The following is a 72089-nucleotide window of genomic DNA, read 5'->3' on the forward strand; positions in this document are numbered from 1 at the left end:
TTTGGAGATGCATTATGGTAAAAATATGCTTTGAAAGGGTAGGACCAGCATCATCAGCAGGATGGAGGGTGGGGGTGGTATGGGAACTAAGAGATTCAGAGTGATAAAAGCAGTATTTCTTTTACAAATTATTTGTAATTTCAATGTAAGCCCTGCTCTCTTTCTATATATTTTCCAACATTGCACATGTTCCCCAAAGGGACAAAATGTATTCTATAATATTATTTTCTTCAATCTGATGCAAACAGGAAAATCTGATGCCACTAAGCAGAGCTTCCAAATTTGGGCTGCATAAGTCTTGAGACTATGGGAATGATACACAGAAAACCCTAACTCTGCTGCCATCCTATGGTCATCTAGATGTTTAGGGCCCAGTTAAGGTATTATTGTTATATATACAATAATGTGAAATCACAACTGCCAGTTCTTTAGCTAGCATTGCTCTTCATATTCACTGAGTTCTTCCCAAGAACCTGGCATATCATGATAGTGTGTGGATCTAAGCAATGTAGCCTTTTGTAATTGACACTTGGAAATTTTGTCAATGCGCAGATGTTCTAAGTACCATAAAATTTGTACATTATTTCAATTTATACAGCCAACAACAATAGCAGTTAACCCAATGTTACTAGAGGCTACATTCTCCAGTAACAAAAGAGCTTTCTGGGCTTCCAAGACAATGAAAATTAAGTATAATAAATTTTCTCTTAGTTATATTAAATTATTACTTGATAACTGTGGGCCACATATAAAACTTTAGGAGGGAAATGAGATATGGCTGCAAGATCTGGGTGCCAACATTCCAAAACACTGCAAGATGGTAACCTAGAGTTAGAGTTCCCTGTGCTTATTACTGTCATCTAGTGGTCTGTTGGATTTTTGCAGTTCAGATCCCTCAGAGGTGTGCCCTAGGACTCAATTTAAAAGCTGGTGAGACTTATTTATTGCTGGGATAAGTAAGACACACCAACTTCTTATCCCACACTGAACTCTAAGATAGTTTTTTTCATTTCTTCCAAATGTTTAAAAATGAAAGAATAAATTCTTATTCTTAGTTTATAATTAAATAGGTTTTCATAGGAATCTTCTGCAAGCATAAAGGAATGCAATATTTTTATGGCATTCTGAAATAGAATTGCATCTTGCTTTATTTTTCAATGAACAATTTTCATTGTAAATCATTCTTTACCTGGCAGTAAGAATGTTTACAGATTTTTTAAAAAATAATATAGTTCTCATTGTCTCTCTCTGTGATATATTTATATGTTTAGTTAAAGTGATGCAAAAACTTATTTTTACTTGGGGGCTATCATGATTGGATTGTACACCCACCCACCCACAAAAAACAACTCTTTGTTGACATCTACTGGTCAGTTGTATGTTTCTGGTAGTTTTAATTTTGAAGGTCATAAACACACAGCACATTTTATTATTTTTATTTTAGTTGTACTATTTATTTAATTTATATCCCACCTGTATTATTTTTATAAACAACTCAGGATAGTGAATGTATCTAATGCTTCTTTTTCCTTCTATTTTGCCCACAACAACCATCCTTTGAGGTGAGCTGAGCTGAAAGAAAGTAACTGTCCAAGGTCACCCAAGTGGTTTTCATGGCTAATGCCAGACTTGAACTAAAATTTACTTTAATTACTAGACCAAATTGGCTCTGTTTATACAATATCTAATATACAATATCTAATTTATATAACCAGAGACTTTTAGCTATAAAAACATTGACTTTGAGGGGACAGGATGCTTCAAAAGTTATACTCCTGGTCCTTTAAAAGTATTATTCAGACTCATTAAAATGATGAAACAGGTATTCAACATGCACTCCACCCAGAGGTGGGTTGCAGCAGGTTCTGACCAGTTCTGGAGAACCGGTAGCGGAAATTTTGATTAGTTCGGAGAACCGGTAGTAAAAATTCTGACTGGCCCCGCCCCCATCTATTCTCTGCCTCCTAAATCCCAGCTGATTGAGAGGAATGGGGATTTTGCAGTAATCTTCCCCTGGAGGGTGGTGGGAATGGAGTTTTTACAGTATCCTTCCCCTGCCATGCCCACCAGGCCATGCCCACCAAGCCACATCCACAGAACCGGTAGTAAAAAATTTTGAAACCCACCACTGACTCTGCCCCTTACCTACATATGATATCACGAGGGGCAAAAGAGGCAGAGTTTACATCTCAGTGTCATGACAAAGTTTCATTATTTGTTTTACCAAATCTCATTACAATTTATAAATTTTGTTGTTGTTGTTGTTGTTGTTGCTTCAAGTCATTGTCGACTCTTAGTTAGTGTCTGGATTGGTCCCTGCAGTTTCATTATAATTTACACATATTTTCCATATCCTGTATTCAGTATAGTGTTTAGTTTAGTTATAGCTACTTGAATTCTAATATATTAATCAATCAATCAGAATAGAGCTGGAAGGGACCTTGGAGGTCTTCTGGTCCAACCCCCTGCTCATGCAGGAGACCCTATATCTTTTCAGGTAGGTAGTTGTCCAGTCTCTTCTTAAAAACTTCCAGCGATGAAGCACCTACAACTTCTGAAGTCACTGGTTAATTATTAGGAAGTTTCTCCTTAATTACAAGTTGCTTCTCTCTTTGATCATCCATTGTTTCTTGTCTTGCCTTCTGGTGCTTTGGAAAGTAAGTTGACCCCTCTTCTTTGTGGAAGCCCCTAAAATACTGGAATACTGCTATCATGTCACCCCTAGTCTTTCTTTCCTCTAGACTGGCCATACCCAATTCCTGCAACCATTCTTCATATGTTTTTGTTTCCAGGCCATTAATCATCTTAGTTGCTCTTCTTTGCACTTTTTCCAAAGTCTCAACATCTTTTTTGTAATGTGGTGACCAAAACTGGATACAGTATTCCAGGTGTGGCCTTACTAAGGCTTTATAAAGTGGTACTAATACTTCACGTGATTTTGATTCTATGCCTCTGGTTATACAACCAAGGATTGTATTAGCTTTTTTGACTGCTACTGGTTCATGTTTAAGTTATCATCCACTAAGACTCCAAGGTCTCTCTCACAGTTACTGTTTTTGAGCTATGTTTCACCTGATCTATACTTTTACCTTTGGTTTTTCCTGCCTAGGTGTAAAACATTGCTTTTCTTCACATTAAATTTCATGTTGTTGGATAGGGCCCATTGTTCAAGTCTGTCAAGATCTTTTTGGCTCCTGAGCTTGTCTTCTGAGGTGTTGGCTATTCTTATCAGCTTAGTGTCATCTGCAAATTTGATGGGTTCCCCTTCTAGGCCCTCATTTAAGTCATTTAGGAAGATATTGAAAAGTACTGGGCCTAAGAGGGAACCTTGTGGTACCCCACTGCTTACTTTCTTCCATGTAGATGTAGTACCATTAAGGACTACTCATTGAGTACGGTTTGTCAGCCAATTACAAATCCATCTGGTGATAATGCTATCTATCTCACATTTTTCTAGTTTATCAAGAAGTACTTTATGGTCTACTTTGTCAAATGCCTTGCTGAAGTCTAAATATACTATGTCCACAGCATTTCGCTGGTCTACTAATTTAGTCACTTTGTCAAATAATGAAATAAGATTGGTTTGGCATGATCAGTTTTTAACAACCCATGCTGGCTTTTAGTTATGACTTTATTTGTTTCTAGATGTTAACAGATGTTTTATTTATTATTATTTTTCCAGTATCTTCCCAGGTATTGATGTTAGGCTGATTGATCTGTAGTTTCCTGGGTCTGTCCCACTCCCCCCCCCTTTTTTTTTTTTGAAGATGGGAACCATATCAGCTCTTTTACAATTTTCTGTTATTTCCCAGGGGCTCTAGAATTTTTGAAATATATGGTACAATGGTTCTGAGATAATGTCTGCCAGTTCTTTCAGAACTCTGGGATTTAATCCATCAGGTCCTGGTGATTTATATTCATCAAGGTCAGATAGGTATTCTCTTACCATTTTCTTGCTTATTTTAATTTTTATTTCTAGTCTGTCTTTTACAGTTACATTTTTGGTAGGTTGGGCTATAGTTTCTTTTTGCATGAAGACTGATGCAAAGATTGAGTTAAGCAACTCTGCTTTCTCTTTACTGCCTGTTACTTCCTTACCTTGCTCTCTTTAGTGGCCCAACTGTTTCCTTGACTTTTGCTGCAAGTCTTTGTTCATTCTGAGCCTTTGCTTTCCTGACTTCATCTTTGCAGTCAGGCAATCTGCTGATATTCTGCCTTAGTTATGTCTCCCTCTTAATTTTTGTACTTATCCTTTTAGTCTTTCAGTTTATCAGATATTTTTGTGCAACCATGCTGGTTTCTTCTTGGATTTCTTGCTTCTCTTTTTCAATGGTATTGTGTTGATGTCAGGTCCATCATAATCATAATCATAAGTTTATTTGTCAAGCATATATAAGATAAAAGGTAAAAGTATAAACATAATTTGAATACATGAAAAGAGTAAGTATGAAGGAATATTCGGACAGGGATGGTAGGCACGCTGGTGCACTTATGCATGCCCCTTACAGACCTCTTAGGAATGGGGGTAAGGTCAACGGTAGACAGTTTAAAGTTTTGGGAGTTTGGAAAAGAAACTACAGTCAAGTAGTGCATTCCAGGCATTGACCACTCTGTTACTGAAGTCATATTTTCTGCAATCGAGTTTGGAACGGTTTACCTTGAGTTTGTATCTATTATCTGTTCATGTATTGTTGTGGTTGAAGCTGAAGTAGTCATTGACAGGAAGGATATTGTGGCAGATAATTTTATGTACTATGCTTAGGTCAGACTGAAGTTGGCATAGTTCTAAGTTGTCTAAAACCAAAATTTGGAGTCTGGTGGCATAAGGTATTTTATTGCGGTTAGAGGAATGGAGGACTCTTCTCGTAAAATATCTCTGGACTCTCTCAATTGTATTTATGTCTGATATGCAGTACGAGTTCCAGACAGATGAGCTGTATTCAAGAATTGGTCTCGCAAATGTTTTGTATGCTCTAGTTAGTAGTACAACATTACCAGAGAAGAAGCTATGCAAGATTAGGTTAACAACTCTTAATGCCTTTTTGGCAATGTTGTTACAGTGGGCTCAGGCACTTAGATCTTTAGAAATGAGTATTCCAAGGTCCTTGACAGAGTGAGGGTCATTTACAAGGTCATGTCCATCTAATTAGTATTTAATGTTTTGATTTTTTTTGCCAATGTGTAAGACAGAGCATTTGTTGGTTGAGATTTGAAGTTGGCACTTGTTAGACCAATCCGACACATAGTCAAGGTCTTTTTGAAGGGTAGTTGCTTTGTCGGTGGTGTTGAATAATTTAACATCATCAGCGAAGAGAACACAGTTGCTTTTAATATAATCACAAAGGTCATTTATGTAAAGTATGAAGAGTGTTGGACCTAAGACACTGCCTTGGGGAACACCGCTATTAACATGTACAGGATTTGATAGACCGCTTCCTATTTTGACCACTTGTTGTCTGTTTGACAGGAAGGCAGCTATCCATTTATGTAGGAGTCCAGAAATGGCATAGGATTTTAGTTTTAGACATAATTTGTTGTGTACCACTGAATCAAAAGCTTTACAGAAGTCTATGTAAACTGTGTCTATTGCTTTGCCCTGATTGAGATGTGTAGTCCATATGTTTTTGCAATGTAGTAGTTGTAGGTTACGGGATAATTTTTTTTCTGAAACCGAATTAGAAAGTAGGTTGTTTGTCTCTAGGTGTAGGGTAATAGATTGGTTAATGATTGATTCCATGACTTTGCAGGTGATGCAACATAAAGAGATTGGTCTGTAATTTTCAACTAGACTAGACCCTGGCTTGTGACCATTGGTAGGGCAAGGTGCTGGTACTGAAAGTTTTTTCAAAAATTATGCTTAGAGGTTCTGCAATTGCAGTGGACAGCTTTTTTAAGAAATATGCACATAGTCCATCAGGTCCAATAGACAGAGATGGTTTTAGATGGCGTAGTGCCTTTCAACATTGTCTTCTGTAAAATCAATATGTATAAGATCACCGTAATTGTTGTAATTGTAGTATGACTGGGAAATATTGGGTATGTGTTGTTGCTGTTTACAAAGACTGAGCCAAAGAACATGTTAAAGACATTGGTTTTAACGGTTTTGTCAATACAGTCTTCATTGTTTGGTCCTTTTAGGGGTGGGATGGATATTGAGTCTTTAAGGTTGTTGTTTACAAAATTATAGAAGGCACAGGTGGATTTTGTGCATAGAATTATCACATCAAGCATTCAATCTTTATTGGCAAAAGTTTTTGTAGCGGTTTTTGAAGTTAGCTACGTAGTTTGTTTTGTTTTTTCACCAAAGAGATTTTTTTCTGGATTGTAATTTGCTTATTGTTATTGGTAGTTTATTTTTTTCTGGTCATCATGTCCTGCCATTCCTGCCATTCTGTTGGGGGTGGGGGAAGGCTGCTGGCATTTTTCACATACTTTTGCTTTTGTTGTAACTGCTTGGGAATTAGGGGAGGGGATTGTCTTTGGAGATCAAGTGGACTCCCTCCCAGCTGGTTTCCAGCCTGGTTTCAGGCCGTCATGATCTGAGGGTGAACTGTTATCTGCCTGGTACCTTGGAGTTCCCATAACAATCTTATGGCATCACATTGGCTGCTGGTGAACTGGTCAGGGGCTTGGGGAAACAAAATAATTGCTGTGTGCTTTGTGCAGGATTTTTCAGATTCCACCTTGCTTTCCTGCAATCACTTTTCTCTCAGTAAATGTTCTTTTGATTCAACTTAATGCATTCAAGAGTCTTGCTTTCCGGAGGGACCAGCTGGGGCAGGTCCTTACAGTTGGACTGGGCTTTTATGATCATATTTTTCAGTGTTTCCCATGCTTCTTGAATTGTTTTCTCCTTTGGGATTTTTATCTATGGAATTTTTCTTAGGCTTTCCCTGTATTTGTTAAGATCAGGTTTTTTAAAGTTTAAAACACTGGTTGGATTCTATTTTATTTTTTGTGTTTGCATTATATTGAATTCAGTGGTGAAATGAATTTTTTTTTGCTACCGGTTTTGTGGGTGCGAATTGGTGGTGGTGGGGGGGTGTCATGTGACTGGGTGGGCATGGCCAACTTTTATTTTTTACTTTTTAAAGCAATTTTTACTACCTATTCGCCCAAACTGGTAGTAAAAAGTGCTTTAAAAAAGTTTAAAAAAAGGTTCCCACAATCGCGCGGCACAGCTGATTGACAGTGATCAGTGATCGTCAGAACCTTTTTTTTCTTACTTTTTAAAGCATTTTTTTACTACCGGTTCTGGCGAACTGGTAATTTTTATCACTACCGGTTAGCCCCAAACTGGAGCGAACCGGTAGCATTTCAACCCTGATTGAACTCCAATATGACGTGGTCACTCTTGCTGAAGGTACTGACTTTAACTTCTTATTTGTATTTTTGTATTTGTTTCCATTTCTATACCGCCCTTCTCCAAATAGGACTCAGGGCAGTGAACAGCCAAAGTAAAAAACAGAACATACAAAATTTAAAAAACAGTTTAAAATAATTAAATATTTTGGCTGTAAATTAAAACAATCCAATTTAAAATCAATTTAAAATTTAACTCAAGCCAGCCCAGCTAGTTGAAATAAATAGGTTTTCAGGGCCCGACGAAAAATCTGGAGGTCTGTTATTGTACGTATCTCTGGGGGGAGGTTGTTCCAGAGGGTGGGCGCCGCCACAGAGAAGGCTCTCCCCCTGGGGGTCGCCAGCCGACATTGTCTGGCAGACGGCATCCGGAGGAGGCCCACTCTATGCGAGCGTACTGGCCGGTGGGAGGCTATTGGTGGCAGAAGGCGGTCTCGTAGATACCCCGGCCCTAAGCCATGGAGCTTAACTTCTTCTATCACTTCTTCTCTATTAGTAAGAATTAGGGTTAAATTAGTATAGCTTTTCCTCTAGTTCCCTGCTCTACCTTTTGGATGACAAAGTTGTCAGCTAAGTTGGTTAGGAATTTGTTTGATCTGCCAGTTGATCTGCCAGTTGCTGCAGAGGGTTTGTCTCCCAGTTGATGTCAGGGTAATTAAAGTTTCCCATTATTATGTGGTATGTTTCCCACATACATGTGTTAATTGATTAGCAAAGAGTTCATCTATTTCTTCTGCTTGTTTGGGTGGCCTGTGATATATGCCTATGGCAATGTCATTTTTTTCTTTTTATATTGACCCGTATGGATTCTAGAAGGTTTTCATCTTTAGTTTTGTGTATTTCTATAGAGATATAGTGATTTTTATATATAATACAACTCCACCTCCTCTTTTATTAGGTCTGCTTCTTTTGAATAGTTTGTATTCTTCTATCAATACATTCCAGTCATGAGTTTCTTCCCACCATGATTCAATAATGGCAACTAAATCATATCTGCCTTCATGTACTAATGCTTCAAATTCATCTTGTTTGTTCCCTAAACTCCCTACCTCCTACCCTACCTCCTTATGAGGTTGGTTATCTAGTGGTATTTGTTTGGAATTAGGTTCTAAAGGTCATGAAGATGCCCCCCCTCAATTTTAGTTTAAAGCCCTTTTGATATTAACTATAACATTAATAATAATAATGAAAGTGCAGTTTCAATTAGTCTCATTCACAGTTGCATGGTAAGGAACACCACCAACCCTACCATGAGTAAGAGTGAGGTAATTGCTAAAGCAGATTTTAGATATGATAAAAGGCAGACAATTGTTTATTTACTTTTACTGCCAGGCATGGAAGAAAAAAAATATTTAATGTTATATGTCGTATGCTGAAGTAATTTTGGTTGCTACAGATCTTGATTTATTGGCTGAGCAAAATTTGCTTTACCTCAGGTAGTGAAGTAGCTTGAATCAGTCAAACTTAATAAATCTCTAAGCCATTTTTAAATCATGTATTAAACAGCCTTCTGAAAAACAACAAATATGTCAAAAAAGCAAATCATTTCAGCAAGAATTGTATAATGTATTGCCCCCATCCCACCTCAAGTATGAAACAAATAAATGCAAACACATACATTGCATAATATAAATCATAACTCAGATATTCATAATACTTAGAACATAGATATTCATATTCTGACAAATGAAGAAATGAATAAAGTGGAGAATATTCCTGAAAAGATTGAAAGAAAGGGATTCAGAAAGCTTGTTAAAGATAATGTGGCCAAAAGAAATCAGACCATCTAATATCTACAAACGTGTAAACAACAAAAATGATCAGAAAACAAAGTTTCCTAACAACATATCAGCATTTGAAAGTAAAAACATCATAAAATAAATATTTCCTCAGTGAAAATGTTAATTATGTTAATTTTTTTCAATGGATGTGCAATTAAAGAATTCAGAAAGAAATAGTGACATCAGAAAACCTTTGAAAAAATAAAGCTCTGCAAAAAAACACTTTTGGGGTAGTTAGAAAGTTTTTGTCATAACAATATTTCAGTTATTAAAAAAAATAAAGCAGAGAAAATTGTTGAGGAGTAGATAGCCTAATTATCCCAAACAAATGTTAGGAGCAGGAGAACTTTGCAAAGAAAAGTTGGGAGCAAATTTCAAATAAGGGTTGGGAAGGAAAAGAAGAGAAGCTAGATATGGGTGGATTTTATCTGGATTAATTAATGTACAAGTTTCTTCTCTATGTAGGTTAGCATTTGTTACCTAGGCTTTTGATCATAGCCAAGGCTTTGGCAGGCGTAAGGGATGTAATCCTGAGTTATAGAGGATGGTTAGAATTTCAGATGCAGATTAGGGGAGGCCTGGTTTAAATCATACTCAAGTTCCATAACTCATGAGCAATTCTGGCAAATTACTTCTCATATGATTACTTTATTAGTTAGAGCATTAAACAAGTGATGAGTGGGATAAAACTGTTAAAATGTTTTGAGTAGTAGAATGCAATATGAATGAAAATTCAGTAAAGGATTGGATTTAAATTGCAACATAATTTGTACAAATACAATTAAGTAACATCATGCAGGATACAGCTTGCTTTATCCTTTTTGCAACACTCAATTTGTATTAAGGAAGATAGAAATATCTTGTCAGACTGGCTGGAGAGGAGGTCACAGATTAATAAAGCAAAGAGGAATTTTGACAGGGCAGGATGGGTTGGGGAGAGAAGATGTCCCAAAAAAAATCAAGATGGCAGCTGAGACTTGTTAGGAAATGGTCATTGCCTAACTAGTTGGCCAGGAAATATATAAGCCAACATTATATGTTTGTATTGTGTAAATGTATTATGTATCTTTAAGAACATTGCTGTGTCATTCTGCATGCTGATTGGATGAGCTCTGTAGCCAATGTATTTAAGAAGAGCTTAATTATGGTTAGTGTAATCATTACACCATATTTTTACCTGCTGCTATGCTGTAACTATTTTTGATCTCTCTAAATGGTCAATGTTTGATCATGGTTTATTTATTACTGTTTCCTGATATTTATTGAACTGTTTTTATATTGTTCCTGAATGTTCCTTGTATTTTTGTACAAACTGGTAAGAAGATTTTATATCCCTGGATTGATCTTATATTGCACTTTATATGGCTAAGACTTGGATTGTTAAATGACTGATTTTGCTTTACCCTCTAAGCAAGTTATATTAAAGTAATATAAAACCAGTTTGTCTGCATGTTATTCACAATTACTCTCAATACCGTTTCCGTGCGTAAAAACTTCTGATGGTACTCTGTTTTATGAACCATGACTCTGGTGGTGACACAATATCCTTAACAAGACTGCATAATTGAAACATTATCCATTTTTTAAATAAGAGTCACATGTATTACTTTGACATTTTTGACCAAGATGCAACTAAGAAATGAGTTAGTTAACTACTGAGCCTAAGATCTATTTATTTGAAATGAATGAAAGATGAGAAACTGTTGATTTCTACAAACCTGACCTGTGCTAAATTCTGACCTAGGTCTTTTAGCCCTATGAAAATATCCACCAATGACCAGAAATATACAAGCCCGATTGGGAGAGATACATTGGTTGATAGTTCATTTCAAGGTGCTGGTCACTTCTTAGAAAGCCCTGAAAGGCTCAAGGTTTGTGTAGCTACACTAATTGACTACCTTTCCCAGATGGATTCTTTCAGGCCAATTGGGACAGCTGCAGAACATTTGCTGAAGGTTCTTTCCTTTCACAATATCAGGAGTTTCTGATATTCTTTGGAACAGCTTCTCCCCATGTCCCAAAGGTGACGATGGCACCTGCTCGTAGCATTCTAGAAGCTCATGGCTTTGTAAAAGCTTCCAAATACAGTACCTGGCTGTGCTGGAAGGTGTTCAATGCATGCACCCATCAGCACTGGAGTGTACTTTTCAGATTTTGCATTATTATGATTAGCAGTCATTTTAATTTTAGCATCTGAGTCTTGCTTTTAGTCAGGAAATACATCAGAAATGATCTAGATGCATTTATTTTACAGAAAATAAATGCATCTAGATCAGGAATAAATCTATTTTAAGAGTAGGACTCACATTTGGCCTTTGGGGGCTAGACTCTTAAAAAATGTATTCAGGACAAAATTAGGTTGAAATTAATAGGCTTACTTTCCATGAATTCACTAATCACTGCTTAAGTATATTACAAATTACAATTGGGGGTAGCTTCTGGAAAGCTTTGGCACTACACTAAGGGATTCTTAGAGATTCTGTTTCTGCAACCAGATTTAGACTACTGTTTCTCAACCTTGGCAGGGGAGCATTGCTGGCTGAGAATTTCTGAGAATTTGAAGTCCATGCATCTTAAAATTGCCAAGGTTGACAAACACTGATTTAGACACATTCTGATTATCTGTATTTGCAAAAACATCTATGTTTCTACATAGATTTATTTATTGCAGAGAGTAAATACAAAACTAAGCAATTAATATTCATTAATGTCATCTACTATAACTTGAGGTATAAGAGACATTTAGTTTTTTTTTAGCTAATATGCAAAATCACATTAAGAGATGCAAGGCAATAATACCAAAAAGCATTCTGGTGAAACTGTTGAAGATAACCAGCACTAATACATATAAAGAGACTGTTGTATCTGCTACTTTCTCTCCCAATCTATGAAAAGAAATTAGCCATAGAGATTTTGGTAATTTTCTATTATAACCTATGAAAATTATTTAAACTGAACTCAAACTGAAATCTCAGACTGAAATCAAAGCTTGGATTATATACAGTACATACTACGATCCCTGAATTTTAAAGACATCTGATTTACAATCAATTAAGTAATATAATTAATATAATTATTATAAAACTTCAACAAATATGCTATAAGTCTGTGGGAGGGCTTATTCAGGCAACTATTATTAAGGGTCTAGAATTATGAAAAAGGAAAGGGTCTGGTGTTTTTTTTTTTAACATCAAAGTAAAATATAAATTTTAACTTACTTAACAAACTCTTTTTTTAACGTTTGAACACATCACCCTCTGCTGGAATAGCATGCTCATTACAGTGGCCAAGACAGAAAATAAAACACACAATCTAAAGCTAATTTTTTTTAATTCTGGCAACATATTTTATTTGTGAGCATTTCTTATATGCATACAGTTACTAGTCAGAAGAGCTGGGATATATAAGTTTATAAGGTTTACAAAGCCAACCTTCTACCTGTGCTGCTTATTACATCATACATAACCAAAGCTTGGTACATAACTCTGAGTCAGCCCAGTGATCAAACTGAATCATATTTCCTGTACAAACTGACAGCTACTCTACAGGATTTCACATAAAGGAACTGACCAGTCCTACCAGGATACTAAACCTGAATTTATTTTTTTTCATGAAAAACAGAAGTTCAGCTATTAAGTTCATTCTTGGTACATTCCAAGTTGTCATTAAGCTTCCACAGCTCAAAAGAATGTCAAATGAGACACTGGCTGAGCAGATATGAAATGAGGTAATTTCTTGGTTTACTCACTTCAATTTTTGGTGAATTCATCAAAAACAAGTTCAGGATTGTTTGATTTTTCTATATCAGATTTGAACATCTTAGAATATATCACAGCTATTACCAATTCAAATTCTTGAGAAACCATATCCATATACAAAATAATTGCCATGATGAAGATATAATTGACTAGAATGCAAACTGGTGAAGTTATTCCTCTTTCTTCTACCCCCTTAAATGCTCCCTACAACCTGGCAACGTTCCTCTCTGTGACTATATACACACATGCATAGGCTTTATTTTAGGTTAGGTTTTCCCAGAACTGGCAAATGTAAGTTGTGTGGAGTTCCACTTCCAGAATTCCCCATGCTGGCTTGGGAATTCTGGGGCTGGAAATGCATATTTCTTAAAAGTTCCCAAGGTTTGTTCTTGGCAGATAGGCATATGCCAAAAAAAACCCTGTAGTCTGTATTTGCAGATCAAGTCCAGGGGCATCTCTAGATACAAAGTATGTAGGACATTGGCCCTTTGTTTGGCAAAAGACTAGCTTCCGATTTATGCATATTATTGTTTTAATTAATATTTGATTGGATACATTCTAGAATATATGAGGGGAGGACAGATGTATGCTTATCTCTGGGATTCTTGACTGAGCAAATGTTAGCAACTGGAAGCCGCCTTCACTCAAGTGGATTTGTTTAAGAATTCTAAATCAGAAGAGAACCAGCGTGCATACAATAAACATCACATTGAAAAGATACCCCTTACAATACATGAAGAGAAAAAAGGATCTGGGAATTACGGGATGCCCAGCAAACATAGCCTCTATACCAGCTTCAGGGACAATTTACACTCTACATGAATGAAGGTCCTTCAAATGGCTTTTTTGACCTAACTTGATTCAGCAACACAGTATAAGGGGAAGTAACAAACCCAGAGCTATTGCAAAGCATGACAGAGCAGTTTGGTTTTTTGTACTTTCAAAAGTCCATTGGAATTGTGCAGCCCGTGTCCTCATTGCTCAGGGAATTAATTAGATCTCTTGATATTTTAAGAATGTTGCAGTAAAGAACAAAAAAAACAAAAAAGAGCTTGTGCTAATGAAGATTTCAAAATCCTGGTTTTGCTGATATGTTGATTACAAAAAATTAAATCAATAATCTGGGGAACAAAAGGCAATTGCAAAATGTCCCTAATATCAAAGGTTTTACGTTGCTCAAGGCAAACTGGCCACATTCAACAATAAATTCAATCTCCTGAAAAAAACAGGATGAAATGACTAGTGCATATTTACATCTGGCTCCACAGGTTCACATTCTAAGCTTAAAGAGCAAAATGTGTACTTAAGTAAATACTGAAAAATAATGACAAATGTCAAGTGTTTTGTCTCCAAAGCCCATTAAAAACTAAATTAAGACACTTTGGCAAAACCACAGCTGGCCTCTTCCTTTTTCCAGGATATTTTTTTTTCTATGTCCATGTCCAGCCTACAGTCCTGGAACTTCATCATCTCTAACATAAATACTAATTATATTTAGTGCTGCTTAATGTTTTTAAGCATCAGCCAGAATTAGTAAATGCTACAATCTGTTGTTGTAATGAGAGCTAAAAAGCTTTCAAAAGAATCATCTGAATTATGCTTGAAGGCTGCTGCCTTCTATTACCTTACTGCGAGTGTGGAGGTTTGTTCTCCTAACTTGTGGGTGGTTTCCGAACGTTTCATTACCAGGCTAAGTAACATCTTCAGTCTTTCTTCACAAAAAAATTTTGTATTCCAACACACATCTCCCAAACCACAACGCACCACACAGTCAACTACCACACAAAAACTATCCCCTGAAGAAGTTACCTAGCCTGGTAACAAAACATTTGGAAACCAATCCACAAGCTCAGAGAACGAATGTCCACTGTCATCCTACACACAAGCTACAGATATTTGCCACTATCACATACCTTACTCTACTATAATACTCTAAAGCAGGGGTCCTCAAACTTTTTAAACAGGGGGCCAATTCATGGTCCCTCAGACTGTTGGGGGGGGCTGGAACAGCTGGGTGGGTGTGGCTAGGTGGTCATTGACTGGGTGGGTGTGGCCAATTTAGCAGTTCATTATACAATACACACAAATTAAACTTTGATTTGCTCCTGGGGGTGGAAAGCAGGTTAGCAAAGAGATGTGGCTGCCTTGGCGGCAGGTGAGGGACTTCTGTCTCTGTGTGTGTGTGTGTGTGTCTCCCTCCCTCCTTCCCTCTCTGAAGGCTGGGGAGGATAACAGTACCACTCCAGTACTACTCTGCTGCCCAAAATGGGCCCGTTTTTGGCCTCCTGAGGCCTCCACACATCACGTTTTGGCCTTGGCCTCCAGAAGGCAGGTGGGGGCCGGCGGTAAGTGGGGTGATGTGGGTGGGGCAGCCTCATTGTCACATGTGGGCCAGATTAATGGCTTTGGCGGGCCATAGTTTGAGGATCCCTGCTCTAAAGGCAAGGAGTTCAGTTGTTGGAATGTTATGTTACCCTTTAAAAACTCCTTGATATAAAAATATCAAAAGTGTTAATTCCTATGCTATGCTATAATGGCAAATGCAGGGAGTTGCAATAAATGGAGTACTAAGTGCTCTGCTCATGTGTGCATATATTCATGGAGTCTAAAACAGTACAATTCAGTATGAGACTCACACTATAGGGACACTATTGGTGTATTTTATTAACTGGCAAGTGTGAGAATTTTAACAAAGCACATTTGAATGCATTAGGTTGGAAAATGTCAGTATAAGGCATAAGGTTTACAACATATCCAATCAATATTTTGTTACTGAAGAATCTGTATAATGTCAAATATAGAAGAAAAATCTGAGGACTACAGGACAAGATACAAAGCCAATGGTCTTCCAGATATTGTGGGATTCCACAATATCTCATCACAACTCTCATCAGGATTCACTCTAATGTCCAACAACTATTCATAATGGAAAATGCAGTCCAATTTAATGGCCTGAGGTACCATATCCCTCTATAGGACATTTTTGAAGTGTATGAATATGTTGAAGTCCCTATCTTGAGAAACATCCTGCAACAAGAAACCAAGAGCACTGAGAAGTGCCTAAGAATTTAAATCATAAGCAATCAAGTTAGTAATATAAAAATCTTTGGATTCTGCCATTTAATATTTTTGATTTTGTTAAAAAAAATCCCCCAATACAGTAGACATGAAGAGGATTTAGGCAAATAAGGCAAAACTTGGTTCCCAGTTTGGTTTCCCTCCCATTAGGACATCATCTTTTTCTTGCACTCCACTGAGCAGAAAACCATTCCTTCTACTGGCATGAACTTCTGGCCAATCAGACACTTGCTGCAACAGGAGCACAGAAAGCACTCTGTGGTAGCATGCCAGTTGAAGTTGTTGTAACTCACACGTTGAACTTCAGGATCAATAGCATTGTGGCAGCCTTGGCAGACCTGGGGAGTAATGGAAATCAACATTCATTTCTTTCAAAGTTTGGAAGGTAACAAAGACCAGAATATTCAACACAATATAACTGACTAGTTGAAATTAGTCAACTTTTCTAGATCTATGACACAAAAATGCCAATAATCTTATAACTTGTAGTGTACTTAAATGCATATGCATATTGGTTCTTTCCCCTTGCAACGATACCCCCCTCATACCATGGGAAAGCCAAGGGAAATAATCAAAACCATAAAAAGACGAAAGTTAGAATATTTTGGACGTGATGCAACAACCAGAAAAATACGGCATACTTCACTTAATCATCCAAGGAAAGATTGAAGGCAAACAAGGTCCAGGCAGAAGAAGAAGATCATGGCTTCAAAATCTAAGGGACTGGTTTGGATAAAACTCAACAACACTTTTTTGTGCGTGTTGATAAAAATAGGATCGCCAACATGATCGCCAACATCCAATGATGGATATGGCACAAGAAGAAGATAGGTAATATCAGCTTAGAATCAAGCAAACAGATAGAGTACCTATTAATTCAGAACCTGGCTGCTCCCTATGAAAGGACAAGTTTGCATTAGCTTGGATTAATGGATATTGCCTGTGGAGCAGGCCATGGCTAAGAAGTCCTTTGCTCAATTTCAGTGGATGTACCAATTTCATCTTTTCCTGGAATAGATGCTAGTCGTGGCACTCATACCCTTGTTAAAACTTGATTCAAAATACTGCATTGGGCTTTACAGATGCTTGAAGACTCTCTGGATGTAGAATGCAGCTGCCCATCAACAACTCAAACCTAATTCTGCCACATTAATCTGTTACTACTGTGTAGGAATTGCACTGACAGCCAATTCAAGGTGCTGGATATGATCTTTAAAGCCCTTTATATCTTAGGACCCAATTATCTTTGAGACTACAGCATTCACTCTAAGCAGAACTTGTCTATAATGTATGAAGACAAAGAAGGTGTGCCATAAATTTTCTGAAGGAACAGGTTGCTCTTGGAGATGAAATTGGCCCCTTCTCTGAAGATATGTATGTAGGAAACTTATTCATGACTGGCTGTTTCCAAAAGTCTTTGAGGAATGAAATAATTTTGAGGTTAGAATGGTTACTTCCCTTTTCAAATTTTCACTCCCGTAGTCTGTATTAATTTTGATCTCTTTGCCTCCAACTTATTTTATAATACAGGAATTCTGTAAGCCAATAATAGGCAGAGCTAAGAATTCTATGCAGGCAGCAGAGGATTGGACTGTTTCTCTATGCACATGCACACACCCTTTTCTAATCCTGCATATACAGTGTTTAGTTTGTGCTTTGTTTGGGATTCATTCAGTGCTGGGGCTTTTAGGATGTTGTAGCATAGTTGACTCAAAGCAGTTCACTAAAGTCAAAATACAATCCACAAAACTGTAATATAAAAATAAATATCACAATAATTGTATACTCATCAAGCTTAGATAGCAGACTAAAAGGCAAAGTTCTGAAGTCATCCTGCAAATTCAAAGTTCAAACAAAGCAATTTATCATATCTTATATTTTTGTGATCAACTATCCTTCAAACATGAACATTTATGTGCTAGACAGTATTATTCTCTGACCTTCATGTTTCTTTCACATGCTCACTTGTTCGTGCTCTGAATTTGCTTTAAAGCAATTCTAAATGTAGCAATAGCTTGATTTGTCTCACTGAGATAAATTCTATTCAAGATTACTTCGTATATAGAGCAGATTTTTTGCTTATTGAAATAGCTGCTTTGCTCAGTTCTTCAAAGAAACTTTTGCTTGTGCAAAAGGATATGCAATAATGATGTAAAGTGAGCAACAGTGTGTTAAGAGCATGGGGGTTTCTTGGCTTGGGGCTGGAGATTTGGCTTCCCACTTTATATTAATCTCATTTGAAGGATTATGCTACAATTTTCTCTCATTTCCTATCTGAAAAAACTGTGTTGCTGATTTTCAGGAACTGTATTCAGAGAGAGTTTTAGTGGTCACACAAGACCTTTGGAGTTCAACTTGTTTATCCTGTTTTGCATTTTTGTAATATTTATTTATAGGCATTTGTTCCCATATAGAATACAAGAGGTTCTCTTGATTTATATGCCATCTTTCCTCCAGGAATTTATGGGGTCTTACATGGGGGTCTTACTTCATTTTTATTTTCATAATGGCAAGTCTGTGAGAGTAGGCTGTACTAAGAAAATAAACTCTCCAAGGTGCTTTCATAGCTGAAGGCCACCTTAGGATCCAGTCTTCCTGATCCTAGACCAATCCCTTAACTACGATGCAACAACTCATGCTGTGTCAGACCAATGGTCCAAAATCATCAATATTTGTCAATTAACAGCTCTCATGGATTTCAGGCAGGAGTTTTTCCAACTCTACCTAGAACTTGAAATTGAAATTGGGACTATACAAGTGCAAAACACATGCCTTACTACTGAACCATAGCCCTCCTGATTTCAAAGTTGTGCTCAGAACACCATACAAGGACAGACAGAAATTAATAATAATATTGCTGGTGTTAGAGCACGTACTCCATTTTATAATAGTCCAATCTTGTATGCTGCAGGACTAAGTCTTGTTTTTTTTCTCATCCACACCCTTACAGTGTCTGGGCATTATGCCAGCATTTCCACTGAATTCCTACCTAACCTAGAATGGTGATGTATAATTGAGTGTCATTAGAGAAGATCCTGTAAGCTGAATTGAAATATGAATTTATCCTACATCTTCATATAGAGTTGAATAGAAAGGAATTGAAATATTTTAAAAGAATGCCTTTGATCAAACCTTGCAGATGCTGACTCTCAATAGCTGCAGGCAATCTTGGATGAATGACAGTACTCAAGGCTATCAAAAGATCTAAAAGGACCAGAAGGAGTGCCCTCCTATATCAAACACTTGATATAGACAAACCATTAGAGTGATCAGTGCAATTTCTGCTCCATGCCCAGAATTCCCATTCTGAATCCTGAATGAAAAGGACCCTGATAACTTTTACAAGCACCATCACTTTCTCAAAAATCTAAAAAGGAAGATTGGGAATCAGCTAGTAATTGTTACATACTGTATTATTGTATCATCTTACTTACAGTATGCCATAAAGATTTATAATGTGTAAGATTGTATTGTCTCTTATTTTTCTCCTGGAGAATGGTCTTTCAAGGAACTACTCATGAAACAAGATTTGTGAAAGTCCACTTAAGTATGTAACTTTACACAGTAATTATATATTCCAGGCAAAGCTAGACTTTCTTACCACAGCATGATTCTTCACATAACAGGGTTTGCAGATGGGCTTTTCATTAACCATGACGTAGATTTCTCCAGCCAAGACACAGTCACAATCAAAGCAGCAGAAATGCTTCAGATGCCAGTTTTGACCTTCAGCTTGTGTGTACTCATTGTTGAAAATAAGCTACAGGAAAGACAAAGTTACCAGGCTTACATTAATCTAGTTGCACAATTGTTTTCTTCTACCACAGCACATGAACTAAGACATGCCTCTTACATGCCTTGGTGTGTTATTAGTTTGTTCTATTTAATAGATAGGATTTTTAAATAAAACTTTCTAGGGTTCCTTTAAAAAAAAAAGTGAAAATGAAGAACAGCCACCCTCCTCATTTCAATTTCAGTTAACAACAAATTATTTTTATAGAGCTGTACAAAACTATAACTGTGATTAATGCTAAAGATTTCTGGGAATTGTTATGTGGCAATTGAATTGTCATGTGCAACTAATGCATTGAATTGATTTTACAAAATTTAATTCTCACTGGACTGGTATGCTAGGATAATTAATTCATGAGCCATACCATCTATATGGCAAAACAGTATGTAACAGAAGTAAGAAAGAGGCACGCATCAGTCTGAACTGACAAACACCTGGACTAAGTGTTATAACTAGGACAAAATCTATTTAATAGTTTTCTGATTGACTACAACTTCAAGTAGTTCTCAATTAAAAATAGTATTATATGGAGATAAGCTCAGAAAAGGAATCCAGGGGCTTTTTAAGGCCACTGTTCATAATGAATGCATCATAGTTGTGGAATTTATCTATGAAGCCTAATATGTCTAAGTAAATAGTCTTAGAAAACTGTTTACTTTTATTTTGGATAAGATGATAAGAATTCATAGTTAACTTTATATAACATTGGTTTAAACCATTATATTATAATAGACATGTTGACAATTTATCCATTGGTTCAGTTTAAGTAAGCACAAAGGAATGCACATTAGGGCAAAAATCATAACTTCACACTCAGAACCAATATCCCAATATTTCTTGGGATATTTCAAGAAAAGTGTCAACTCAAAATATAGCAATCTGGAGCAAAATATAATTCCATACTAGGATCCTTTGGAAAAGCAGGCAAAAATAAAAATGAGAATGTTGTAATGGCAATAAAGAAAGTTATTACATATTTGCAACTGAAATATCATGCAATTTCTGGTCCCCACATTTTTTAAAAAAGGACATAATAGAAATAGCAAAAATGCAGATGATGACTAGCAACACTATTGAGATTTTAACATTTTCTTATGAGAAATGGATTGATTATTTGGGATTTTTTGACTAAACGGAATCTGATTGAGATGCATAAAATAATATAAAGTACAGAGAAGTACTTCTCTTCAAACTGCAGGACTAGGGTTTTTCAGTTAAGCTGAATGGAATAAGATTTAGATAAAAGAAAGCACATTTTCACGAAGTGCATAATTAACCTGTGCAATTCATTACCAGAGGACATGATAATGGCCATTAATTTGGATGTCTTTCAAAAGAGAGGGGATAAATTCATGGAGGATAGATATATGAAGGGCTTTATCTGTTTTTAAACACCACTCACAATGGAACAACTGGGGCAGTGTACTCTGACCACTGTGAAAGCAAAAATGCTGCAATAAAATGAGCCTTGACCTGATCCATGAGGACTATTCTATTAATAATGTCCCTAAAGCATCTCCTACGCAAAATAGTCCACCCCCATTATCCAAAATTCAAGTGAATCCAAGCTTCTGTATGACGGCTTCTATGCCTCATCTTCTACTTTATTCAGTAGTGACTGACTGGTAGTACCGAAAGAATGCCTCTGAACTCAGGAACATGAGTGCACACATGGCAGCTAAGGTCAACCAATTAAATTATTTCAGGAGTTAAAGGAAATAATTTGCCACTGGAATTCAAAGTTGCATGGAGATCTTTAACTTTTTTCTGTCTGTATAAAAAAAGATTTAACAAGGTTAAAAGCTAAAATTGCTAAGTAGATCCATCACACTCAGATTCTGACCAGAGTATTCTTTACAAATGCTTGGCATCGGTGGCCAATCTTGGCAGATAGAAAATTGAGCAAAAGGGATTCTTGCCTCATCAGTCATTAGTTCTTCTAGGCACTAAAGAACAACCAGGAAGACTCTTGCTCACCTCATCACATCCAGCACAGCGAGGTTTTTCACTGTCACAGTAGTGTCGGCCACAATAGAGTTTTCCATTTTTCCAGAAATAAATCATATCTACCAGGAGTTCACTGCAGGTGCAGCAGACAAAGCAAGCAGGATGCCAGAGTTTGTCATATCCAGCCCGCTCAGCATACACAGCTGGGTCACCTTCTTTCATATTTTGATTGCACCGGAAACAGAACTGCAAGGAAATCACAAAAATCATACTGGAATCTGCTTAACTGGGGAACTGAACTATTATGTATGTATGTATGTATGTATGTATGTATGTATGTATGTATGTATGTATGTATGTATGATTTAATTAATTTTGTAGGCAACCCATTCAGAAAGCTTTGGGCGGTAAGTAGATTAAAAGCACAAAAGGTCAGTACAACAAGCAAAACATGAAAGGGAAAAGATGTTCAAATTGGGAGATAATAGATATAGTAACAGCTAAATAAACTATGGAGTCATTTGTGCTCTCTGAGCTGGGTTGTTTTTTTGCAGATGTTTCATTAACTGGCAAAGTAACATCTTCTGTGCTAGAAAAGAATGGGGTTTGTTTATATACAATAGCTTGCTCTGTCTGAGTTAGTAAGGAGTTCTTTTCTCCTTGGCAGTTCTTTGATTAGGTTATTGTTTATTGCTTGATTGTTTATCTGAGTTGATAGTTTCTTGATTAGGGTATTGCTTACTGCTTTTTTGTCTTGTATTAATCCTGGTGTAAATCTCTTGCCTATCTGGGTGTTAATCGCTGGTCTTTTTTGTTCCCTTTTTAACCTCTTGGGTCTCTTTTAGACTCTTTTGAATGATGTATAAATGTGATTTATCTCCATGTGCCCATTGATGGCTGATTTGTCTGAGGACCAAGCTTCCAGAATTCCCTAATGTTCTTAGATTTAGTTTGGTCTAGAATCTCAGAGTTTTCCAGTTGAAATTATGCTTGAGATTGTTCATGTGTTGTGAAATTAAGGAATTTTCATCGTGTTTTCTGACTGTTACTTAGTATTCATGGATGCACTCTTCTGCTTGTCTGATTTACACAGTGGCTGTTAGAGTCTTTACACTCTATGTTGTAGATGACTCCTGTTTTTTCTTCTTGAACTACTCGGTATTTTGGTTGATGTTTATGTAAGAGATTTGGAAAATATGCTAGTCTCCAATCAGCCTTAAAGGTGAATGGCTGGTTATGTGATGAACCTTAGGTTACTGAATAGTTCATGATTTAGCATGGGATGGAAATTTTATGCTATTCTTGTGATCTAAATTCCAACCTCTAACAGACCCATCTAGGAATCATAGCTGAATATGTGTGGAGTATTAATTCTTTACTATTCCTCTTTTTCAGATTGTATTTATCAGATTAGATTAATGAAACATGTGAGAAAGTCAACTGACATATCTCACAGTTATTGTGGGAGCACAAAGAACTAGTAGCAGGGGCAATCTTTCCAAATGCCCTAGAAACAATACATGTAATCTAATGAAACTGCAATATTCTTTTTAATCTATGCTCTGGTCTAGCTTGTATTTTATTTAAACAGATCTTTTAAATAAAATTGTGAATCAGCCTGAGATTTACAAGTTTTGTAACAGTTTGATCTTAAACATTAGAAAATATTTACCAGTAACAGACAAAAATATTATTGAAATATATTTCCTGGTATGGTTGCAAAAAAAAGTTAGAACACAACCATTTTTTTAAAAAAAATGAAGTCCTGTTTTTCTTTATATATGACAAGAACATACTATGGACCATAAACTGGTATGTTTCATGAATTTCCTACCTTTGGGAAATTATGGAAATACGTCCCTGAAACAGTTGAGGTTGTTCACTGCCTTCCAGGAAATTTCCTATTGTCCCCTAAAGTAGAGCACACTTTCAAACAAAGGCCCTAAGACCAGTCTTTCTCAACCTTTGCTGGCTAGAGAATTCCACATATCTTAAAGTTGCCAAGGCTGAGAAACATTATACTAGACTACAACCATTTCCCATTTTTTATTTTTTAAGAAGGCTTATGACATTTACATGGGATCCTAAAGCATTATTGAAAATAAAAATGCTTGGAGGCAACATACCAGTGTCATTTAAAAAGATGGGATAAGAAGTTTGGAGGACATGCAAAAAAGGTGTCAATAAATAAGCTGGGGCCACAAGCATCATAGTGATAACCCCAAATTATTTAAAAGGGTACACAGTTAAATAGTTATTTCTGTTCCTGAGTGTGTCAATCATTCATGACTTTAACAGTGTGACTTTAACTAAATCCACTCAGTCTGAATTTCAGAAAATGATAATATATTTAAGTTAGGCAGCAGATATTTGAAGTCTGCCTTTTATGGCCACTCTGGAGAAAGAGAAAAGTGTCCAAATCTCAGGTTACCAAAGTTTCATCATATTTTCTCCCACCTCAGCCAGAAAGTCTCCCCATGAGCATCGATAAACGGAGGGGAGACTTGCATCTGTGTCTGTATAGCACACTGGCTTTCCAGAGTATCTATTTTTCTGACTCATTGATTGAAAGAAACAATGAGGAAGTTGTAAATTCAATTTTAAAGTGGAACTAAACTAAAGCACCTTCTTTTTAAATTAAGTGGGAAAAGAGGAAATAAGATCGGCTTTCTTTTGTTGGTTCCCATTCAATGGTCAGTTTCCTCTCTCCACCTCTAGGGAGATTTGTTTTCCTGCAGGATTATTATTTTTCCTCTTGAAAAACATTTAAAAAGAAATAATACAGCACACTACTTTGGGGAACTAATGGCTGTCATCTAAATATAGTTCGCTCACCAGCAAAAGATAAAATATTGATTTCTATGCAAATCTTCAGTTAGGCATGTTAAATTAATATTATTGTAAGAGCTCTGCATGGTTGAATTGCTTTCTGTTGCTGCCCAGAAGATATTCTAATTATGAAGTGGATATTTTGGCTCAGCTTTTGAATTTTTTTTTAATTGCGGCTGTCTAATATATGGTGACGGCCCCTAAAAATATTTAAGCAAATCCTGCACTGCTACATCTCAGTTACTTGCTAAAAGAAAGATTCTTGCACTGAGCATGGGGCTGGCCTAGATGATCTCCAAGGTCATTTTTCCATTAGTATAATCAGCAGTAGAAATTTTCAGATTCTATGGATTCCTTTCCCACCACCAATACTGGTCACCATAGGCTTTTATTTTTGTTCTACCAATTTTAGTTTGCAGAAAAACCCCTTAAAATAATAGCATCTAAAGGGATAAGATTTTATGCAAGCAAAAACTCTCATTTCTTTTTTTTTAAAGAGACAAAGTTATAATACATTAAGTTGCAAACACAGGAAGCACATTATGAGAGAATAAACCTCCAACTAATTTATTTTCTTTGATCTTCTGTTTGAACACACACACTCTTACACATGCATCACCCACTTACATATTGAGTTCCTTTCTGACCAGCCTGGTCTTCCATGGCTCCTACGGTAGTGGAGGTTCCCTTTTCGCCATTACTCAGGATATCCTTCTCCCCGGCTTTCCCTTCCACTTCACTGGGGAGCTTGACATCACCCACGCCCAGCGCTTCGGTCTTGTATTTCTTCACAAACTGCTCCATCTGCTTCACCTCATTAGGTGTCAGCTCGTGGCATTTGGAAGGGTCCTGATCATGAGCAGGGAGCTGCTTGGCCAACTGTTTCTTGCGGTACTGAGCCCCTTCCGAGCCAGCTACAGGCTGTTTCTCCTTTGGAAGCATCTGCATATAGTGCCTCGCCTAAAGAGTGAGGAGAGAAGGCTAGAATTAATGGTCCATGGGATTCCAGCTTTCTAAACAAAAAAGGAAAGGAGATTAGGAGTGCTCTGTAGAAATTGCTCATCTTCAGGGGAAATGGATAGCAAGGTGTGCATGGGGGAGATGGAGCTGCTGAGTCACCTGGAACAAGGAGCCAGAATTTAGATTTTAAGTTATAAAAGTGTGGCTTTCCTCCACTGCCACTCAGCGCTAGTATTCAGCTAACACTGAATACTTTTAGCTATTAGTTAGCTTTAACCTAACTATGATTTGCTGTTGGTCTCCTGACAACAGAAGGATTATTTTCTCTCAACAGAAAAGGGATTATTTTTCCTAATGGCAAAATATAACAAATCTGACAAATATCTTCACAGTGTTTCTTAAATAATCCCTAAAACCTAGCCCTTTAATGTTTACAAGTGCTTCTGTTTTAGATCACCCAGCATGACATTATATAAACTTAGGATTGAAGCACTAAAAGGAAAAAAGAAAAATCCCAACAAGGCTATCCAACTACCTCATCTAGAAGAATAGTTTAATAAACCAGAGGGAGCTTTTTCTTTTGGTTGACAATATTGAATTTAGTCTGACCATATACAGTAACAGAAACGTGCATGCTTGAGTGCTATTCCTCAGCCTTTAAGTGATGACATAGGTTCATGGGGTTTTTTTCCAGTGTGGTGTCCCATTTCAGGATGTCATTTTAAAATGGTTCATTTGGGGGATTCATAAATCATCTTAAGTGGCTGGGATGCCTCCAATGTAATACTCCTAACTATGAACACAAACTCGTGTCCCCTTCCTTCTTAGTCTCATTCAAACACCATTATTTTTCTTATATCCATGCTGCAAACCAATTGCATTTGGCTGCTTGAAGAGAAACTTGCACAGGAAAATCAGAAAACCCATTTCGTCTTATCTGCATATTCAATCATGAATTATAGCTGAGACAATTATGTCATTTGCATATTACATTCCTTATATATACTTGCTGCCCACCAAGAGACTATTCCTGACTTGCTTGTCTCCTCCCAACTCTACCATAAGCAGAAAGGATAATTATTCTTCACTAACATATGAGTCTTTATGATCATAAACTGATATCTCACCAAGGTTTGATTCTGAACAGGAGGTGCCCATTCGTAAGTTACTGTATTGATGGACACATTCTTCTTGGCTGTCACAGGATTAGTCAGTATCATTACATTACGCTTATACATGGGGATACCATCTGATTTCAGCTTTGCAATTAGAGTTGTATACTTTGTATCCTCAAAGAGCTTCCCCACTTTGCGGTCATCTTCATTACTGGTGGGAATATCATGTTCCTCTTGCCCACACTTGCAATTTCGACATATTTTTCTAGGTTCAAAAGAGAAGCATAATTTAGGCAACATAGATACATGGAAATAGAATTGGTTTTATAGAACTTATTCAGCCCAGCAGAATCCCAATTTACTTTAATTCTAACACTGAAGATTTTATCTAGTTGGATAATGAAATGTCTGCAAGAAAACAATCAAGCTCAGAGAGCACTCAGGACTTCATAGTTCAACCCTGAATTAAAGATCTTTCTTCTATGGGCATCTAATGAGTCTTGAGAAGGACTTTTAAATAGCATCCACATTTCAGAACTTGCCTTTATGGGATGTAGCATGAGTTTACTTGTTCTGTTGTTAATAAATAGAAAAGAGGAGGGGGTCAGGGAGTTAAACTGGATTTTAAATTTGTGAATTGAACGGTTATATAAACCTGTTAAATAAATAAAGTTATAATGAATGAAACAGCATTTGATGTTTGTAGTTCTATGATTTAAAACTATCAATTTTATTGTATTTTCACTATCTTTAGTTTTTATAACATACTTAACTGATTTTTGTCTCAATTTACAATTTTTAAACTATAGGTTTTCCTTCTAAATTATATCTAAATACAAGAGTATATACACTGTTTCCCAATTTACATCCAAACCATTAGGAAAGTAATGGTTACATTTCAGAAAAATTTAAAATGAACTGTGTTGATAATAATTTTAATTTAGGTCAGTACCTTCCAAGGCAAAGACAAACAGAACTATTCAAAACTACTAATTCTGAGATTAGATTGTTATCATTAATTTAAACAGCATCCCTTTCAATAACAATGGGCACACAACAGTGGAATATGGATCTGCCTCTACTTTCTGCTTGTGGTCACTCCACAAAGTTCTGCTCGATCAATGTAACCAATCTGATCCAGCAGCTATATTTTTATGTTTTTATTATTAACAGCAATTTGGAGTCTCTTCTGCACAACACAAATCTCCCCAGATTTCTGAAAATGCTCAAGAATATAAAGGTTTTATTCACATTCTTCTTTCTACGATGTGAGCCACAACCAAGATCCCAAAATCTGAAAGCACTTAAGTACAGTTCCAGGCCATATATGGTCCTGGAATACTAAATTGGACACCTTATCCTAAAAGAAATTTAATTATCACAATTATGCAGAATTAAGACCTTTTACATTATTGGACACATAGCAGTAATTTAAATTCCTCAACTGGTATGTTAGGAATTTTCCTTATAAGTAAATGGAGAATTCTGTTTTTCTCGGTATTCATAGGAAAATTTCTTTACTGTAACAAGTGTTATACTCCCACCTAGTGGAAAAATATTAAACTGCAGGTTTTAAAGCGTGTGTGTGTCTGTGCATATGTGTTGCGCCCCCCCGTCCTCCCCTCTCCCTCCCTTCTCCCTCTCTCCCCCCCCTCCACGTTTCTATATATAATTTTACCTCCAGAAGTGTAGTTCAAATCCTTCACATTTATCTTTACATTTTAAACACTGGGCTCCAAATCCTTCTTCATGTCCCAAGCCCATCTACAGTGAGAGAAGCAGGGAAGAGGAAAAACAGTTTTAGAACAATATTAGCATAATAGCGGTATTATTGTAAGGCTTTTACTGATGGGGCAAAAAGTGGCATACTTCCAAAATAAAATAAAAAACTTGCGACTTTGGCACTGCAATGAAATAAATCATGCTGTGGTGCTTTATTTGGGTATGCATAAAAGATTATAATCATGATAAAGAAGTTAAAATTGAGAAAAAAATATGCAACACATTTTTCTGATAGCGGATGCTGGTATGTACATATGCAACTGACACTTTTCCATTAAAGGCTAGATTTCAGAAGAATGAATATCTATTAATGGTCTGCCTGCACATTTAAGCATACCATGTTCAATTTTTTTAATGTACAACTAATCTGATACTCAATACCTGAAAGAGTCAAAGCAGAGTATAATCTATAGTACAACCTGGATTAAAAATAGGAATTTGAATATAACGATGTATCCTTGAAATAGTGGTAAAAGAGTTTTGAACCATATCTTGTTACATAGTCATTGATGTCAGCCATTCAGTTGTGTCCCACCAGGGTAGATTTGATTTAAATCGAGTTGATTTAAATCACAATTTAAATCATGATTTAAATCACTAGTAAAAAGGCTTGATTTAAATCAACTCAATTTAAATCATAATTTTTAAAGGGCAACTGTCATCTCTGCTACTCCTTTGACCCGCTGTTGACTCACCGAGAGTCCCAGTGTTGCAGAATATACAGCCTCATGCTACATAACTAAGCTCCATTTCATGCTGAATAAACTAAATTATTTATGTATCTTAAATAGAAAACTATCTTATGATAGATTTTTACCCCAAAAGTTTTTTATTAAAATAAATTCGATAAAAATCAAAAAAATCCAATTTAAATAAAAAAAATCTGATTTTTTTGATTTTTTTTTAAAAAAAAACATTGATTTTTATCCACCCTGTGTCCCACCCTTGGCCACTCTATGGATCAGCACTCTCCATGCATGTCCCTCTGCCTCACATTGCCTCTTTCGCCCTGCCTATTTAATTTATATGCAGAGCACATCATTAGAAAGGCGGGGCTAGATGAATCAAAAATTGGAATTAAGATTGCTGGGAGAAATATCAACAACCTCAGATATGCAGATGAAACACTTTAATGGCAGAAAGTGAAAAGGAACTAAAGAGCCTCTTGATGCGGGTGAAGGAGAATGCAGAAGTTGGCTTGAAACTCAACATTAAGAAAACTAAGATCATGGCATCTGTCCCTCTCAATTCCTGGCAAATAGATGGGGAAGAAATGGAGGTAGTGACAGATTTTATTTTCCTGGGCTCCAAAATCACTGCAGATGGGGACTGCAGCCAAGAAATTAAAAGATGCTTGCTCCTGGGAGTAAAGCTATGGCAAATCTAGACAGCATACTAAAAAGCAGAGACACACTCTGCCAACGAAAGTGCATATAGTCAAGGCTATGGTTTTCCCAGTTGCAATGTATGGCTGCGAAAGTTGGACCATAAGGAAGGCTGAGTGCCAAAGAATTGAGGCCTTTGAACTATGGTGCTGGAGAAAGACTCCTGCGAGTCCCTTGGATTGCAAGGTGATCAAACCGGTCAGTCCTAGAGGAGATCAACCCTGACTGCTCTTTAGAAGGCCAGATCCTGAAGATGAAACTCAAATACTTTGGCCACCTAATGAGATGAAAGGACCCACTGGAGGAGGGCAAAAGAAGAAGGGGACGACAGAGAACAAGGTGGCTGGATGGAGTCACTGAAGTAGTCGGCATGAGATTAAATGGGCTCCGAGGGATGATAGAGGACAGGAAGGCCTGGAGGAACGTTGTCCATGGGTTGTGATGGGTCGGACATGCCCGATTGGGCTTATTATCAGGGGATGTCTTATTTTGGGGAAAACAGGGTATTTATATTTTATTTTATATAAATAGTACTTAGTATTAATTCAGCTTGGCCTTGTATGTTTAATATCTATAGAATTTCCCAAATAAAATTAAATCATTTATAATATATTGCAAAATCCAAACAAATTTTGGTTGGAATTTAGGAAATATACAGCTAGTCCTCATTTTAGTAATCACAATTGGAACCGGCATCTTGGTCACTCAGTGAAACTGCAACTGCTTATGATCTTACTTCATCTTTCCCTCAATTTACTGACTTGTAAAGCCTAAGAATTTGTCATTTTTCATTACCATTGTAATTGTGAATTGTTGCTAAACAGGATATTATTAAATATAGTGCTCAAAAATGGTCAATTATTAGTTGTTGTCAGAAACCTTACGAAACCTTATGAAACTGTTCATAAGTACCAGTACTTATGAACAGCTAATTGGGCTGTTTATTCAGAGATGGAACAGGAAGAGAATGTTTCAGACTTGCAAGATTGATATTAGCCTCATGGGGTAAACCAGATATCTAGATGAGCCAACTCTATTTTATTGTAATAATACATTGACAGATACTTGCAAATCTGAAAATACAATTCTCCTTCTGCTCCTTTATTGCTTGAAAAACTAGGGAGGGTCTCTTCTGAGCCACTTGCCTCACTTACTATCCAGCCGTGGGCTATGCTATTTCTTATCTGACAGTTTGGTAGCAGTATCTCTTTGCTCAGTCTGCCAAGATCTTTCTCACATATTCTACTGTTTACATCAAGCCACCAAAGTCCCTTTAGCTGTGAATTGTAAAAGGGCCCTCTGAAAGGTTTTCAGCTCAAAAGGCATTATAAAGTAATTATCATAGCTAATTCTAAATTGTGTAGATAAATAATTAACAAAATCAGCCAGAACTCAAAAAAGATTCCCCATTCCATCCCAGGATGGAGGTGTAATTTTGGTCATTATTATCTTTTCAGGGACACAAATCATCACATGTGAAATAAAGAAAATCCTTTCTTTATTTGGAACATCTGGTCTATGAGTTGCTGAACCACACAACTCTAGAACCAGCACATTGTGTTTCAAAAAACCACAGTTACCCTATTTTCCGGTGTATAAGACCGGCGTATAAGACGACCCCTACTTTTCCTGTTAAAATATAGGGTTTGGGCTATACTCGCCGTATAAGACTACCCCTCTTCCAACGCACACCAAATAAAAATTAAAAAACATCAGATTTGATTTCAATATGGTAATTTTAATTCAAATGCTTATGACATGCAGGTACTTAGCAGGAAAACTGTCACTTATAAACATAAGGCTATTTGTCATCAAACATGTAAACATCAAACATGTAAACAAACAATAGAGAGCCAGTGCCGGGCAAGTCCCTGGCGAGTCAGCAACACCCATCATAACTGCAAGCTATTTTTACAGGTTTTGCTGGCGTGACAGTTTCCTTTTAAAAGCCTTCAAAATCCTCCTGTTCGTCATCTGATATCATAAGTACAACAATGACATCTTGTGATACATTTGTAAGGCAGTCATCATATGGATCTAATTCCGTATCTGATGGTGTGGTCTCAGCTTCGGCTTCCTCTTCATCTTGCCACAAGTAGTTGTCCTCCATACCATCTAATGAATTTGATATGCCACACTTCTTGAAAGACTTGATTACTGTTTCTGCATCAATATCATTCCAGGCTTTTATGACAAACTTGCACAAAACATCCAACTGTGGAGCACGCATGTTTCCTCCTTTTGTGAATGACTTTTCATCACTAACCATCCACTCATTCCACTGTTCTCGAATGCGATCTTTAAATGGCTTGTTTAGGCACACATCCAGTGGCTGTACCAACGATGTCAATCCTGCAGGAATAACTGCCGCATCTGTGTTTATTCTTGCAAGCCTTTGCTTGGTGCTGGGAGTTAAATGAGCCCTGAACATATCCTACACCAGTAGACTACGTTTTTGAGTAAGTCTACCTGGTCACCTGCTCCATGCATTATCAAGCCATAGCTTTACCCCTTCTTCATCCATCCAGCCTTTTTCATTCACATGTACAAAACAACCAACAGGGAACTTTAGTTTCGGCATTGTTTTTCTTTTAAAAATAATCATTGGTCTCAGTTTGGAGCCATCAGCTGTGCATGCTAGCACCACTGTAAAACTGGACTTCTCATGTCCTGTTGTTTTAATTAAAATTGTTTTTTCACCTTTTGGATGGACAGTTTTATTTCCAATCATATCAAAATTCATTGGAGTTTCATCCATATTTCCGATACTACTTAACGCATAGCCATGTTTCTTGCGCTGTTTTATTACATATCGATGGAAACTATTTACTTTGGCATCAAGATCTGCAGGTAATTTTTGTGCAATTTTTGTCTTTTGCCTCAGTACCAAATTATGCCTTTCCAAGAATCTAGTACACCAGGATACAGTGGCCTTAAATCTGTTGCTGTGATCTGGATTAGATTTGGCCCACTGAAGTTCAAACAAACGTATTTTATTTCATGTCACTACATAACCGTTTTGGCGATGCTCATTCACCATGTCTGCTACATGTTTTTCGAGTTCTGGCCAATGTGGGGTGCCTCTTCTTAATGCACACTTACCCCTTGGCATACTCTTTAATGCTTTTACATTTGCTTTCCAGTCCCAAACCATCTTTTCTGTTACTCCATATTGTCTTGCAGCAGCACAGTTATTATGTTCCATGGCAAAGTTTACAACTTTAAACTGGCTTCATATTTCTTTCTTATTGCTGGTGAAGCCATGATGGGGTCTTGACTGTTAGCTATTTGTATACTGTACTGTATGTACTGTTGCTGTACTGTATGTATTGTTGCTGTACTGTAGAGATACCTATGAGCCAGGCTGCACATCTGCCTGTCAAGGTAATGGGCTACGCTACGTGTAGTGGCAAGAGGGCTATTTTGTACCAGGTTTTTTTCCTTCACCCATGCAGTCTTGTCGAGATCGGCACAGCTTCATGAATCTGAGTTGCTGGCGCTGACTGATGACGCTACGGGAGCTCCGACAACATTGACAGGAAGCTGTGCCGATTTAGTCAAGGCTGCATGCTGCTGAATGCTGGTGGGGCTCGCCATCAGTGGGGGTTCATCAGCAGCATGCAGCCTTGACTAGATCGGCACAGCTTCCCGAATCTGAGTTGCTGGCGCTGACTGATGATGCGACGGGAGCGCCGACAACATTGAGGGAAAGTTGTGCCCCTTCTTGCTTCTACGTCCCTTTTCTCCCACAGGCGCTGCTGGGAGTTGTAGTCTAAATGCAATGTTAGGGATGGGCAGGATTGCCAAATGAAACTGTACTCCTTCCCCACGAGGTATTGCTCTGCATTTCCCCACCTCTTCTGGGCTCGCAGGCGAAGGGTGGGAGTGCGCAGCGCACTTTCCTGGCTTGGCGCCGATCCGGACGGCTGCAGAAGGAACTGGGCACCGGCTGTCATGTCTTTTCTGCTGTGCGGGGTTTGGCATCTGGGTGCCTGGGGTTTAAGCCTCTGGGCCGGCCCGCGCTGCTCCAGGATGTTCGCTTCGGGCTCCTTGGAATTGCCGCCGGGCGGTTCTTCCCGTTGGGGCGATGGTGGGTGGCAGCGATTGGCGCTCGCTTGGACTGCGGGAGCCACAGCGGTGCTGGCTGGGCTGGGTCTGGTGCGGCGGGCAGAGATGAAGGAGCAGCCTCGGCGGCAACAGCAGCAGCAGCAGCAATTACAACCGGAAAAGCCGTGGGGAAAGGAGGACGAGGAAGATCTGGCAAGGCTGTGCGAGAGCTTCATGGCTCCTCCGGTGAGCGGATTGTGAGAGCTGCGCGACTGGCGCGGAGACATGGGAAGTTGCATGGAGCTTCTCATCATGGAGACGCAGAGCCAGGTGTGCAAGGCGCTGGCCCAGGTCGACCGCGGCGCTGCTTTCACCGTGGACCGCTGGGAAAGGAAGGAAGGTGACCCAAATTCCGGGGTAGAGTGGGGACGCGTTCCTTTCTCGGGGGCCGCACACTGCCTGGCACCTCTTGTAGGTTGGAACTAATTCGGAGTACAACTTCCCCTCAATGTTGTCGGCGCTCCCGTAGTGTCATCGGTCAGCGCCAGCAACTCAGATTTGGGTACCCGGCGTATAAGGCGACCCCCGACTTTTGAGATGATTTTCCTGTGTTAAAAAGTCATCTTATATGCCGGAAAATACGGTATTTATTCAGCAATATATTTATAGCATAATAATGTGAATTGAACTGTATATTAAACAGTTTATAGCACAGATTGTTATAAAAAATTATAGCATAATAATATAAAATGAACTGTTTAGATGCTATATTGTTTTAAATTGATTTATTATAATAATTGCTATATTTATATACTAGTTTTTAGTCAATAGATTTTAACCAATACAGAAAAGCAGCAGTGATTACAGTCTACTATTTTCCTTAATTCAGCCAATTTCCTTTGCAGTGGCAATGATTAATCCTTCCTCAGCATAAAATGTGTGCAAATGCTTGAGTAAAATATTTTTACACACTAATATAATTTAAAACCTATGCACAATTCATGTTCTATAACAGTGCTTGAGCAAGCAGATTTGGGGGGCAAAAAATTGACTTTTTTTCTGGAAACAAACAATATATGCTACTGCAGTCAGAAAATTGATTTATTCCAATTTAACTGTATTGAACTTTAATGCCTTTTAAAAAGCTTCAGAAAAAGCAGATCTCAAGCATGGCTACATTTGTCATCATTGTGATTATTTACCTCAGAAGATGTGTTATAATTGCTATAAACTATACATTGGACTGACATGGAATTATTTCTGAACACTAAAACTAACTTTCCAACATATCCAAAATTATAACAAATTGGCCCATACAACAGCCTAACAGAGGATGGAATCAATTTCTCCATAAATGGAATCATGGAAGAAACTAAGATACATAGGTCATTTGAAATGTTGCCAGAAGAGATTTCTGTATGTCAGTTGCTAAAAATTCTAAAAACATCTGGCATTTTAAACATGTCTTTTCCGATTTTAAACCCGTTGGCATATGAAAGGCATTATAAGCAGACTGATTGAAATCATCTGCTTCACAGTGTCTTCATGACTAAAATATTACTTCAGAGCCAAGTGTTGTAAATGGTTAGAGGCAGCCTAATGTTTGAAGAAACAAAGGGCTTGCTTTAATCAGTTTGGAATGCTCAGGGGGGTGGGGGTGGGGGTGTTTCAGCACTGGCTGACTTCTACATTAAACTGCATTGTCTTCAGTCTGCATCTGGCCTCATTCAAATGACTCTCACCTTGACTTTTGCATGGAAAATATGCTGCCATGTTAAACTAGGTATTCCTAGTTAACATGGCTAGTTTTACCTCAGCCCCAAAATCAGTCCTCCCAACAGATTGCCCTACATGTTGCTTCCTGGGAGCCTCAATGAAATTAGAGTAACATCCTGAAAGCATGGTCTCGTCAGGAAGCAACCCTTGATCTCTGCGAAGATAGAACTTGGGGGTCCCAGTTACTCTAGACTAAGCTAGTTTTAACAGGAGGTGCTAAGAGGAACTTAAAGTGCTTTAAGAGGAAAAGCATCCTAACCGGCATCCTGTCCTCAGTTGAATGGCTGTAACTTGCACAAGCCCAGACTACACATCTGCTTTACAGTCTACATACTAACAAGAAATTGAATCCGTCCATTCCTTTATTTTCCTATCCTTACAGCTTCAATCTTGCCAGCCTTTCCACAAGGGAGGGCAGGATTGTCAATTTGTTGCAAATCCCAGATCACAGTCAGTATCCTGTCATAAAAGACTACAGAAATGATAGTGACATCAAAGCTCCACACATCCCATTTGAACATCTTAGAGCAAACCATCTGCAGGACTCTCATAACTTCAGAGTTAGGAATATACAAGCTGATGCCCATTATCGGTAGTCCTCGAGTTACGAATGTAATGGAGACTGCCCATTCCATTCGTAACCCAAGGATTCGTGGGAGTGAATCTCACACCCTTTCGCCCACGCATGCAGTTCGTTAAGTGCACATAAGGTGTATCGGGTGGGGAAGGCCATGGGGAGGCCTAATGATGGAACAGGCCACCTACTTCAAACCACCAAAGGCCTTCCCCGACCCACAGATACCTCATTCTCCCTCCCCTGGGATCCCCACAATTGCTTCCTCCCCATCCTGCCGCACTGGGTAACTTACCTTATGAAGACCTATCTCTTCTCCAGCCTGTTTCTTTGCCTGCTTCCTCCTTTCTCATCAGCAAAGAGCTTGACGAGGCCTCCAGTGACAAAAAACGGGGCCCGGTGACTGCGCATGGCCTTCTGGGTCTCCTTTTTCATCACCAGAGGCCTCATTAAGCGGTTCTCCAGCAAGAAAGAAGGACCGGAAGGCTGCGTGCGGCCTTCCGGGCCTCCTTTCTCATCAGCAAAGTGCTTGAGGATTGCATCCCTTTAGGGTTCGGCAGCCCTTTTCAAAAAGCCTTTGCCAGTAGGAACAGAGCTTTGGAGAGATGCATCCTCGCCTCCCAAGCTCTGCTGTTGCTGACAAAGGCTTTTTGCAAAGGGCTGCCAAAACATACAGGGACGCAATCTCCCTGCAGGCTTCAGCAAGGAAACGGCAAACGGAGGGAAGGCCTGAGGCTTTCCCTCCGTTTGCAAACCTCCAGGCCTCAATTCATAGAGAATAGAGGCCTAAAGTGCGAGATCAGTAGCCCGAGATCTCGCGCTACTGATCTCACGGTATGTTAGGCCTCTGTTCTCTGTGAATGTACCAAAAGCCTGAAGCAAAGAAGTAGGCAAAGAAACTGCGACAGAGTTCTTCGCAAGGTGAGTCTCCACAGGCAAAGTGCCTGTGAAGACCCAGCTTGGGGGGGGGGGGGAATAGGCGGGGCGAATGTTGCAGAGCCTCCGCGGTCATTCATAAGAGGGAATGATTGCTGTAGTGCTGCAATATTCATAATTTCGGGGCTTGTTCATAAATATTAGGGGACACATATCGCATAACTTCGAATGTTCACTAAGGGATGCTCGTAACCCAGGAACTACCTGTATTTCCTTCTGCCCTGCAGAATAAGAAAATACTACCATGTTTCCCTGAAAATAAGACCCTATGTTTTTTTGCCACCAAAAAAGACACCAGGTCTTATTTTTTTTGGGGGGGGGGATGTCATCCATTGACTCACCTCACTTGCGCGCATCACCTTTGGCCTCTTTTTCACTATTAGAGGCCTTCAGGAACTTCTCTATCCGACAAGGCCAACAAGGCTTTCCTCTGAAGCCGATAACAGCGCTGCGGATCAATCCAGAGCACTGTTATTGGCTACAGAGGCCTTCAGGGAAGCCTTACCGGCTGCAGAAGAAATGAGCCGCGGTGTGCGAGGCCTGGCTGCAACGGTCCAAAGGTAAGTAGTAGGGCAGCTCCACCACCCCTCATCCCTACCCTAGCTTAATTTTTACCTGTGCATCCTGGATTGGGCAGGGTTTTGATGAGGGCTTATTCCTGGGGGGTAGGGCTTATATTGGGTGCACATGTAAAAATCAAGCTAGGACTTACTTTTTGAGTAGTCGTATTTTGGCGGAAACACGGTATCCAGCCCCGTCAGCCAGTGAGCATGATTTCCAATAATGGAATATAAGATGAGAAAAAACTCTTTCAGGTTTTTTGCAGAACTGGATCAAGCTGTCATCAAAGAACTATTGTTTCAATTTAAGAATGAAATGCATGAAATTTCATTTTTCTCTTTTTCTGTTGTATCTTCCATATTGTGAAAAATGAAAGGATTTTTTTCTGATCCTAGGAATACTTTGGATCAAATGGGAATGAGGGCGAAATTAATTGATCTGAATTATCCAATGTTTACCCCACTGCAGTTCAACAGACTCTTGATGGTTTAAGCATACAGTAAAATAAAAATGGAAAAAATACTGAACTATAAAAACCAGAAAACAGGCAATGCCAAAGAGAGGCATTTCAATCAAATTCTGCCTGGAATAGCTTGGTTTTCATCTCCTAGGTGACTGTATTCTGTATCTACTGAAGCTTCTTGAGGGAACATGGGGAAGTGGCTTAATGATGCTGGAACTATTGGCCAGAAATGATCTGCACTCTGGCAGTTCAAGCCTGGCTCTGTGAGCTCCCCACACTTGATCTCTAGCATCTGCCTCCCAGCAGTCTGAAAGCATGCAATATTGCAAGTAGATAAATGGGTATCACTGTGGTGGGAAACACTGTGGTGAACACTGTGGCGTTCACATGTATGGAGAGAAGAAACCACTGCTGGACTTGGCCAGACACAAAGCATTGCAACAAGATTGGCAGAGGAGCCTGAAAGAGCCAGCAACCCAAACGGTGCTAGCTAATTGGTGTAAAGCTAGTTTGCCCCCCATGATGCACCAAGGATTGGCATACAAATGCTGAAGAGAATGAACTAGTAATCTAGGCTGTTAGACTGCATTGTGCCTAGCATGTTGGCCTTCTATGCCAAAATAAATAAGAAGCTTTTCAATGGTTTTTAAAGGCAGACTAATATAGGCTGCATTGCACTAATCTAGATGTGTGGTGATGAGGGCAGGAGTCACTGTCACACAGACCTCTTATCCCAGGAAAATCTGCAACTGAAACTGCAATGAGTCCCACCGATAGTTCCTATCTACTGCTTTAGTGTGAATCCCAAAGGACTCCCAAATCATGGATCTGTTCCTCCCTGTCCAAAGTAATCACTGGGCCTGAGAGAGAACCCCAGTGCACAAAGAGCAATTCTGTCTTGCTTGGGTTCAGTTCCAACTTGGTCTTCTTAATCTTGATTGAACTTCAGCAGCATCCTCAGTATGGCCTGAGGTTGTGATATAAAGCTGGGCATCATTGGCAAATATGATACTAAAACTACAAACTGCCAGATGAGCTTTCCCAATAGCTTCACGTAGAAAGCAGAGCGGAGAGGATGGACCTCTGCATTAATCCATAGGGAGCAGATCTCTCTTCTATGATTGGTACAATCTGCTAAAGAGTGTCTGGCCTGCAGGCAGTCATAAAAAAAGGTCATTTATTAGAGTGAACAATGCAATCTTGGTCTCATACCCAGGCCTGAATCCTGATTAATGGGTCCAAACAATGTATTCCATCTATGAATTCTGTCTATGTTCGAACAAAAGAAGGTTAGAGATTGAATGGTGTTATCTAACATGGATGGACCTAGGCCTCTTAAGGAAGGGATGCACCATTGCACCATGGCCTCTTTCAAAACCACAGGCATTTTCCTCTCTCATAGGCAAGTGTTAATAATTTCTTGGTTGCAGGAAATCCCTTCCTCCCGCCACCCAAAGGAACCAGGGCTGAGGAACCAGCTTACAAATAGCCTACAGATAGCCAAGGTCACCCTGCAGATGACTCTAATCTTTTCCTCAGATAATATGCCTAGATAATTCTCCATATACCAAGCTACACCCTGGCCATTTGGAGTCCAGAGTGAGTTTAGTCTGCATTCGAATTTTGTATTTTTGAAACAAGGTTATAATTTTAAAAAATCAACAGTTTGTAGTTTAAAATGCAATTTGCAAACTAGATACACCATATACATATACAAACACAAACACTATGTATATAGATATATACACATGCCCACACACATACATACACATAACACTCATATAAACACATGCATTGTGTGTTTGTGTCTGCACGCCCATTATTTGTAAAAATAATGCACATATGGGATATATTCCCTTTTCCTTATTGCAATATATGCAAGAAAAGTTATTGCCTTCTTCACATTTTTGAAAACTTGAGAGGGAACCTAGACAAATGTAGGCTAATTTCTAAATCTAGGCAAAGGAAATAATTTGGTTGTCCAACTGAAGATGTGCAGTGCTCTCTGGAAAGTGCATTTCTATATGCAAACTCTATCCTATCCTGGCATCTTTTTCACCAGGATCATTATTGAGCCACTATTCAGAATTCAGAGAGTTGGTGCTCAGACAGCTAAATGTGGCCAAGGTCCAAAAGTGAAAGTACATAGCGAACATATATAAAAACACTGAAAGAGATTTTGCTATTTGAATATTTATTTATTTATTTATTATTTATTTATTAATCAAATTTCTATACCGCCCTACTCCCGAAGGACTCAGGGCGGTGAACAGCCAAGGTAAAATACAGATAATACAAATATTAAAAAAATCCCTTAAAATTATTAAATATTTCGGCCGAAACACAGATTAAAACACCCAATTTATAAAATCACAAATTAAAAAATTTAAAAAATTTAAAAGATGGGAGTTAGGCCAGGCCAGCTTGCTGAAATAGAAAAGTTTTAAGAATATAAACACTATAGAGCCCTTCTTTGGTTCAATAAGGTTTTAAATGGATGAAAACAATTTATTACCTTGGTTTTGGGGATGAACATTTGGTTTTTTAAAACTTACCCTTTCATGTTATTATTTTATGCTCTTAAGTTATTTTATTAGACAGATCCCTTGCCTGTAAGCATCACCACACAGTTCTTGCTTAGTTCTGCTCTGATAGAAGTCCAAGTATAGAAATAAATTCAAGGTTTTCTTGTGATAATGCCACTTCTATAAAATTGCCTGGAAAAAGTACTAAAGCAATTGTAAGTCTGTTAAGAAGAATAGGTTTCATTTGGCTTCACTTCAGACAAGCTGCACTGAATTCAACTTCAACCCGATGATGGCACTGAACCCAACTTCAGAGTAATTAAAATAGTGATTTTTCATGTTTCCTTGTTTCCATGGTAGCAGCCACAAAGCAAGAAGAATTAAGAATAGCTCTGTGAAAACAATGAACAACTAGCACTTTGCAGTAAATGGGAGTCACAACTTTATTCTTATATGTTAACTAGCACTTGTACTATATGATTAAACCAGCTTGCATTTTTGACTCTATTTTAATTTTTCAAACATCCAAGAATATACCTCAAGTCAAAAGATTTATCATCTGAATAGAAATATTTATTTTCCAAAAAGAGGGGGACAGATGTATTGAACACGCATGACTGTGCCAGTTTCTTCTTTCCTGATATAAACTACGTAAGCTTCCCATGCAAATATTACGGAAGTCACCAATGTTACAGATGGCAACATAGACTCCAGCCTGGAACAAAAGCTGATCCAGGAAGCATTTAATAAAGGATGAACTGGATTGATCTTGGCTGATTTATGATGAATGTGATGTAATATATGCTGGGTATATATAAAATGTCTATGTGCATACACACACAAATTCACACATTTATATAAACATACTATATACAAACACAGACACAGCTTTTTAATTATATACTGTATAATAATAATAATAATAATAATAACAACAACAACAACAACAATAACAACAATAACAACAACAACAACTTTATTGTCATTGTACGTGTATACACAGTATACCCATACAACGAAATTCACTTAACACCCAAAGACCAGGTCCAACACACATAACAATCCCCAAAAACACTCCCACCCACCACAAATTCCCCACCCCTAAACCATACAAACATCCACACAACAGACTAAATAATGCTGTCCAACAGGTCACTGATGGTGGCCCTTTAGTTCATTGTTGAGTTCAATTATAGCTCTGGGATAAAATCTGGGATAATGGAAATAAACTTTTATTTGTGGAATAGATCTGACTAATTTTAAAGACATTCCTGGCATTTTAAAACATCCATAGAAATGGGTTTATTACTGGGTTTATTAATTACTGACCTTTAAAACTTATTGATATTTAGTCTCTATTCTTCCAAACCATCTATTGCTCAGGACCCACCCATTTTTTCCTGAGAGGGATGATTCAAGTTTATTGTTGAAAATCAACAATCTCCCTGAGATTACATCAGTAAATTGATGTCATACTTATGTCTTATTTTTATCAAACTTTCCATACATCTAAGATGACTTCACTGCATTACATACTATTAGATGAAATACGACAATGTGAGTCTATAGATTTTTTTCACAGGTAATAGGCAAGGCATTTTAAACAATGTAACTCTATGACATTTACTGATGAAAGGTTAAGAAGTATGTTGAAGATGATAGGAACATTCAGGATTTGAGAACACATTGTAGCTCCTCTTGTAAAATGGCTGCCATGGGGAAATAACTCTATGAAAAATAGAGATTTCTACCAGCCCCCTTTTTCTGCACTGCTCTTTGCAGTCCTTCAGCTTACTTTCATCCCTTTTCTGGGTAGATGATAAATAAAGGCAAGTCTCTTTAAGCCCGACCTTGATGACTTTACAGACATATTAATGTAGGCATTTCAATAACAAAACAGAGGCAATCTATCATTTCCTTAATGCAGTATGTATTTTTGATTTTGCAGTCTAGTCTACAACTTTGGAATCTTCTGGAGGTTTTCCACCCAAGTATTAACTAGGTGTGATTATGCTTATTTTTCTGACATAGCAGTGGTCAGTATAGTTACAAACCTACCAGTACATTATAGCCAATGGTGGGATTCAAGTAATTTAACAACCGGTTCTCTGCCCTAATGATTTATTCCAACAACCAGTTTGCCAAACTGCTCAGAAAGTTAACAGCCTGTTCTCCTGAAGTGGTGCGAACTGGCTGAATCCCACCATAGCCATCTAAAATAAAATGTTATTGCATAAGTTTTCTCTCATTATTTGAAATATATTTGATTAGCACTCAAAAGAAGACTGCTTTTAAAAAAGCGAAAGACTGCTTTTAAAATAGCTTTTAAAACAGCAAATAATCCTCACTCATTATTTTTACAGCTATTTGATAAAAATATTTTCCACAGTATTGTTATATTGCTAAAAATTACCATAATTGATACATTTAATAACAAAATATGTCCTTGAATGCATTATGCATACAAACTGTGGTTTCTAGCTGGACGGGACTCACTCTCATAGAAGATTGGTGAGATTTAACATAGGCAAGACTGGGAAACACTGCTCTATACAGCAAAGATGAATCTAATTTCTGGATACTTGGACAGAGAAAAGGCAAAATAGAATGACCTGACCAAAAATAAAAACATTCAAAGGAATACAGAAATCCAGCCAAGATAGATTAAAATACTCCTCCAGAAAGCACATTTTAAAACAATTAAATCTACTGTCTCAAGATGAAACAATGGTAAACAACTTGGGTAGTTTTAAATTCATGGAGGATTAGACTATAGATGCCTTTAACTATGATGGCTATTGGAGAAAGTGGTGAGGTTCACAAGCAATATTACATCATAATGTAACTGGTTTGATCTCACTTGAATTAAGTGCAAGCCTACCCATTGCTGCTTAGTCTTACATTTAAAAAAGTTATTCAACAAACTCTGATTTTAAATATAATGTCTTAGCATCGTATCTGAATCTCAGTCAGTTGCTGAGCACCATTTTATGGTGGGGAGAATATTACTGCATAGGTGTCCAGCTCTTGGGCTACAAATTTTTCTATATGGGAACAGGCTACATAATTAATGTGAGGTATCTATAAATGACGAAATGTTTTGGAACTACAACTCCCAGCATCATCCACTATAGCAGGGCTGATAAGATTACTAACATGTATAGCTCAACAGCATTAGAGCTGTTCTTAACCTCTGACACAAGCTTTTGGTCCTATATAGGTTTCCCATACATTATTTTTTAAAACTCTCTTTTAGGAAAAACGGGTGGGTGGGTGGGTGGGGAGAGATAAAGACTCCAATCGTCCCAGGACTTAATTCTTCTACATTCAATTTGACTTCTGCATCATTTTCAAGAGAGATGAGGAATTGTATTCCTCATCTTTTCTTTAGTTATTATAACCAGAAACAGTTGATAAAAATGGAATATCTGACAAGCCATAATAATAAACAGCTTTCTCTGCAAATTTTTAACATTTAGTGTGCTCTATAAAAAAATTCTGTTTTTAAAAAATCATACTTCACAGGTATATAATTAAAAAAAAGCTTATGCAGCAAACTGATGTAGCAAAGTCCATTGTTCAGATGCTTTTCCAGACGTCTAATCATATAATAGATCTAATGTTTATGCTGTTTACATGCCTGAGATTTATATATATCATCTTTTCATATCATATCCTAGTTTCATATTCTTTTCTGTTGAAGGGCCCAAGTACTGAGGCCTTTCAAAAGACTTTGTATTGAGGACCATTGACAATTTCAACCACTACAGAAACAATAGCAGTAAACAATAGTCTGTAAAGAATTCTGCAGGACATATGATCTCTTCTCACTCCGCCTACCTAAATAGAGCAAAGCTTTTATCTGCCATCAGAGGAAGAAGTTTCACTCAATTGTAATATTCTCCAAGATCTTGGCTTTGGGAAGATTCACCTCCAGGTAACAATCTGATACAGCCAAAATTAAAGTCATCAATTGGAATAAGGGATGACAAGTTTTAACCATTTCAGTGTTTTTAACCTAATGTCTTGGAACTACAATAGGTATACAAGAACAGCTCATCTAAAGTCACCAAAGCCAGAATCAAATGCAAAAATTACAGAAAATGTTGATTTCTAGTCTATTTGTCTATTTATTATAGAAACATATGTCTTAACGTCTTTGCACCCAAAGAACTTACGTTTCTGAAATCTTCCTGGATAGATAGGCAGAAGAAATGAAGATAGATTTCTTTTTATGTTTGTTGGGGTTTACCTGAGCAACTTTGTTCAGACAGCATTTTGGATAATATGTAAGTATGCAATTTTATGCCAAATACAGGCAGTCCTCGACTTATAACAGTTCATTTAGTGACTGTTCAAAGTTACAACGGCACTGAAAAATGTCACACTTATGACTGTTACAGCATCTCCATGGTCATGTATCAAAATTCAGATGCTTAGCATATGAATGCTTGGCTTAACTCATATTTATGACAGTTGCAATGTCCCGGGGTCATGTGATCCCCTTTTGTGACCTTCTGAGGAGCAAAGTTAACGGGGAAGCCAGATCCATTTAACAGCGTTACTAACTTGATAACTACAGTGATTCACTTAACAACTCTGGCAAGAAAGGTCGTAAAATGGGGCAAAACTCACTTTAAAAATGTCTTGCTTTGCAACATAAATTTTGGCCTTAATTGTGGTTGCAAGTCGAAGACTATCTGTACTTAATTCCAACATTACTAACTGAAATCATTGTACATTATTAAGCCCTCCCCCCCAACCATTTATATTTTGTATTCAGTTGGAGGGAGTAGATAATTCCATGTAACTTTTATTTACAGGAGTGAACATGATTTACTTCTGAGTAAAATTTAATTACGATAGTATTGTATTATTTTTGTAGTATTATTATATTATTTTTGTAGTATTATTGTAGTATTTGCATATAGTCTCTCACCCTTAATCTAATCAACAGCCAGTCCACCAACCATCCAACCAAATAATTATTCGCTACAATAAAGAAAATAATCAATTTCCCTTTCCAAAACACTATTCTCTGGCTTCGGTGAAGAAGGACTGAAATGGTGGGTTGCAAAATTTGAGACTACGTCAAAGGGCAAGACAAGATTTCGAGGGATTCCCACACTGCCTAGCGCAGACAGGTAACTTCTGACCAACTACCCAGTTTCCTGACTCACTGTTCTCTTACCTTCTTGATTTTGCTCTCCAAATCCATGTCGGGATCCTCAGCAAGACAACACGAGATTCCGGGACGAACTGCAACAGAGACGCCTTTTTCCTTCCTCCTCCACCCTTACTGACAGAAGGATGTGGTTAGAAAGGAAATGTGTTTCGCGAGATTGCTCCACACCGCTCACTCCTGGACTCTTTTTGCATCTCTCCAGCTGCTGCGGAGTAGAGTCAAACTTCCGTCTTCTGCGGCAACGGGGAAAGGAACAAAGGAAGCCCTGCAGCCAATCAAAGCCCAGCAGCTTGCAAGTCTGGTAGCCAATGGCGGGCCTTCCGAATACCTTTGCTCTGCAGGCGGGTTGGCTTTTGCTTGGGGGAAATTCGCGTTTAATTGCGGGCGTTGAGTGAACGCAAGTCGGAGCCTTGGCAGCGGTTTGAGCCGACCAAATGGGACGTCAAGGCTTAAAGCGGGACTTTTTGCAGGGTTTCTGAGTCAGTCAATGAATGGGGTGTCAGAAAAGGTCATGGCAAAGGTATTTGCTGACGCAGCCGCCCAGCTCAGCCAATTGCTGCTGGTGCATTTTCCTGTGTTTTCTTTCTCATCTGGGACGAAGGAAAGGCAAGAACCGTTTATTATTGGATTGGATTGAGGGACTGGCTGCTCTTAACGAGATAATCTCGTTATCCCTCCTTTTCAAAAACTACTTCCCCACGTTTGGGTAATTAATGAATCTTTCTCCCCTCTCTCTTTTTTTTTTTTATTGCAAAAGTTTTACAATTACATTTTCCCCCCATTTCCCCCCCCCCATCCCACCCCCCACACCCCACCCTAACCCCCCCAACCCTCCCCCCCTGACTTCCACAAAATATAATCCCATCAAAATCCCCTTTTTATAGAACTTGAACCCCTCAAACCCCCTTAAAAAATTTTTTTTCTTCACAGTATTCATACATTTCTATTTTTATATAATACTTTCAATGAAAAACTATTTGGTACTTCCTAACTTGATATTTGTTCTGCACATAATCTATCCATTTTTTCCATTCCCATTCATAAGTCTCTTGTGAGCGATCTTTTAAATATGCTGAGATCTTCGCCATCTCCGCAAAACTGGCCATCTTCAAAATCCATTCTTCAATAGTGGGTAAAACTTCATTTTTCCAATATTTACCTATCAATAATCTCGCTGCTGTTATCATGTACAATATCAACTTAATTTCATCCAGTGTAAAACCCTTTACTATACCCAATAAAAACAATTGTGGAGAAAATGGAATTTTTTTCTTCAAAACATTCTGCATAACCCACCATATTTTTATCCAAAAAGCCTTAACTTTCTTACAATTCCACCAAACATGATAATATGTAGCATCTAAACAATCACATCTCCAACATTTTGGCTGAACATTAGGATACATACAGGATAATTTCTTGGGATCTAAATGCCATCTGTAAAACATCTTATAAAAAATTTCCCTCAAATTCTGCGATTGTGTAAATTTAACATTCTGAACCCATATTTTCTCCCATGTTTCCAACATTACTGGTTCTGCAAAATTCTGTGCCCATTTAATCATGCAATCTTTAACCAATTCAGTTTCTGAATCCCTTTCTAACAAAACATTATATAGCCTTTTGATATGCATTGGACCTTTCTCTTTTATATGTCTAACCAACTTTTCCTCATGCAACATAATACCAGTTTTTTGGTCCTCTTTCCATCTCAGTTGAAGTTGATTATATTGTAACCAGGTTAGATTAATCCCTTCGCCCAACAGTGTCTCTAATGTCTTCAGTTGCCATCTGCCCGCATCTGTAAAAAGAACCTCTTTATATAAAACCCCCCTGACATTATATTTGTATTCCACATAATATGACCAAGATCCAGCCATAACGGTATTTTAGAATCTCATTTGAGTCGGTGCTTCTTCCATACTCTCATCAGAGAATCTCTAAGTATATGACTTTTAAATACTTTATCCGCTTTGTTTTCATAAAATAAGTAAGCGTGCCAACCAAATTCGAGATCAAAACTTTCTATATTCAATATTCCAGTCTTTTTCCTTCCAAACCAATCACTTGCTTGAGTCAAAGCTGCTGCTTCATAATATAACTGTAGGTTTGGAAGTTTAAGACCTCCCCTTTCCGGAACATCTTGCATAATTTTCAATTTCACTCTTGGTTTTTTCTCGTTCCAGACAAACTTATTCACTCCAGTTTGCCACTCTTTCAATTGTTTATCACTTTTAAGCACCGGAATCATTTGAAACAAAAAAAGAAATCTTGGCAAAATGTTCATCTTTACTGCTGCTATTCTTCCAAGTAAAGAAAGCTGCAGTTTTTTCCATGTCTCCATGTCTTTTTGTACCTCTCGCCACAACACCTCATAATTATTTTGAATCAGTTTCATATTAGATTCTGCAACCTGAACTCCTAAATATTTAACCTTTGACACAATCTCAAAACCTGCCCTCCTTTCAAGTTCATGTTTTCGGTCTTGTGTCATATTTTTGACTATCATCTTAGTTTTTTTCTGGTTCAGTCTAAATCCTGATACTGTACCATAATCTTTTATAATGTCTTTCATCAGGATTATTGATTCCACCGGCTGTGTTAGGGTAACAACCAGATCATCTGCAAATGCCCTTATTCTGTAATCTTCTTGCCTTATCACTATACCTTTCAAGCTAGTCGAATCCCTTATTATATTCAACAAGACTTCTAATGTTAAAATAAATAGCAAAGGGGATAACGGACAGCCTTGTCTTGTTCCTTTTTCAATTTTGAAATCTGTTGTCAAACTTCCATTAATAATAATCTGTGCCTTTTGCTCTTGGTAAATTGCTGAAACCGCCAATATAAATTGATCCCCAAAGTCCATTTTTTTCAAAGTCTTTAATAGAAAATTCCAATCCACTCTATCAAAGGCTTTCTCCGCATCCAAGAAAGCCAGCACTGCAGGGATCTGTTTATTCTTCTCAAGATATTCCAATAAATCTATCACTTGCCTTACATTGTCCTTCATATATCTACCCTCTATAAATCCCGCTTGATCATCATGAATCACCTCTTGAATCACTGGCATCAACCTGTTGGCTAATACTTTTGCATAAATTTTGTAGTCATTATTCAGAAGAGATATTGGCCTATAATTTTCCGGTTTTTTAGGACCTGCTTGCTCTTTTGGTATCAAAGAAATATAAGCTGTTTTCCATGATGGGGGTATTTTACCCCCTTGTTGTATATTACAAAATAAGTCTCTGAGTTGTTCCACCATTTCTGCTTGCAAAGTTTTATAATACACTGCAGTCAAGCCATCTGTTCCCGGAGCTTTGGCAGTTTTCAGTTGTTTTATTGCTGCAATTATCTCCTCAGCTGTTATAGGGTGATTCAGTCTTTCCTTTTGTTGATTAGTAACTTTTGTAACTCTTTTATTTTCTAGATATTTTTCTATAAGTCCATTCTGTATGTCATCTTTAGCATATAGTTTAGTATAGTAATCTACAAAAACTTCTTTAATTAATTTTTGTTGATAAATTTCTGTCCCTCCAATATCAATACAGTCGATGGTCCGCATACTCTGCTTCTTCCTTAAAGTATAAGCCAGCCATCTGCCCGGTTTATTGGCATTACAAAATGTGTTATGCTTTGCATATTGTAAATTTGTTGCAATTTGATCCGCCATAAGCATTTGGAATTGGTCTTTCAAGAGTTTTATAGCACTACGTATTCTTTCATCTGTTGGATTTTTAATAAGTAACTGATCTTTTTTCTTTATTTCTGCTTCAATTTCAAGTCTTTTCTTTTGTCTATTCAATTTGTGTTTAGAGTTCATGTGAATGAGTACCCCTCTCATATATGCTTTACTCGCGTCCCACACAATTTCAATAGGGGTACCCTTGTTCAAATTAATTTCACAGGGGCTCAACCTGCTTCTCACCAACTCTATTCCGCTAATCCTTCAGGATTCGGGAACTTCCGAGCCGCTTCTCTTGATCGAAACGGCTCTGACAGGCAGCGGGGCTGGCAGTCCAAAAACGGGACCGTCTTTCGGCGACAGGAAGCAAACCGGAAGTCCTGTAATTTTTGACTAGGTTGGGATCTCCCTTTCTGAAGATAGGGATGATCGTGGCTAGTGACCATAGATTGGGTAGGGAGCTGGTCATGAAAGATTTTTCAAAGATTATGCTTAGGGATTCTGCTATAGCAGTGGAAAGCTTTTTTAAGAAGTATGCACGTAATCCATCAGGTCCAATAGATAGAGATGGTTTAAGTCTACATAATGCCTTCTCAATGTTATCTTCTGTGAAATCTATTTGTGTTAGATTGTTGTAGTTATTAGTGGTACAACTAGGGAATGTTGGGCATGAGCCATTGCTGTTTACAAAGACTGAGCTGATGAATGTGTTCAAGAGGTTTGCTTTAACTGCTTCATCATTGCATTCTTTACCATTAGGTTCTTTTAGGGGTGGGATGGATCTTGAGTCTTGGAGCTTTCTTATTGATATGGGTAATTTGTTTTTCCTGGTTTTGGTGGTGATTAGTGGTACATATAGTTTAATAACTCTACCGACTTCGAGCAAGAAAATGTTACAATGGTCTTCAGCAGAATTATAGTCAGAGAATAGAATTTGCCAATCAAGAGATGAGAGGTCAGTATCTATGAGATCATAGTTAGCTTTTTTGAAGTTGTAGTTGGTTATCCTATTATTATGGTGATTTTTGTAAGGATGAATATTGAGACAAAAGTCAATCATGCTGTGGTCACTGTTGGAAAAGGGTTCTTTTATTTGTGGTCCATAAATTGAGTTTAAGCTGTTATAGAAGATGAGGTTGAGGCAGTTGTTGAGTCTAGTATTGCTAGTTACTAGTTGATCTAGACCTAGATTAGTAACAGCATTATATAGGGTTGTATGAATGGATTCAGTTGAACATTTGTTTATTGTCCAATTAATAAGAGGTAAGTTGAGGTCACCCAGAAAGTTGAGAGGGTATGGGCAAGAGGCTACCCATGTTAGTAGTGTGGTTAACTTGTTTGCATGTGCGATGTCGTAGTCAGGGGCTCTGTAAAATAGTAAAAAGCGAAGTGTGATGTTTAAGGACAGTTCGCAGACGATAGTTTCTGGAAGAGTTAGTTCATGTGCAACTTGAATATTCTTTAGGTTTAGTGACTTTTTGTAGAAGATAGCTACTCTACCACCTCTGCAGGTTTCACGATCAGACCGGTAAAGTAATATTCTCTTACTGTGATAATGGAATCAGGGAGGGATGAGTTTAGCCATGTTTCACAGACAAATATGATGTCAAATGTAGCAGTATTTAATAAGAGGAGGAGTTAGGGCATTTTGTTTGCGATGCTTCTTATGTTTATTAGTTTGCATTTAAGGTCAGTAGTGGTTGGTATTGAGGAAGTAAGGGGTGTCCGTACCTAGTTTTGGATGAAAGATGGTTGGATGTTCTGGTTGATGGATGGTTGGATGTTTTGGGTGATGGAGGGTTGAACGTTGGGTGATTGGTTGTAGGTTTTACTTTTTTTTTTTTTAAATTTGGTTTTTATTATAACATATAGTGATACAATCGGTACTTTTTCAGTTCATTGGTGCAATTATATACATATATACATCTACATGCATTATTACTTGTCTTTTATTTGATATTGTTTCTTGAAGCTAGATTTAATTTCAAAACACTTAAAGATAATAGTGCTCAACTCTCTAAGACTAAATATAATACTATTCATATAGATTTTGTTAATTAGTTAATATTTAATCTCTATTACCTTCTTTATTTCTTTTCCCCATCCATTCGTACCACATGTCCCACACGCTATAAAATTCTGAATCTTCTCTGTCATTAATTTCTGAAGTCAATTTGTTCATTTCGGCGCACTCCAATATTTTTCTAATAACATGTTCTTGAGGTGGTATTTGTTTTTCTTTCCAATACTGGGCAAAGGAAATTCTAGCGGCTGTCAGAATATGTATAATTAAATACTTTTTCTTTTTTGCATATTCAGTTTTCAAAATTCCCAGGAGAAAAGCTTTTGGGTCGAAATCAAAATTTTCTTTTATTATTTCTCTAATCCACATCCATATCATCCTCCAGAATTTTTGTGCCTGATTACATGTCCACCAGCAATGATAAAAAGTACCCTGCTGATGGTCACATTTCCAACATTTAGGGCTCGAATTGGGGTAGATCTTCGCTATCCTAGCTGGGGCCATATGCCATCTATAAAACAGCTTGTATTGGTTTTCCTTATAAGCCGTCGCCTTTGTCATTTTAAGATTATTATTCCATATTGAATCCCATTCGTTCAGATTTATATTCTGTCCTATATTTTTGGCCCATGCTAACATCGGTTCTTTAACTACTTCCTCTGCCATATCGTACTCCAATAAGTAATTATATAATTTAGCTAGAATTTTGTCGTCCGTACCCATCCATATCTTGTCAAATCCATTTATGCTCATTTCAATGCCAAATTCCTCCTTATCTTTTTTATATCTGGATTTAATTTGGTTATATGGCCACCAGTCTATAGAAATACCTTGTTCCATCAATTCTTCCCTTGTTTTAAGGTTCCCTCCCCCATCTAATAATTCATTGTATCTGACCGTTTTACCCATTTCTAATACATTTGGATATATTATAGCCTCCATGGTGGAAAGCCATCTCGGAATTTTCCTATAGTGCTTCTGTCTCATCTCTCCCCATATTTGTATCAAGATCTCCCTTATTTTATGTCTATGGAAGTAAGTTTTTATCTTCTTCCCAGTATCCCAGAGATATGCATGCCAACCCTTCTGGAGATCATACCCTTCTAAAGTTAACAGTCTTTTATTTCTCAGGGTTGCCCATTCTTTCAGCCATACTAGGTTTGCAGCTTTTTGATATAACTCCCATTTAGGTAATCCGAAACCCCCTCTTTTCTTCTTGTCCTGTAAATTCCTAATTGCTATCCTTGGTTTCTTTCCCTCCCAAATAAATTTCCTGATGATGCTATTGAGCTCCAAAAAAAATTTTTTATCTAATTTAACAGGGACCGTTCGGAATAGATACAATAACTTGGGTAATATGCTCATTTTTATTGCCGCGATTCTGCCTAATAATGATATCTGTAGTCTTCCCCACTTTTCCAGATCCTGTTTAATATTTCTAATCAATGGTAAATAATTATCCTCTCTGAGGGTCGAGCACCTTGATGAAATCCAGACCCCCAGGTATTTTACCTTCTTGGCGGTTTGGATCTCCATTGATTCTTCCAGTACTTTTTTCCTTACCTCCGTCATATTTTTTGTTAATAATTTAGTTTTGGATTTATTTAATTTAAGGCCTGCTACCTCCCCGTAATTGCCCAATTCTTCCAGAATTTTAGTGCCTGATTCTAGTGGTTCTTCCATGATTAATACCACATCATCTGCAAATGCCTGTGTCTTATATATCTCTTTTCTGATTGTCAGACCCTTTATTTCATTATTGTTCCTAATCTTTCTCAAGAATACTTCTAGTGCTAAGATAAATAGAAGTGGGGATAGAGGGCACCCTTGTCGGACCCCTTTTCTAATTTGAAAAGCCTTAGTTAATTCTCCATTCAGTAATATGTTAGCCTTTTGTTTTTGATAGATTGTGGATATCGTACTGACAAAATTTGATCCGAATTCCATTTGGATAATTTGTTGTTTCATAAATTGCCAATTAAGATTGTCGAATGCCTTTTGGGCGTCGACAAAGACCAATGCCATTTCTTTGTTCGGGTGTTCCTCATAGTATTCCAATATGTCTATTATCATCCTTGTATTATTCCTGATTTGCCTCCCAGGGAGGAATCCATTTTGGTCACTGTGTATTAATTTATTCAAAATTATTTTTAGCCTTCCTGCTAAAATACCCATATAGATTTTGTAGTCCGTATTCAGGAGGGAGATCGGTCTGTAATTTTTAATTAATTTTGGGTCTTCTCCTTCTTTTTGGAGGAGAGTAATATACGCCTCTCTCCATGATTCTGGAATTTTGGATTCTGTTAGGGCCTCATTATAAATTTCTAACAACTTTGGTAACAAAATTTCCTCCAAATCCGAATTTTTATAAAATTCCCCTGGAAGTCCATCTGGGCCTGGGGATTTGTTCTTTTTAAGTTTTGATATTACCATCCTTAATTCTGTCATCGTTATTTCTTTATTAAGTATTTCTTTATCCTCTTCCCCAATTTTTGGAAGACTTTCTTTTGACAAGTATTGGACCACCTTTTCATTAGGAATTTGTTCTTCCGCATACAGAGCCGCATAATACTCTCGGGCAATCTCCAATTTATCTTCCTGTTTATTGTTGAGGTAGCCTTCCGGGTCTTCCAATTGATGAATTATGCCTTTCTCTTTTTCTTTTTTTAACCTATAGGACAGCCACCTGCCCGGTTTGTTTGCATTTTCAAAATAATATTGTTTGGTTCGTTTCATTTTGTACGCCAATTCCTCTTGATCTATAACGTTTAATTTGTGCCGTATAACCATCCAATTTTCTTTAACAACCTTATTATCTGGTTTATGTTGTAGTTCCCTCTCAGCTTTCCCTAATTCTTCTATCAGTGCCTTCTGCCTCTTTCTTCTTTCCTTATTCCTATGTGCACTATACGATATTGCTAGTCCTCTTATGTACGCTTTCATTGTATCCCATATGATACCTCGAGATGTTGCTTCCTTTTCATTTACTTCAAAAAATAGATTTAATTCTTTTTTTACTTTCTCAACATTTTGCTTGTCCTTTAGAAATTGATTATTTAATCTCCATCTTGTATTTCTTCTCTTGTGCGTACATTCCCATTTAACCTCTAATGGATTATGGTCTGCCCAAATGTTGGGCATGATTTCTGTTGACTTAATATCTAACCCTATATCTCTGCTTATCCACATCATATCAATCCTAGACCAAGATTTCTTAGGATTAGAATAATATGTATACTGCCTCTGATATGGGTGCAGAACCCGCCAAATATCCACTAGATTGAGTTCTTCTACCATATCAAAGAATGTTTTTGGTAAATTTTTCCTCTTTTTCTTTTTACCCTTGGTCCCCTTATAATCTCTATTCGAATCTATTACCCCATTAAAATCGCCAATTATGCAAATCTTGCTCTTATCCATCATGCTTAATCTCTCTCCTAATTTTTTATAAAAGTCTCCTAGGTTTTCATTCGGGGCATAAATTGCTGTTAATAAGATTGGATAGTTGCCTCTTTTAACTTCCACCATTAATACCCTTCCCTTCGGGTCTGCATATTTTAGTTCGGCTTTTATTTCCTTCTTGATGTACAATGCTACTCCCCTTTTCTTTTTATCAGCTAGGGATGCATAAATATTCCCCAATTTCTTATATTCCAAATATTTTTGATTTTCCTTTTTAATATGAACCTCTTGAAGGCACACTATATCCATATTTTGTTTAGCTAATTTTGTAAAAAAAAAATTCCTCTTTTTGTTATCGTTTAGGCCATTTACATTAACCGATATCAATTTCCAATCATCCATCTCTTAATTTTTGTATACTATCCTAATACTTCTTGGCACGTGTGACTCTTTGTGGACTTTGGTCTTTCTTTGTCTCCTTACTATCCTTATCTTCCTCCTCCTTTTCCTTCGATGTCCCTTCTTTCTCTCTTATCTGCTGGGTTGCTTCTTCTTTCGATGTTTCCGCCTCTAACTCCTCTTTACTACTTTGATCCTCTTCAGACGCTCGTAATTGATCCAGGAACTCTTGAGCTGCTACTAAGCTATCTATCTTAACTTTATTCCCTTGCCACGTGATCCACATGCCTTCCGGTAAGATCCACCTGAAGAGAATATTCCTTTTGTTTAATTGAGTAGCCAAAAACCTATAATCTCTCCTTATCTCCCTTACCCTCCTTGGGTAAGGATATGATCACCTCCTTTCCCTTATACATGACTGGATCATCTCTTGCCATACTATAGAGGATATCCTTTACCTTCTTCCTTGCGAATCTTATATGCACCTCCCTTGGCAATTTATTTCTTCGTGCATAATTTGTCTGGACCCTATACGCCTCGTCAATTTCCTTTATAATATCCAATTTATCTTGTTGCAACACCTCAGCAATTAATTCTGCCATCACCTGGCACAGATCTTCTTCCTTATCTTCCGCAATGTTTTGGAAATGGAGATAGAAGGAGGCTCGATCCATTTCCAATTGGGTAATTGAGTCTGCCAATTCCCTGTTCTGTTCCATCAGTTTTTGGTCAACCGTATCTAAATTTTTTTCCTGTTGTTCCATTTTAACTTCCATCTTTTTAATCTTCTGTGTATTAGTTTGTATCGATTCCTGTATACCAATCATTTTTTGATCTAATGCCCTAATATCTGTCTTCAATTCAGTATGGTTACTAGACATTTTTTCTTGCAACATAATCATCGTGTCCTGTATTGCTGTCAATGTTGATTGCATTGCTTGCATTGTGGGTAGCATTCCTGATTTCTCCATTTTAGAGAAACCTTCAGTCAATTTCTGTGTAGCAGGTGATGTCGTTGTGATCGTGGGATTTGAGGATGTTTTCTTTCCTGTTTTTGTCACCGTGGATGAGAAGCTCATCATCTCTTTTAATATCTTTTTCTGTTTTCTTGTTAAATTTTCAATGTTTTTTCAGATTGTCATCCACCAATATTTAACTGCCTCTATCAAATGAATTTATATTAAATCGTTCCCTTCCGTTCCACTATTCAATATTGTTTAGTAATACAATAATTCAATAATTCAAATTTTTATCTGTTGCACAAATCTATCTTGTAATAAGTCACTTATTAATCAATTAATAGTTAAACTAATTTGAACTAAGATAACCCTCTCACCTGCTACCACTACTTAAGCAAATTATCTTTACCTACTCTTATTTAACACTTAAGCACTGATGACTTTCTAATATATCTTGAGCAATCTAAGTACACATATAGATAATTAATTATGCAATCTCAATATTCAATATTTTAAGTTATAAAAAGCTAATCAAAATTAAGAATCAATAATTGAAAGAAGAAGAAAGGAGGAGAAGAAAAGGAAAAATCCAATTATAGAACATATAAGATTATAGCGTATATAGCGTTTTACTTTTTATGCAGTCAGCGCAGTAGTTGATGTATAGGTTAGATTTGCCTTGGTCTTGGAGTCTTTTGAGTTCGGTGCGGAGTTCACAGGAGTGGATCCATTGCAAGGATAGGTCAGGCCGTGATTGAAGTTTGCTGTGGTTGGAGTTGGATCTGGCAATTGAATTTATAGTATAAATGAACTTTCGTTTGCTGGCCTCATTTTTGCAATTGACTCTAGAGAATCGTGAGGCCACTGAGCCATCTCTGTTCTTGTATTCTGGTCCATCTCTGGAGACTTCGATGATTTTGTCAGGGGAGATGGTTGGTGTATTATGGCTGCTAATGATGTTACAAACCTTTGTGATATCAGGTTCATTTGTGTCATCTAATCAAAATAAGATATCATTTTGACATTTTTGTTCTTGCTCAATGGTATCTTTGATGAGTATAGAGATGTTGCTTGATTGTTTGGCAGATATTTGTGGTTTTGGTTGTGGTTAGAATGCATGTAGCTAGGTTTTGTGCAGTAGCACAAAAAAATCTGTTGTACCCTGATGGGCCAAATTTCTACTAACTAAATGCGTTCTATGTATGCATGTACCTATGTAACTGTAATTCATTTCATTCTAGATATTATTTTTGTAATTTTAGATACTATATTTGATATAATTTTAGTGTCTATTCTCAGCATTCCTAAAGAAACCTTGACAGCCCCAAACAATCCACTATGAAACTGTAGATGACAAATGGTTTATTGCAGCTGCAAGGTAGCTCCACGGCAATGCTAAGTTACATTAGTTTAAAGTTGGCGCTGAGAGCAACTGCCTCTCAGCGTTTTTTATATGTCCGTGCAGGCTCCACCTGTTCCACACATATAATGAACAGCTGAGCTATATCCAGCTGAGTGAGGCATTCAAATGGGCCATCAATTATCCCTGTGCAGGCCCATGACATCATCAAATGCTGCCGCCTCTGTTAGTTTGTGATCCTTCCATTCACTCTCGATCCTCTCTCCTGACACGTCCGGCCACCTAAACACCCTGTGTAAACACCACCACCAGCCCCTGTGAAGAGTATCCCCATGCTTTCAGGTATCTTTGGGTCGCATTCCCACAGCCTCCTCTCTTCCTCCTCCCATATGTGTTGTCGAGCAGGAGATTGGGCTCGACAGGCGGCCCCCCTTTACCAGAAGTCCCCCTGCAAGAGATATTGGAGATATTGGAGATATTATCACCAGCCCTCGGTTTCTGTGGGTTTTTCCTATGGAACTGTCGTAACAGCTGGTCAGCATTGATCTTTTCCGCAGCCACCCAGGAGACGTCCTCATAGGGATATCCCTTCCACGGTTCTAGGTATCTGACTTTACCCCTGTGTATCCTAGAATCCAATATTTCGTCTATCTCATACTGGTCGTCCTTCAGTGGTCCAGGGTATTCTGAGGGGTCTCTGAAAGCATCCACTGGCTTTATAGACTGCTATGAAATACTGGGTGGATCTTACCCAGTAGGGGTGGGAGTTTCAGAGCTACTGTTACTGGGTTAATCACTCTAATTATTTTAAATGGACCTAAATATTTAGGACCTAATTTTTTATTTGGTATCCTCAGTTTAATATACTTCATGGATAGGTATACTTGATCCCCCACCCGGAATGGTTTATGTTCTGCCCCTTTTTTATCTGCTTGCTGTTTATATTCCGTAGATGCTTTCTCTAATGCTATCTTGACTCGTGGCCATAGTGTCCGTATCTGGTCAGCCCACTCACTTGGTAATGTCCCTTTGTTGTGTGACATTTCCAGTTCTGGGATAGCAAGGAATTCCTTTCCCGTAACAACCTGGAAAGGGGTAAGGCCTGTACTGCAATGTACAGCATTGTTATACGCTACCTCGGCGAATGGTAAGAGGGGAGAGCAGTCCAATTGCTGGTAGGAGACATAACATATTAGGTAGCGTTCCACCATAGCATTAGCTGTCTCAGCTGCCCTGTTGGTGCTAGGGTGAAAGGCTGAACTTAATCCCTGTGTCGCTCCTATGGCTTGCATAAAGTTGCGCCAAAACCTAGCCGTAAACTGTACCCCTTTGTCTGATATAATTCGCCAAGGTACTCCATGTAGAAGATAGATATATTGAATGAACATTTTCACTAATCGTCTAGCTGAGGGCAGCCCGCTACATGGTATAAAATGTGCCTGTTTGGAAAATAGGTCTATTACGGTCCATATTACCGTGTTGCCATTATTCTCCGGGAGATCTACAATGAAATCCATAGCGATTTCATCCCATGGTCAACTAGGATCAGCTACTGATTGTAACAACCCAAGAGGTTTTCCAGGTCATTGTTTGGTCACGGCACAGACTGGACACCCTCTTACATAATGTTCTATGTCCATGCGCATATGTGGCCACCAGAATTGGCCCCGTGTGAGATGTAACATTTTGATAAAACCAAAATGACCAGCAGCCTTTACATCATGGCACCTTTGTAATACTGCTTTATGCAGTTCTTTGGGGATATATAACTTATTTCCTTTCCATGCTAACCCATCCCTATGGGTGAAGAGGGTTTTATTTTCTGTTAGACAAATATCCCTTAACAAAGCATTTCGTATGTCCTCCTCCCAATTTTGCGGTATATCATTCGTAGCTACCTGTCCAGCTGGCTGACTGTTGGGAATCATGGCCTGTACCACCTCGTCCCTTTTACTGTTATATTGAGTTTGCAATGCTATTAGATTTTTGTGGTCAGTCCAAACTTCGAACTGCTCTTGTGCACCTTCTAGTAAATGTTCCCAAGTAAGAAGTGCCTAGCATACAGCGAAAGCCTCCTTCTCCCAGATTGCCCATCCTCTTTCTGTGGGAGTGAGTTTTCTAGAGGTATATGCACAGGGCTGTAAATGACCATGTTCATTTTTCTGTAGTAGGATCGCCCCTACTGCCACGTCACTTGCGTCAGCCTGTACGACAAAGGGCTTATTCTGGTCAGGATGTTGTAATATGAGCTCTTTGGCAAACAAGGCTTTTAATTCCTCAAAGGCTTTCTGACATTCAGGGGTCCACCTTATTAGCTGTTCCAAGCTTGGTTTTATGTCCACACCCCATGTGCATAACAGATTGGTTAGGGGTAATGCGGTTTTACCAAAGGATGGAATGAACTTCCTATAAAAGTTGGCGAAGCCAAGGAAACTCTGCAACTGCTTCCGTGTCCTCGGGGCCACGCCATTACTACTTTAACTTTCTTAGGATCCATCCTTAACCCCTCCTGTGATATTCTATAACCCAAAGTGTCCCTGCCATGTGGTGGACGGCTCCAACCCTGTCGCCCACGGTTGACAGGATGGCGCATCTCAAAAGCTGGCTTCCCCAAACCTTTCTCTTAAAATGTCCATAGTAGTGGGTCCAGGGCCTGTGGAGTAACTCCATTCTCCACCCTCTTCATCCTCTACCCACCTCCGCTCTCGCCACCCTGCAATGCTCTCCTTCAGGGGGTGTTGCTGGTGCCTTGCCCCCCCCCACAGGCCCTGCCAAAGCAGAACTATGCCACCAATTGCCAGAGGATGGTTGAACTAAGCCAGTTCCTGTCTCCTCTGGGCTTCCAACTGTATCACCTTCTTGGTGTACTTTAAGTTCCTTCGGTCTCACCATGAGCAGTTCACTTTCCTTCTGTACTACAGTCTCCATAAGCTCCTGTTCCTCCTCCGCTGAATCAGGTACCTGGACCCCTGGGTCTGTTCCCTCTGCCATGCTGCCTCAAATATCAGCTGATAGCAGAGTAAAACAAAAGGGAGCAGCGCCAACTTTCCCTCAGTGTTCCTAAAGAAACCTTGACAGCCCCAAACAATCCACTATGAAACTGGAGATGGCAAATGGGATCTCTGAAAACTGCCTCTCAGCACTTTTTATATGTCTGTGCAGGCTCCACCCATCCCACACACATAATGAACAGCTGAGCTATATCCAGCTGAGTGAGGCATTCAAATAGGCCATCAATTATCCCTGTGCTAGCCCGTCATCAAATGCTGCCGCCTCCTCTGCTCATTCGTGATCCTTCCATCCACTGTTGATCCTCTCCCCCGACACGTCCGGCCACCAAAACACTCTGTGCTACCCTCACCAGCCCCTGTGAAGAGTATCCCCATGCTTTCAGGTATCTTTGGGTCGCATTCCCATGGCCTCCTCTCCTCCTCCCATATGTGTAATTGAGCAGGAGATTGGGCTCGACATCTATATTATAATTTAATGGAGGCTGCATCCTGGACCTCATTCATAGATATTAGGTAGTTTAATTTTAATGTATTTTAACTTTAACTATATATTCTTCCTATCTTGCTTCTTCAAAGTCTAATTTTCACTTTCCTGCATGCCACAGGGAATATCATGGTTTGCACAATTCTGATCTTTGAAGATATAGAAACATTCTGGCATTTGGATATCTTTTCCACAGCTTTTGTGGGCCCTTCACCAGGTACTAGTCAGTGGCATTTTTCTTGACAATTTCTTCTTTTACTGATGTGGTGGAATCTCCAACTAAAGTAGAGGGGAGAATAAAGAGGCAACATAACTTGGAGTCGCTCTATGGGAAGAAGACTCTTGAAGACTTTATCTACTTGTTCCCAAGAAAACTGTTCCCGCAGTTACTCTGGCAAGATTCTTGTAAATAGAAGAACAAGAAGGAGACTACTTTGACCTACTCATGGAGTTGTTCTTGTTCCTTGCACTTGATGACTGTTGATGGTTGATCCCAAAAGGAAGAAGCAGACCCTCACTTAAGTATCTTCATTCTCAAATCTAAGTCTGGTTGTCCTACACATTGTCATTAGTTTGGTAATTTTTTACTTTTAATTTTAATCCCTTTTTTTCATTCAGCTCTTTGACTTTTATCACTAGAAGATCTTTTGCTTTTTTGGCAATCATGGTAATAATTGCTTGCTCACGGTGACACTAGTGCGAGTGGGGAGTATGAGCGCACAGATGTGCATGCACTGGCCAGTCATGCTACCTAGTGTCGAAGAGGCCATGGCCTGGTAGTGGGCCCACAGGTTGGGGACCCCTGTCCTAGAACCCTGATGGCAAACCTATGACATGCGTGCCATAGGTGGCACACAGAGCCATATTGGTGGGCATGCAAGCGTTGCCTTAGCTCAGCTCCAGCACACATGCATATGCTGGCCAGCTGAATTTCGGGCCTTCTGGGCCCACCGGAAGTCAGTAAATGGGCTGTTTCTGGCCTCCGGAGGGCCTCCGGGGGGTGAGGAAAGTGTTTTCACCCACCTCAGGCTCCTAGAAAGCCTCTGGAGCCTGGAGAGGGTGAAAAACGAGTCTACCAGGTCCACCGTGCCATCACATGCCAAAAACGGGAGGAGCGCAGTGTGTGTGTGTGTGTGTGTGTGTAACATGTGTATGCGCGGGGGGGCAGGGTGCATAGAATTATGGGTATGGGCACACGCACGTGTGACCACTCCACACTCCCCCCACTTTTGGCACTCGATAGCAAAAAGGTTAGCCATCACTGTCCTAGAACAACCATGTTGCACTAAAAATGGATTGTGGTAACAGGAAAAGCTATCTCTATAACAGGCTATTTGGATTTCAGTTGAGATGTAAAGAAATATACTTCTTGGTGATTCTTATGAGAAGATATCTCAAAGGTGCTTTTTTTCAAGAGGCAACTGGACTTTCTGGTTTCCTACAATTATATTCCTGCAATGTATGGAATCATCAAATCTCAAAAAAGACCCTACAGGAGCTCCTCAATAGCAGACAATGAAAAAAACAATAAATAAAGCAATGTTGTCATTCCATACGTTGCAGGAATATCAGAAAAGCTCAGGAGGATCTTCAGCCAACACAACATATGTGCAGACTTAAAACCCAAGAATACTCTAAGGATAAAACATCCAGACACAAATTGAGCAACATGATATATGCAGTAAAATGCAGTGAGCCATGTGCAGATCTGTACATTGAGGAAACAAAATAACCACTTCATAAAAGCATGGCACCACCCAGGAGAACAAACCCATCAGGACTAGATTCAGCAGTCCATCTGCATATAAAAGACAAAGGCCACTCTTTTGAAGACAGCGAAGTCCACATTTTGGACAGAGAGGACCCCTGGTTTGAAAAAGTAGTCAAAGAGGCCATCTATGTCAAAATTGAACAGCTCTCTCTCAACAGAGGGGGAGGGATATGACATCATCTATCTCCAGTCTACAACACAGTCCTTTCAACAGTTCCAAGAAGGCTCCATATCCATTTGCACCACTCAGGTGACCTTGACAATGCAGATAAACCTCCAGGTGGCCGTAATGACTCACTAAAAGAATGCAAATGACCAGCTATCTGCAAGGAGTATAAATCATTCCATTCCCCACTATCTAGTCAAAGCTGAAGAAGCTTCTTGGATGAGAAGCGAAATGTCTTCAAAGAAAAACCAGAAAGTCCAGTTGCCTCTTGAAAAAGCATCTTTGGGACAACCATGACCTGGATGACTGAGAATCTCCATAGACACTTATGAGAAGATGCTAACATAAACCCTATAATCTGTGGGATAATAAGCATTCTTTAAATTATTTATTCTTGCTAAGAAACAGAGATGAGCATCGTCCCCTAGAGTCAGACATGACTGGACAAGGGAAACCCTTATCTTTATTATGTCTTTTAATGCATATGCCAATGGTTTCTAAGGTTGCATTCCATTCGTGCTTGTCTCTGAAATCAGAGTGTGGGGAGTAATCAGCACAAAAGATAATATATTTCTCAAGATAAAACTTTTCCCCACAAGACCACTCAACAAATGTCTGCCAGTTGCAACATCTTCACAAGATGTTGTCTTGCTTGGAAAGTTCAACCTCAACCAACAACCACTGCAATTTTTAGAGTGATATAAAACTGATATTTTACATTGGTTAACAGTCTACAACTAGCATTTCTATTAACTGAAGCTTTGAAATCTTCAAGGATAAATCTACGAAGAACACATTATAATAATCTAACCATGATGTAAGGAAAGCAATGCTAAAAGTTGCCAGGGGTGAGCAATTTAGGAATATTTGTGGTTAGCATACTAAATACAACTGCATAAAACCAGTCCTTATCATTGCTCCTATCTAGAAGTCCTTGGGTAGAAAAGGGTCAAGGAGCATTCCTTACCTGTCAATGTACTCTGTATGTGGAAGTACAATCACTTCTGGAAGAGTTGAATTCCAATTTTTCTATTGACCTACAGCACCTACATCTTCTTGCATTTAATTTCAGTTTAAGATTCTAATTTTACCAATGTATTAGCTGCATACCAAATAAAGATGAGTAATAAAGTGAACATGAAGTGAAACTGTAATTGAAGAAGAAGGCATTTAACATGAAAATAACCAGAACTGGCTGTTTCTATGAATATTAAAGTAGGAGAAGCTGTAACTGGGTGAGTTTGCAAAGAACAATTGATGTTTAAAAGAACAGAAACAGCTCTGAGTAGGTCTATGCTTTTTGCCAACTTATATCATCCTCAATCTGGTACCTTCCAGGTAAAATGTGTTACATGGCATTTTAGAATTGCAGGAAGGAATGCCATTTCTCCTTTTTTTTTTTTTTTTGTATTTTTTTTTCCCAACATAAACATAAAAAAGAAATTTTTTTCAAGAACGAAGTCCTGGTCCGGTCACAAATGGATATACTAGTTTAACAAATGAGAGCAAACAATTTTAACATCAATTCCAACATCTTAATAAATCTTTCTATTATCTCATCATACATCTTAATCTCCTACTAAAGCAAAGCTCATTTTTATATTCAATTATAAATTCAATTATAAATCAAAGTTCAATACTGCTGTATCAAATTTTTTCCCCTTGCTCCTTTTAACATCAACATTAAACACAAAAGCAATCTAATCTATTAATCTATATATTTTCCTCACAATTTTATCACCTCAAATCTTAATTTCCAAATGTATACAACTCAATTTTTATTTCAATTTATTAATCAAAATTTCTTTCTATTTTTCTCATTTTCTAGACCTAATTCATCCTATCATGTTCTTAAACTTTTACACAGACATCTCAAAATTTACCATTTCATTTTAATTATCACCCAACATTTTCTTTTTCACCCCTTATTAATAATTATTCTTCAATGTATTCTCCTCATTCTCCTCCATCATTCCACCTATTATTTAGCTGATTTCCAGCATAACATATTTTGGCTGAGTTTTGAGCATATAACTCCACCTGTTATAACTCCACCTGTTATTTGGCTCGTTACCAGCATTTTCCATTGTTTTGGCTGATTTCCAGCATGCTTTGTTTTGACTGATTAATAGCATTCTCCATAACTCCACCTATTATTTGGCTGATTTCCAGCATTGCATCTCCTCCATAACTCCACCTGTTATTTGGCTGATTACCAGCATTTTTCATTGTTTTGGCTGATTTCCAGCATGCTTTGTTTTGGCTGATTAACAGCATTCTCCTCCATAACTCCACCTATTATTTGGCTGATTTCCAGCATTACATTATTTTGGCTGAGTTCTCAGCATATTCTCCTCCTTTAACTCTAACTACTATTCTGCTAACTTATTTTAAAAATATCTTTTTCAATATGTTGTCTATTAATCCACTGTTTTCAACTATACTCTTCCAGGGTGTGTCCCCATCTATTTCTTAATATTAATCATTTCCAACATATGTTAAATGCAATCACAATTTATGACTTCCATCTGTGTACCTTAGTATATCATCTATAATCATTAACAATTAATCATAATTATCATCCACCACTTTGTTATCAAATTAAAACTAAAACATATTACAACAAGTTATGCTTTTGTGAAAATATCACTTTTAGTCACCTTAACTTCCCACTCTATTTTAATTATCTTTCTATCTTTATTTACCATAAACATTTCTTGTTTTTATTTAAAGCTCACTTAAACTTTGAACCATTTAAACAATTAAACATTCAAACATTGCTATCTGATTTATCTATTTTGCTTCTTTGTTTCCTTATCTGTCCATAAGCATTTCAATTCAAAGTCAATACTTCCATGCTTGGACTTCCGGTTTGCGAGCCTCGGCGACGGCGGTGTTTCTTTAAAGACCGCCAGCCCCGCCGCCTGTAGAGCCGCCCCACGATCGAGGAGCGGCTCGAAAACTCCAAAATCTTGAAGATTGAAGGAGAAGAGATAGCAGGGTACAGGTTGAGCCCCTGTAACCCCCCAGGGAACTGTTTCTGGGGAGTAAACAGGCGTGGCTCCCTTCCAACCTGCTGAAACTCCGGGCGGCGTGGGACGTTTCTGCTAATTAGCAGAACAAGCCGGCAGCAGCAAACTCTTAAAGCGAAAGGAACTAATTTTAACAATTAACGGAAATATCAACTTGAATCCAGAAACTTGAAAACTGCAAGTATCAGTGCTTTGTTGACTTTCTAATTTAAAAGAGAAAGTGAGTGAGTGAAAGTGATTTGAAAAAAAATGGCGCCCAGCATTTGAGTTAACGAGCTAATGAAAGTGGATTTGTGAAGCCTTCCCGCTTTGTTACAAAGTTATAAAGCTGCTACAAAGTTGCTCTATCTAAAGAAAAAATTTCTTTTTCTAAAATTTGACTTTGTTTTACTTCAGCTTCACTTGATTAAATCTGGGGGACTTTTTTAGAAGCTTTTGTGGAAGAGGGAGAGGAAAAAGAACTTCCCTCTTTAGAAAAATTAGCTTACGTGGCACAATGGCTTCAAAGAAGCAGGAAGGGAAGGCATCAGGGGGGGGATCCCCCACACATAAACATCAAACGCAACTTCCCCCTGCTCAACAGTTACAAACTCAGAAAAAAGAAATTGATGTGGGAGATTTAAAAGACTTTATTTCTAAAACTTTGGATGAAAAATTTCAAGAATCTCAACAGGAAATAGATCATAAACTTCAAAAATCACATGAGGAATTTCTGCAGGAAATTAATGAAGTTAAAGATATGGTGAAGCAGAATCAAAATATGGTGACCAAAAAAATATCAGAAGTGGCGTCTGGCCTGGCAAATTTTATTGGGAAAGTTGATTTTAAAGTTGAAGAACTCAAATTAGAAGTTAATGTTAGGATGAAAGATAATGACTATAAAATTGAAGAAGCTGATAATAAAATGCAGAGAATTGAAGATGAGATTGTCATGATACAATTCCGGGCGATGGAATTTGCCATACGGCTTCGGGGAATTTGAGAGGAGGAGAGACAGGACTTGAGACAAGTTTGCTCTGAAGCCTTGGCTAAGATCTTACAAGTTAACCCTGATCTGGTATTTCACAAAATAGATAAAATTTACAGAGTGAACTCTTGGGTGGCCAGACAAAGACAACTGCCTAGAGATGTGGTCATATATTTTACTGAGAGAGAAATTAGAAATGAAATCCTCCAAAAATCTTTTCACACCTCTGTACAAGTGGGGGGCTCACGACTTGTAATTTTTAAAGAATTACCTCCTAAAATGCTGAAAGCTAGAAAAGAATTTGGTTTTCTTGTTAAGGAATTGAAAGACTTACAGATACCCTTCCGGTGGGACGCGCCAGCTGGGATAATTTTTAGATATAAGGGAGAAGGATATCGATTGAATACTGTGGAGAAGGCACAACATTTTTATAGTACTATTCTTAAGGAAAGAACACCATCTCCACGTACATCTACAGTTTTGGAGATTAAGGAGAGTGAAGAGAGGCAATTGGAAGAACAGCCCAAGCAGGAATTAGAAAATGTGCAAGGTGCAGAAGGAGGTTTTCTGAGTGAGCCCTTGCTGGATTCTTCTCCAATTTTGGATTTGATTCAGTTGACTGAAGTTAAAGATCAACGTATAACTAGAGCTCAATCCAAATTACTTAAACAAAAGCAACAACAACAACAGGAAAGACAAGACAAGAAGGCAGCAAAGAGTACCCCACAAGAGAGTGGAGCTATGGGAGGAGCAAGATCGAAGCTCTTGGATGAACTTCAAATATTTTGCTCTGCGCTCCAGAAACAGGCCGATGACCCTTAAGTGTTTATCTTGGAATGTTAATGGGTTGAATTCAGCACAGAAAAGGAAGAAACTATTTACATATTTGAAACAATTTAATAATGATATAATATGTTTACAAGAAACGCATATTACAACTCAAGATCAGAAATATCTGATAAATTCAAAATTAGGAGTACATTATATATCTTCAACTTCGCAGAAAAAGAATGGTGTGGTTATTTATGTTAATAAAAAATTAACAGCAAAAGTTATAGAAGTAGATCAAGATGGTAGGTTTGTAGCAATTGAATTGCTTACAGCAAATGGTCAAATTCTTTTGATTGGAATTTATGCTCCCAACCAACAACAGGATTGTTTTTACAAGATGTTACATACTAAAATAGTGCAATGGGACTATAGATCTATTTTATTTATGGGAGATTGGAATGGAGTAATTGATTCTAAATTAGACAAAAAGAGCTTGGCAAAGTCTAGAATTAGACTACCGCAGACTTTTTTTGATTTGAAAGAAGATATGGAACTAAAAGATGTTTGGAGAATACATAATCCAAATGAATTGGATTACACTTTCTTTTCCGATAGACATAGATCCTTTTCTAGGATTGATTTTATCCTGTTGTCAAATGATCTACTTATTAAGACAAAAAGAACAAAGATTTTTCCAAGAACTTTGACTGACCATAGCCCTGTATGGATAGAAATTGAGATGGATAAGGTTGAGAGACGTTCTTGGAGATTAAATGAGAATTTGTTTAGATATGAAAAAAATACAATAGAACTTAAAAAGCATTTGAAAGAATTTTTTGAGATAAATTTGAATAAAGGTACCCCAATTGAAATTGTTTGGGACGCTAGTAAAGCTTATATGAGAGGGGTACTTATCTACATGAATTCTAAACATAGACTGTTCCGACAAAAGAAAAGATCTGAGTTGGAAATGGAAATAAAGAATAAGGAACAATTACTTATTAAAAACCCAACAGATGAAAGAATACGAAGTGCTATAAAACTTTTGAAAGACCAATTTCAAATGCTTATGGCGGAACAAGTTGCAACAAGTTTACAATATGCGAAGCATAATACATTTTGCAATGCCAATAAACCGGGCAGATGGTTGGCTTACACACTGAGGAAAAAACAAAGTATACGGACTATTGATAGTATTAACATTGGAGGGAAAGAAATTTTTCAACAAAAATTAATTAAAGAAGCTTTTGTGGATTATTATACTAAATTATATGCTAAAGAAGAGGTGCAGAATGGACTTATAGAAAAATATTTAAAGGATAAGAGAGTTACAAAAATTACTGATCAACAAAAGGAAAGAATGAATTATCCTATAACAGAGGAGGAGATAATAGCAGCAATTAAGCAGCTAAAAACAGCCAAAGCTCCTGGCACGGATGGTTTGACTGCAGTGTATTACAAAACTTTACAAGCTGAAATGGTGGAACAACTTAGAGACTTATTTTGCAATATTCAACAAGGGGGTAAAATACCCCCATCTTGGACAACTGCTTATATATCTCTGATACCAAAGGAACAAGTTGGTCCTAAAAAACCAGAGAACTACAGACCAATATCTCTTTTGAACACAGACTATAAAATTTATGCGAAGGTATTAGCCAACAGGTTGATGCCAGTAATCCAAAAAGTAATTCATGAGGACCAAGCGGGATTTATTGAGGGCAGATATATGAAGGATAATGTAAGGCAAGTAATAGACTTATTGGAATATCTTGATAAGAATAAACAGATTTCTGCAGTGCTGGTTTTTTTGGATGCGGAGAAAGCCTTTGATAGAGTGGATTGGAACTTTCTACTAAAGACTTTAAAAAAGATGGGCTTTGGGGACCAATTTATACAGTCGATCTCAGCAATTTATCAAGAGCAAAAAGCACAGATTATTATTAATGGAAGTTTGACGACAGAGTTTAAAATTGAAAAAGGAACAAGACAGGGATGTCCGTTGTCCCCACTTTTATTTATATTAACATTGGAAGTCTTGCTAAATACAATACGGGACTCAAAAATTTTGAAAGGTATAGTGATAAGGCAAGAGGATTATAGAATAAAGGCATTTGCAGATGATCTGGTTGTTACCCTATCACAACCAATGGAATCAATAATCCTGATGAACGACATTATACAAGACTATGGTAGAGTTTCAGGTTTTAAACTGAACTCAAAAAAGACTAAAATGATAGTTAAGAATATGACACAAGATCGTAAACACGAGCTTGAAAGGAGGGCAGGTTTTGAAATTGTACCTAAGGTAAAATATCTTGGAATTCAGGTTGCAGAATCAAATATGAAATTGTTTCAAAATAATTATGAGGTGTTGTGGCGAGAGGTTCAGAAAGACATGGAGACTTGGAAAAAGCTGCAACTGTCTTTACTTGGAAGAATAGCAGCAGTTAAGATGAATATTTTGCCAAGATTTCTGTTTTTGTTCCAAATGATTCCGGTGCTTAAAAGTGACAAACAACTGAAAGTCTGGCAGTCTGGTGTGAATAAGTTTGTCTGGAACGAGAAAAAGCCGAGAGTGAAATTGAAAATTATGCAAGATGTTCCAGAAAGAGGAGGCCTTAAACTCCCAAACCTACAGTTATATTATGATGCAGCAGCTTTAACTTTAACAAGTGACTGGTTTGGAAATAAAAAGGCTGGAATATTGAATGCAGAAAGTTTTGATCTTGAATTTGGATGGCATGCTTACTTATTTTATGAAAATAAAGTGGATAAAGTATTTAAAAGTCATATACTTAGAGACTCCTTGATGAAAGTTTGGAAGAAGCACCGACTCAAATGGGATTATAAAATACCGCTATGGCTGGATCTTGGTCATACCTTGTGGAATACAAATATAATGTCACTCGGGGGGTTTTTATATAAAGAGGTTCTTTTTACAGATGCGGGCAGATGGCAGCTGAAGACATTGCAGACACTGTTGGACGAAGGGATTAATTTAACCTGGTTACAATATAATCAATTACAAATGAGATGGAAAGAGGACCAAAAAACTGGTATTATGTTGCATGAGGAAGAATTGGTTAGACATATAAGAGAGAAAGGTCCAATGCATATTAAAAGGCTTTATAATGTTTTGTTAGAAAGAGATTCAGAAACGGAATTAGTTAAAGATTGTATGATTAAGTGGGCACAGAATTTTGAAGAACCAGTGATGCTGGAAACTTGGGAAAAAATTTGGGTTCAGAATGTTAAATTTACACAGTCGCAAAACCTGAGAGAAAATTTTTATAAAATGTTTTATAGATGGCATTTAGATCCTAAAAAGTTGTCATGTATGTACCCTAATGTTCAGCCAAAATGTTGGAGATGCGAATGTTTGGATGCTACGTATTATCATGTATGGTGGACCTGTAGGAAAGTTAAGGCTTTTTGGATAAAAATTTGGTGGGTCATGCAGAATGTTTTGAAGAAAAAAATTCAATTTTCTCCACAATTGTTTTTATTGGGTATAGTTAAGGGTTTTACACGGGGTGAAATAAAACTAATATTGTATATGATAACAGCAGCAAGATTGTTGATAGGTAAATACTGGAAGAATGAAGCTTTGCCTACTATCGAGGAATGGACTTTGAAGATGGCCAGTTTTGCAGAGATGGCGAAGATTTCAGCGTATTTAAAAGATTGTTCACAAGAGACTTATGAATGGGAATGGAAAAGGTGGATAGAATATGTTCAGAACAAATACCAAACTAGAAAGTATCAAATAGCTTTTATTTGAAAATAATGTATTAGAAATATTTTAATGTAAAGAGACAAAGAGGAAAAATTATATAGGGGGAGGGATGGGTTCAGGTTTATTTATTAGTGTTATTAGTTATGAGTATGTAATAGGGAAGTCTGGGGGGGGAGGGTTAGGGAGGGTTAGGGAGGATGGGAAGTTTGGGGAGGGTGGTGGGGGGGTGAAAAAAGGGGTGAAAATGTAATTGTAAAACTTTTGCAATAAAAAAAAAAAATACTTCCATGCTTAAAACTCTGCATATCCTTTTTAATTCTATTATAAAGTCTATTTCCAGTAAAACATCAGCTTCTCCACTTCTGCTCCTGTGCCAAGTCTTTTGTTGCTGCGCCAGTTAGTTAAAAGCTTATTAATCATTGTATTTCTTCTTTCTTTATAAAGCCATTAAATGGCAGAATAG

The 72089-nt window shown here is 37.8% G+C and overlaps 1 protein-coding gene across 1 annotated transcript; it reads right to left on the minus strand.

Moving 5' to 3' along the window:
* Positions 1–16020: 16020 nt before the first annotated feature.
* TES (testin LIM domain protein) lies at positions 16021–46079 on the minus strand. Its single transcript, XM_070946965.1, has 7 exons — positions 45864–46079; positions 28302–28387; positions 26636–26888; positions 25176–25508; positions 21750–21965; positions 19581–19739; positions 16021–16317 (listed from the first exon to the last, which is right to left on the minus strand). Exons 1-7 carry the CDS (start codon positions 45888–45890, stop codon positions 16126–16128), a joined length of 1266 nt encoding a protein of 421 aa, XP_070803066.1. The 5' UTR covers positions 45891–46079; the 3' UTR covers positions 16021–16125.
* Between the last annotated feature and the right edge of the window lie 26010 nt (positions 46080–72089).

This window comes from Pituophis catenifer, unplaced genomic scaffold (assembly GCF_029215685.1).
Source record: "Pituophis catenifer annectens isolate HBS135680 unplaced genomic scaffold, rPitCat1.0.hap2 SCAF_7, whole genome shotgun sequence".
NCBI classification, from domain to species: Eukaryota; Metazoa; Chordata; class Lepidosauria; order Squamata; family Colubridae; genus Pituophis; species Pituophis catenifer.

Excerpts from the sequence above, each read along its gene's own strand:
- TES (XM_070946965.1), bottom strand. The coding sequence starts at position 45,890 with ATGGATTTGGAGAGCAAAATCAAGAAG. Across the intron at positions 26,889-28,301 it reads TTTGAACTACACTTCTGGAG|AAAAATATGTCGAAATTGCA; the intron begins GTAAAATTATAT and ends TTTTGAACCTAG. Across the intron at positions 25,509-26,635 it reads CTGTTCAGAATCAAACCTTG|GCGAGGCACTATATGCAGAT; the intron begins GTGAGATATCAG and ends CTCACTCTTTAG.